General features: G+C 33.1%; 5 protein-coding genes and 1 long non-coding RNA gene across 35 annotated transcripts in view; 4 read left to right on the top strand and 2 right to left on the bottom strand.

The window, feature by feature from the left end:
* The window catches only part of LOC107614691 (pyrophosphate-energized vacuolar membrane proton pump-like), a 17,376-nt gene extending 4,182 nt beyond the window's left edge, over positions 1-13,194 (bottom strand). For 4 of the 17 annotated variants that reach the window (XR_015899793.1, XM_021112313.2, XM_088499557.1 and 1 more), the window contains exons 1-11: positions 12,840-13,194; positions 11,375-11,469; positions 11,147-11,256; positions 10,099-10,264; positions 9,582-9,961; positions 9,277-9,363; positions 8,855-9,185; positions 8,227-8,637; positions 8,058-8,117; positions 7,759-7,837; positions 6,949-6,992 (exon numbers count right to left, since the gene is read on the bottom strand). Coding sequence is in view for 10 of the 17 variants with exons in the window: in XM_021112313.2 (XP_020967972.1) it covers positions 6,985-6,992; positions 7,759-7,837; positions 8,058-8,117; positions 8,227-8,637; positions 8,855-9,185; positions 9,277-9,363; positions 9,582-9,961; positions 10,099-10,264; positions 11,147-11,250 (1,626 nt within the window). In the remaining 7 variants the exon portion in view is untranslated. Of the gene's footprint in view, positions 1,516-2,118; positions 5,611-6,948; positions 6,993-7,754; positions 7,932-8,057; positions 8,118-8,226; positions 8,638-8,854; positions 9,186-9,276; positions 9,364-9,581; positions 9,962-10,098; positions 10,265-11,146; positions 11,257-11,374; positions 11,470-11,989; positions 12,302-12,839 lie in introns of those variants that run through there. The other 13 variants (XR_015899788.1, XR_015899789.1, XR_015899790.1 and 10 more) reach the window with 10 other exon arrangements.
* Positions 13,195-30,084: 16,890 nt separating this feature from the next.
* LOC107617716 (uncharacterized) lies at positions 30,085-32,301 on the top strand. Of its 2 annotated transcripts, none has more exons than XR_001615050.3 (2): positions 30,085-30,283; positions 32,112-32,301. It is a non-coding gene; the product is annotated as an uncharacterized LOC107617716 (long non-coding RNA). The 2 variants fall into 2 exon arrangements; XR_001615051.3 differs by having other exon boundaries at positions 32,096-32,301.
* Positions 32,302-48,041: 15,740 nt separating this feature from the next.
* LOC107617887 (pyrophosphate-energized vacuolar membrane proton pump) lies at positions 48,042-52,690 on the top strand. The gene is made up of 8 exons (XM_016319764.3): positions 48,042-48,621; positions 49,467-50,041; positions 50,180-50,559; positions 50,777-50,863; positions 50,959-51,289; positions 51,524-51,934; positions 52,044-52,103; positions 52,219-52,690. Exons 1-8 carry the CDS (start codon positions 48,354-48,356, stop codon positions 52,423-52,425), a joined length of 2,319 nt encoding a protein of 772 aa, XP_016175250.1. The 5' UTR covers positions 48,042-48,353; the 3' UTR covers positions 52,426-52,690.
* An 804-nt stretch (positions 52,691-53,494) lies between these two features.
* Positions 53,495-58,306, top strand: LOC107618882 (S-adenosyl-L-methionine-dependent methyltransferases superfamily protein). 2 transcript variants are annotated; one of them, XM_088499548.1, is made up of 9 exons: positions 53,495-53,818; positions 54,781-54,883; positions 55,017-55,143; positions 55,264-55,325; positions 55,999-56,157; positions 56,266-56,410; positions 56,518-56,589; positions 57,172-57,280; positions 57,716-58,306. In XM_088499548.1, the coding sequence occupies exons 2-9, from the start codon at positions 54,790-54,792 to the stop codon at positions 57,815-57,817; spliced, it is 870 nt and encodes a 289-aa protein (XP_088355674.1). In that variant the 5' UTR covers positions 53,495-53,818; positions 54,781-54,789; the 3' UTR covers positions 57,818-58,306. The 2 variants fall into 2 exon arrangements, with proteins under 2 accessions (XP_088355674.1, XP_088355675.1); XM_088499549.1 differs by lacking the exon at positions 53,495-53,818 and adding an exon at positions 53,994-54,100.
* Positions 58,307-59,480: 1,174 nt separating this feature from the next.
* LOC107617727 (Leucine-rich repeat family protein) lies at positions 59,481-68,028 on the top strand. Of its 12 annotated transcripts, none has more exons than XM_016319572.3 (16): positions 59,481-59,868; positions 60,557-60,855; positions 60,932-61,060; positions 61,149-61,356; positions 61,581-61,727; positions 62,338-62,412; positions 62,930-63,001; positions 63,465-63,536; positions 63,919-63,990; positions 64,136-64,207; positions 64,641-64,712; positions 64,931-65,002; positions 65,649-65,792; positions 66,313-66,384; positions 66,914-67,060; positions 67,546-68,028. In XM_016319572.3, exons 2-16 carry the CDS (start codon positions 60,661-60,663, stop codon positions 67,728-67,730), a joined length of 1,734 nt encoding a protein of 577 aa, XP_016175058.1. In that variant the 5' UTR covers positions 59,481-59,868; positions 60,557-60,660; the 3' UTR covers positions 67,731-68,028. The 12 variants fall into 12 exon arrangements, with proteins under 12 accessions (XP_016175058.1, XP_088355670.1, XP_088355669.1 ...); XM_088499544.1 differs by having other exon boundaries at positions 59,680-59,868; positions 60,681-60,855; XM_088499543.1 differs by having other exon boundaries at positions 59,680-59,868; positions 60,681-60,855; positions 64,638-64,712.
* A 1,057-nt stretch (positions 68,029-69,085) lies between these two features.
* LOC107617564 (topless-related protein 1) overlaps positions 69,086-71,689 on the bottom strand; it is a 7,084-nt gene continuing 4,480 nt past the window's right edge. Inside the window, exons 19-25 of the mRNA XM_021112152.2 lie at positions 71,202-71,312; positions 70,944-71,123; positions 70,718-70,846; positions 70,545-70,640; positions 70,148-70,336; positions 69,886-70,052; positions 69,086-69,545 (exon numbers count right to left, since the gene is read on the bottom strand). Coding sequence (XP_020967811.1) covers positions 69,338-69,545; positions 69,886-70,052; positions 70,148-70,336; positions 70,545-70,640; positions 70,718-70,846; positions 70,944-71,123; positions 71,202-71,312 — 1,080 coding nt within the window. The 3' untranslated portion in view covers positions 69,086-69,337. The remainder of the gene's footprint in view (positions 69,546-69,885; positions 70,053-70,147; positions 70,337-70,544; positions 70,641-70,717; positions 70,847-70,943; positions 71,124-71,201; positions 71,313-71,689) is intronic.

Below are 71,689 nucleotides of genomic sequence, written 5' to 3'. Positions count from 1 at the left end.
TTTTTACTTTCATAACTTTGAGATGATGGTTATTTTGCAATTTGTGGTATTGAAATCACTCCTGCTTGCATTTATCTAGCTATAGAAATTTGCAAATTGAATTACTTTTGCATTGTTTATGTATTCTATGAATTGAATATGCCAGACCATCCCTACTTGCACTACATTTTGTAGAATTCAAAAAATACTACGATTTGTAGTCACGTAAATTTGAGGACGGGAAATTTGTTCTTATTAGGCTAGAAAATTGTTCATTTAGGAGTATATACTACTAAACAGTAATGAAGTGGCCTTCTATGAGATTCTGTTTTAAGTTAGCTTTGTTTTGGTTTATGGAAGGGAACAAGTTTTTTTTTAATTTAAAGAAAAAGAAAAAAAAAGAAGTCGTATGAGTATTTTTTTTTTATTACCAAAATTTTTCAACTTTTGTATACTAGTTTAAAGAGACAATTGTTATTAATACTACATTTCTTACAAGGTTTATTGAAAGGATTCAGTAATGTTTTGAAAGGACAAGATAGCACAAAGTAAAATCTACCTATAATATTGGATCACAGTATTGGACTTCTAAAGTAATAGTATTATACAATAATTATTATTTGCTTAATGTTTGACTAATGTTATCTCTATCTGTTGTATTAAACTTTTTTGCAGTTCCTTAAAAAAAACTAAAGGACAAGATAGCTGAATTTCAATTTGGTTTAAATTTATCTCTTTTGTTTTAGAATTATGTTCAGTTCCTTTGTAAATAATATGTCTTAACTCACACAAATTTAATATATGTATATAAGAAAATGTTGTCATAATTGTTTGTAAAATTTTATTTTATTAAATATGTTGGATGTTAGAATGTTAGAAGTTGCCAATAAGCAAGGTTTGGAATTTCATATTTTGAATTGTAAATATGAAATTGACCTACCTACAAAATTAAAATTAGATAGAAGCTAATACAACTTTTTTGAAAAATTTAGGACCAAAAGTCTAAAATGGATTTGACACAAATGGACACCGTCAATTCCTAATTTGACGAGCATTAACAAGACGTAATACTGTTGAATTTTTTTAATAACATTGTGTATAAGATTTGGATTTTTATGAGTTACACTATTTCTATATAAAGAGGCAGGATTCAAAATAAAAAATTTTAAAACCCAACTCCTTGTATACTTACACCTCATAAACATTAAAAGAAATCATCCGCGTGACAAAAGATCCATCTCTATTCACTCAAATTTTTCAGTTTCAATTTTATTCCACATTCTATACGGTCCAAAACAATGTGGTTATTTTCTATTCTCAGAATCTCAGCTGCCTTAACTGGACCACGGTACATAACACCACATGTAAAAAAATAAAATAAAATTTAGTACCATAAAAATACGAAATAAATTTTATATAAATATTATACTTACAGGTCTTAAATTATTAAATTCAAGTGTAGCAATGATGTCAGCAACAACTGGTTGAGTCTCATGTACTCCTTACAGATTGAAAAATGCGAAACTTATATTCAAGCTGTAAAAATAAATATAACATATAAGAATTAAAAAAGAAAAAAAATATTACCAGTTAACTCAATTTATTTTACTATAATGAATAAAAAATTCAACTAAATTAATAATAATATCTCATTAAATTATACCTTTCTATTGATTGTATTTGGTTGCTTTCTGCCTACAAATGCAGCTACTTTCAGTTACACATCTATTATCCAACGCCCAATAGAAAGTATGACGAGCACTTAATGCAAAAGCCCCCATCTCATCAAGTGGACCAAGAAGAAATCAACAAACCAACTCCGGAACTGGAGCTTTCCTTACTTTCTCATATTATTCATCCTTCAAAAAATTGTTAATCATGTCTTGTGGAGAGATGGTAATTTTTTCTTGGTCATTGAGTTTATCTTTTAGATTAAAAATAGCCTCTATAAAACCAGCAACCGACATAGTCCAACAAATTCCTAAATTAAAAAAATTATTTAGCACTTAATAAATTATTTAATGAAAAATCAATAAATAATTTATTGAATAAATAATTTATTCAATGAATTAAAATTATTTATTGAATAAATAATTTATTAAATGCTAAATAATTTTTTTAATTTAGAAATTTATAGGGCTATATCGGTTGCTGGTCTTATAGAAGCTACTTTTAATCTAAAAGATAAACTCAATGACCAAGAAAAAATCACCATCTCTCCACAAGACATGATTAGCAATTTTTTTAGGGATGAAAAATATGAGAAAGTAAGGAAAGCTCTAGTTCCGAATTTGGTCTGTAGATTTTCTCTTGGTCCACATGATGAGATGAGGGGTTTTGCATCAAGTGCTTGTCATGTTCTCTATTGGGCGTTGGACTATGGATGTATAACTGAAAGAAACTGTCCATTTGTAGGCAAAAAGCAATCAATAGAAAGATATAATTTATTGAGATATTACTATTAATTTAATAAAATTTTTTATTCATTATAGTAAAATAAATTGTAACGGGTAATTTTTTTTTTACTTCTTTTTCTTTTTTAATTCTTATATGTTAAATTTATTTCTGCGGCCTGAATATAAGTTTTGTACTTTTCAATCTGTAAAGAGTATATGGAACACATTGGAAACTCAACCAGTTGTTTCTAACATCATTGCTACACCTGAATTTAATGGTTTAAGACCTGTAAGTATAATATTTATATAAAATTTATTTTGTATTTTTATGATACTAAATTTTATTTTATTTTATTACATAGGGTGTTATGTACCGTGGTCTAGCTAGAACAGCTAAGATTCTGAGGATATAACCACGTTTTGGTAGTTGGCCGTAAAAGTAAAATCATCCACGAAAGAAGGAAAGAATATTTTATTATAAAAAATAGTTGGAGATCATCATGTACAGACAGCGGCTATAGGAAAATATCCCGTAAACCGTATAGAATGTGGAAGAAAATTAGGGCCGGAAGATTTGAGTTAATAGAGATAGATATCTTTTGACACGCGGGATGATTCCTTTTAATGTTTATACGGTGTAAGTATGCAAGGAGTTGGGTTTTAGAATTTTTCATTTTGGATCCTATCTCTTTATATAGACATCATGTAACTCATAAAGATCCAAATCTTGTACAATGTTATTAAAAAAAACTCAACAACATGTTTGTCTTGTTAGTTCTCATCAAATTAGGAATTGATAGTGTCCATTTGTGTCAAATTCATTTTAGACATTTGGTCCTAAATTTTCAAATAAAATGATATTAGTTTCTATCTAATTTGGAATTTTATATTTTGAATTGTAAGTATGAAATTGGCCTACATACAAAATTAAATAGAAGCTAATATAATTTTTTTTTTTAAATTTAGGACCAAAATTCTAAAATGGATTTGGCACAAAAGGACACCATCAATTCCTAATTTAATGAGTACAAATAAGACAAATATACTGTTGAATTTTTTAAAAACATTGTGCATAAGATTTAGATTTTTATGAGTTACACTATGTCTATATAAAGAAGTAGGATTCAAAATAAAAAATTCTAAAACCCAACTCCTTGCATACTTATACCTAATAAACATTAAAAGAAATCACCTCGCGTGTTAAAAGATCATCTCTATTAACTCAAATCTTCCAGCTTCAATTTTCTTCCACATTCTGTACTGTTTCTACATGATTTACGGGGTATTTTCCCATAGCCGCCGTTTACTCATGATAATCCCCAGCTATTTTTTATTATAAAATATTCTTCTCATCTTCCGTGGATGATTTTACTTTCACGACCAACTACCAAAACAATGTGATTATTCTTTATTTTCAGAATCTCATCTGTTTTAACTGAACCACGGTACATAACATCCTATGTAATAAAATAAAATAAAATTTAGAATAATAAAAATACAAAATAAATTTTATATAAATATTATACTTACCGGTCTTAAACCATTAAATTCAGGTGTAGCAACGATATCAGCAATAACTGGTTGAGTCTCAAATGTGTCCTATGTACTCCTTACAGATTGAAAAGTGCGAAACTTATATTTAAGCTCTATAAATAAATATAACATATAAGAATTAAGAAAAAAAGAAAAAAAATATATTACCAGTTAAACTCAATTTATTTTACTATAATGAATAAAAAATTTTATTAAATTAATAATAATATTCCACTAAATTATACCTTTCTATTGATTATATTTGGTTGCTTTCTATCTACAAATGGACAGCTTCTTTCAGTTACACATCTATTGTCCAACGTTCAATAGAGAGGATGACGATCACTTAATGCAAAACTCCCCATCTCATGTTCTTTGTCCCTCAAAAAATTGTTAATGTGTGGAGAGATAGTGATTTCTTCTTGATCATTGAATTTATCTTTTATATTAAAGGTAATCTCTATAAGACCTGCTACCGACGTAGCACAACAAATTCCTAAATTAAAAAAATTATTTAGCATTCAATAAATTATTTTATAAAAAATCAATAAATAATTTATTGAGTGCTAAAAAATTTTTTATTTAGATATTTGTTGGGCTATGTCGGTTGCTGGTCTTATAGATGCTACCTTTAATTTAAAAGATAAACTCAATGAACAAAAAGAAATCACCATCTCTCCACAGACATGATTAACAATTTATGATTAACAATTTTTTGAGGAATGAAGAATACGAGAGAGTAAGGAGAACTCTAGTTTCGAGGTTGGTATGTGGATTTTCTCTTAGTCCACATGGAGGTTTTGCATTAAATGCTCGTCATGCTCTTTATTATGCATTGGACAATAGATGTATAACTGAGAAAATTGTCTATTTGTTGGCAGAAAGCAACTAAATACAATCAATAGAAAAGTATAATTTAATGAGATATTATTATTAATTTAATAGAATTTTTTATTTATTATAATAAAATAAATTAAGTTTAACTGGTAATATATTTTTTTTATTTTTTTTAATTCTTATATGTTATATTTATTTATGTAACCTGAATATAAGTTTTATACTTTTCAATCTGTAAAGAGTATATGAGACACATTGGAGACTCAACCAGTTGTTGCTGACATCATTGCTACACCTGAATTTAATAGTTTAAAACCTGTAAGTATAATATTATATAAAATTTATTTCGTATTTTTATGATACTAAATTTTATTTTATTTTATTATATAGGTGTTATGTACCGTGGTCCAACTAGAGCATCTAAGAATAACCACATTATTTTGATAGTTGGCCGTAAAAGTAAAATCATCCACGAAATACGGGAAAAATTTTATTATAAAAAATAGGTGAAAATTATCATGGACAGACGGCAGTTATAGAAAAATATCCCGTAAACCGTACAGAAATCGTATAGAATGTGAAAGAAAATTGAAACTGAAAAATTTGAATTAATAGAGATGGATCTTTTAACACGCGAGATGATTCCTTTTAATGTTTATAAGGTGTAAATATGCAAGGAGTTGGACTTTAGAATTTTTCATTTTGAATCTTACCTCTTTATATAGAAATAGTGTAACTCATAAAAATCCAAATCTTTGTACAAAGTTATTAAAAAAAGCTCAACAGCATGTTTGTCTTGTTAGTACTCATCAAATTAGAAATTGATGGTGTCCATTTGTGTCAAATCCATTTTAGGTTTTTGGTCCTAAATTTTCAAATAAAATGATATTAGCCTTTATCTAATCTTAATCTTGCATGTAGATCAATTTCATACTTACAATTCAAAATATAAAATTCCAATCCTTATTTATTAGCAACAGCAACTTCTAACATCCAATATATTTAATAAAAAGGGAGTATTGTTTTGGTCCCTAATGTTGAGAGGTAAGAATCGAAACCGTCCTTCATCTAATTTTCGATTTAGAATCGTCTTTAATGTTTTTCTACGTATTAAAATCGTCCTTTTTTATTAATTTTTTTATTCCTAAAGTACCCATATTTTAATAAAAATAATATAAAATTTAAAAAAAAAAATAAAAAAAGAACGCGTTTTAGGGGAAGGGGCAAAGGAAACGCATTTTTGTTGGGGTTAGGGGTTGGGGGAAGGAAACGCGGGAAGGAGGGGATCCCATTGCCATAGCCGGCGCCGCCAGAACCACGAACAGAGTGCGTCGCCGGGAAGGAGAGCCCAAGCTGCCGATCTACCCATCTATGGAGTGCGTCGCTGCCGTTCATGCTTGCTCCTGCCACCGCCGATCTACCCAGCCGCTTCTGCCGCCACGGTGGAGTGCATCTCCGGGAAGGGGAGCCCAAGCTACCGATCTACCCATCTGTCAAGTGCGTCGCCGCCGTTGATGCATGCTGATCTACCTAGTCGCCGTCGCTCCGCCGCCCACAAGCTGCCGGTGGTCCTGCAACGCCGCTTGCATCTGCTTCTTTGTGCTTTGAATTTCTGATTTGACTGTACTTCTCTATTGATTTGGCTTTGTGCTTTAATTTTCTGCTTTTGCTTCTCTTTCTTGTTGAATTTTCAGCTTTGTGCTTGAGTCACTGCTTCTGCTTCTCCATCGTTGAATTTGTGCTTCTTGTTGAATTTTCTGCTTTCTGTTTCTACTTGTGTTGATTTAGTTTTTGAATTTGTTGAATTTGTGTTTATTTGTTGAATTCCTGACTCCTAATTTGTTGAATTTGTATTGTTCATGTTATTCTTGGTGGTGGTGGTGTTGGTGTTAGTGGTGGAAGTAAATGTGCCAGTAATAGGAAAGGATATTTTTGTCCGAAAAAAATTATAAAGATGATTTTAATACGAAAAAAATCGTAAGGACAATTCCAAATCGAAAATTAGATGAGGGACGGTTTCGATTCTCATCCCAACATTAGGAATCAAAACAATACTTACCCCTTGATAAAACAAAATTTCACAAACAATTACGACAACATTTTTTTATATACATATATTAAATTTGCATGAATTAAGACACATTATATACAAACGAACTAAACACAATTCTAAAATAAAAAAGATAAGTTTAGACAAACTAACCTGAAACTCAGCGCCATCTTGTCCTTCAGTTTTTTTTCAAGGAACTGAAAAAAAGTTTAATACAACAGATAGAGATAACATTAGTCAAACATTAAGCAAATAATAATTATTCTATAATACTATTACTTTAGAAGACCAATAGTGAGAACCAATATTATAGGTAGATTTCACTTTCTGCTATCTTGTCCTTTCAAAACATTATTGAATCCTTTCAATAAACCTTGCAAGAAATGTAGTATTAATTAATAATCTAGTATACAAAAATTGAAAAATTTTGATAATAAAAAAATACTCATACTGCTTTTTTCTTTTTCTTTAAATTAAAAAAAAAAAAAAAAAAACTTGTTCCCTTCCATAAACCAATCATAAACCAAAACAAAGCTAACCTAAAACAGAATCACAAAGAAAGCCACTTCATTACTGTTTAGAAGTATATACACCTAAAAAACAATTTTCTAACCTAATAAGAACAAATGTCCAGTCCTCAAATCTACGTGATTACAAAATGTAGTACAAGCAGGAATGGTCTTGCAAATTCAATTCATAGAATACACAAACAATGCAAAAGTGATTCAATTCGCAGAATTTCTACAGCTAGATAAATACAAGCAGGGATGATTTCAATACCACAAAAAGCAGTATAACCATCATCTCAAAGTTATGAAAGTAAACAAATTGTACAAAAATATCAGGACTTCAATTCATAGATTAAAATCTAACACTACTTATCTATGAAAAATTGAATATTGAATGAACAAATCAGTTATACATTATACAATCACGACACAAATTAAGATCAGAGCGACTAACCAAGGTCACGGTGGCAAGTTAATGATGACGAGGAGGTGGTTATCCTGGGGGTGGCTAGAGGACCTATCTTTAGATGGTCCTGCATTGGCAAAAGAAGAGAAGATGAGAACACAGTGGAAAAGAAGATGCTGGTCCTTTGGTCCCAAGGTCCTAGCATGCTCAGATCCACCGGCCTGAAATAAGAAATTGACAGCGAATTTCATCATCAAATGAAGAAACACAATGACAATTCCATAATAGGAAAAAAAAAAGAAAAGAAAAAAGCACTCTCAAAAATGTTCCAGTTCAAAAATCTTTACCTCAATGTACTTCTTAGCATTATCCCAGGCACCACCCGTGTTTGATGCTGATATTGCAATCTGAAAAAACAATTCAAAAGAACAAAGATTCAGAAAACTTGACAGGAATGTTGGAACACAATACTTCCAACTGAACTTCACATAATGCAGTCTTAGTAACTGATATTACCTGCACACCAGAAACAAGAGCACCTGCAAGAACGCCTGAGAGAGTTTCCACACCAAAGAAGGTACCGACAATGAGTGGTGTAAGCATGACAAGGGCACCTGGAGGAATCATATCCTTGATGGATGCATCAGTGGAAATCTTGACGCATGTGGCATAATCAGGCTTGGCGTGACCCTCCATGAGTCCTGGAATGGTGTTGAACTGCCTGAGAACTTCCTCAACCATCTTCAAAGCTGCACTTCCTACACTCTTCATGGTCATGGCAGAGAACCAGTAGGGGAGCATGGCGCCAACTAAGAGTCCAATAAAGACCTTGGGAGTCAAGACATCAACAGTTGAAATTCCTGCTCTGCTGACAAAGGCACCGAATAGGGCCAAAGATACCAGAGCAGCAGATCCAATGGCGAATCCCTAGTGATGGAAGAACAGAACACAACTCAGGTGTAACTTTGGGCTCATAATCATGATGAAAATGACCAGAGGATAAGAAGTAATCAATAACATTAGAATATTTTTTAACCATGGCTATAGATACTAATCTATATTTTAGCATAGATGTAACGCCATAGTCATTTGAACAAAAATATAGGCTGAATTGTATGCAACCACTCTAAAAGCTTCAAATTACCTTGCCAATGGCAGCAGTTGTGTTGCCAGCAGCATCCAGTGCATCAGTTCTCTCGCGGATACGATGGCTCATTCCAGCCATTTCAGCAATGCCTCCAGCATTGTCACTGATAGGTCCATAGGCATCAATAGCCAATCCAGTAGCAATAGTACTAAGCATTCCAAGGGCAGCCACAGCAATTCCATACATTGCAGCAAAACTGAAACTTACGAAGATACTTATGGCAATGGCAAAAATAGGAATAATGACAGACTTGTATCCTAGCGCAAGGCCAAAGATGACATTGGTTGCAGCTCCAGTCCGGCAGGAATCAGCAACATCTTGTACAGGGCTGAAAGTCAATCACAAAAAGGAAGTTAAGGGCATTACACATCTATAAACGAAATATAGTAAGGCACGTCAGAAACTCAGCATTCAGCTACCTGTAAGCATTGCTTGTATAATATTCCGTGACAAACCCTATAATAAGTCCAGCCCAGAGTCCTACGGCCACACATAGGAATAACTGCCTGAAAATGTCAACCATGTAAAACAATTCTATTAAATACGTTATCAACAATCCAAGATAACAAAAATAAATGGAATATGAGAATATAATCAAGAAACAGAGACACAAGCTTTTAATGGAATCATCTAAACCAATACTATGTATATACAGAACCAGGCCAAGAAATTCAACAAACAATTTTTTTCCCCATAAAAAAACATTAAAACAAACTTAACGTACCAGCTCTTAACTTTTTTCTGAGCTCCAAAGTTGAAAATAGTGAAGGACGATGGGAGAGCAAGCCAACTAATAATTGCAATTCCAATAGTCATGAGTGCTGTAGAAATGATAAGCTGCTTTTTCAATGCTGGTTCAATTTCCTTGACGGCTTTGATCTCAAAGAAATCAGTTGCAAAGAGAGTAGTAATCAAACAGATGAGAATGCCCACAGAGCTGACAAGAAGGGGATACAACATAGCAGTGAAGTCGTGGTCGATTCCAAATGAGGAAATGGAAGCAACAACAAGGGAAGCACAAGATGATTCGGCATAGGAGCCAAAAAGATCAGAGCCCATCCCAGCAATATCTCCAACATTGTCACCAACATTGTCAGCATTCACCTGATAAGATCATGAAAATGGATCAATTGTTTCAGCAAATACAGGGAGGACTGATGAGATAACTACATTATCCTTCAATCAATTCTTCCTGTGAAGAACAGGGAAAAGGAAGTAGAAAGGGGGGAAATGTGACTTACAGCAGGGTTTCTTGGATCATCCTCGGGGATATTTCTTTCAACTTTTCCTACAAGGTCAGCACCAACATCAGCAGCCTTGGTATAGATACCACCACCAACTCTCCCAAACAGAGCCATGGAAGATCCACCCAAGCCATAACCAGTTATAGCCTCAAAAAGACCTTCCCTATCAAATAAGAAAAAGTGATAAATTGATCACAGTTCATTTCAAGGAAGGAAAATCAAGAGACGTAATGGAGAAGTAAGGCTAAATGGGAAATATTATTAAACAAGTAAACTAAGAAGTTGAGATATACCAGGTTCAAACACCTCATAAAAAATGTAGAGACCCAAGAAGCCTACTAATCATCTATTCAATTTTTCTTTTCCTAAATATGCGCATGCATTCAAAGTTGTCTGTAAGCAACCATTTATGTTATGCTGGTGAAAATGAGAAGTCAAAAGCCATTAAATTACCACCCTTTCTAGTACATAAATCATCACATGCTGAAAAATATTGTCTGGGGTCAAATAGTGTGGTTTAGAACAATGCCAAGACAAAGTATATGATTTATGAACGAGAATACAATGATTTGTGAACGAGAATACTATGTCTCAGCTTCTACTTTCTCAACTACCCCTCTTCATCACTTAAATTTATGCTATTGTTACTAATTGATATTCCTAACTACTTGAGCCCAGACCCATGATATCAAACTGCTAACCATCTGATCAACAACTTGGATAAACGATTAACATGTTTCTAGGAACGTGTTCAATAAATTAAAATCTGAACCTAAAGAAAGTACCCCAACCTCCCCAGACAGTTGCATTACACCTAGAAGCAGCTAATCAAACAATTTATTGGTCAGGAAGCACAATCTTGGAAGTTGCATGCAATTTAATGTAAAAAAAGTTCTTATGAATTGGTACAGTGAAAGTTAATCAACAGCCAATCCATCTCAATTCAGTTGTTCCATCAACCAATATCCAGCAATTATCACCTGACCTAGGCGTAGTAGTAGTATGCAAATCACAAAAAACAGTGAAAACCGATTTTCAATTCAACCTCAATATATGAGGCGGCAACCTCTGAGTGCTTCTCATTAGTCCTGGCAATAAATATGTCCCAGAAAACCGACCACCACTCGAATAGAAATCCTCGGGGAGCATCGATAGCTGAAATCGCAAAACAAGGAACCAAATTAGTAAAATGAACTTCTATCGCCGGTAAAAAGATAATAAAATGGACAAAAAGTAAGCATTAATTAGCTTCTTTATTTTCCAAATAGCTCACCAACGGGGTCCGAGTATACTTTCCCAGCTTGAAAAGCCTGAGCTGAAGCCTTCAAGTCCCTCTTCACAAGGTAATCATGGATGTAAACATCTAACCTGAAATCTCACACAGTATAAAGAGCATGTTTCATGAGCCAGTTCAACCATGAGAGAAACCAAAGTTTTCACCTTTACATCGAATATCATCACAGAACACATCACAAAACCCCAGTAACTAAAAATCATCAGCAAGCCCCAAATGCAGCCAAGAATGAAAGAGTTCAACAACCAGAAGCTACAATTTTTATCAGGTTAAAGAACAAAAAAAATAAAAATTTCACCCTTGTACTTCCACATGGTTATGAAAACCCTAACATACCCATCAAAATATTCACACACATTTGCGAAATACAATACGAATGGAGCCAAAATGAGACAGATAAACCAAAACCAAACCCAAATCGAAAAAGAACACCCCAAATCACAAAAAATAAAGCACAATAATTTGTAAGACAAAAAACCCATGTTTCAAAACTGAATTAAAAAGTAGAGATAAAACATGAAACAGTGAAAAAAAAAAACGAAAATGTTAAAAAAGAAAAACAGAGAAAGAGAGAGAGTGAGAAACATATCATACATCTTATCAGCCTCCCAGTTAGTTTGAGGCATGATGAGATTGAATGGTACTAAGGGAATGGAAGAGTTTGAGCTCGAAGGTTTGTTTAGTTTGGTTGCGGTTGCAGTTGCAAAGGACTAGAATTTGGGTTGACACAGAAGAGAGAGAATGAAGAGAAAAAAAAGAAAAAGGCACTGTGGAAAGAGAAAGAGAAGAGAAACGAAGCCAAGGAGAGATAGAAAGAAAAAATCCAAAGGGTATGAAATGAAGGTGTGAACAAAAACGACGACGCCTCGAAAGCTTTATGCTGTGTTTGTATGAGTAGAAAATGGAAAGAAAGAACAGGGAAGAAGAAAAATGGGAAATAATATGATTATTTTTTATTGTTTGGTTGAAGAGGAAAATTAGAGAAAAAAATGGATGAACTAATTTTTTTTTCTTTAATATTGAAAAAGAAAATGAAAAAAATTAATGTTTTTCATTTTATTTCTAATACTACTTTTTTATTTTTTTTATATATTTTATAATATAAGAGTAAAATTATCTTTTTATAATATTTTTTTTTGTTTTTTTTATTTTAAATACATCTAAAAAAATAAAAAATTATTTAATTTTTTTTCTTTCATTTTTTTCCTTTCTATTTACTTCCTCTTTATTTCTTTCTTTCTAACTAAATATTTCTTTACTTTCAACCAGTAGAAAAAATATGGAAAGTTACTAACACAACTACTCAACCGAACAAATAAGAAAAACAAAAAAAAAACAAAACAAAACAAAACACACAACGTTAGATTCAGCTCCAAAAACGACACGTCAGAAAAATAAACCGACGACACAACGAGATCTCTAGTAAGAAAAGCTCAGATCTCACCTTCGGAGATGGCGCTTTGAATGTCGGCACACTTGACCACGACGCTATGGTCGTTAATTCCTTCCTCCTCTTCGATGAGTTGTTGTTGTTACTGTTACCGCTCGAAGACGACGTTGCGTGCGGTGTGAGCTTCACCTTTGAAACGAGGAACCACTGCACCAGTGAGAACACGATCCCGACGACGGCGCATACCGGAATCACTATCTCCGTCGCGAGCTCCGACAGAATAGCCTCTCCCATTCTCGCCTGAAAAAACCTAACTCCGCCGGTTACCTCACCGGAAAAATGTAAAGCGGCGTTCGCCGGAACACAGAGAGAAATGGAGTGTAAGTCACGGAGAGAGTGTGACCTCGAGTGCGGCGAGGCTTGCGGTTTTATAGCGGGGGAGAGAATGATGGCGTGCGTGAAAATTACGAACGTTATGTTGTACCCTGTTTTGCGACCGTTGGATTTGGTGTCATTAGATTTGAAGTGATTTGAACGGTGGATGAGTGAGGAAATGGAATGAAATTAAGGCGGGAGAGAGGGAAATGATTTTGGAGAATGGAGAGTGTGTTACACACGGATATATGGTAGTTTTTTATATTATTTATTATTTTCTTTATTTATTTTGGTATGCGGACATATGGTAAATTTACTTGGGGAGGTTATATAGTGTAACTCTCGTTACCTAGGTGATAATATTCATACAAATATTTTATTTAGACATTAAAATTAATTATTATATATTTTATATATTAAAATAAATATTATTTAACTTATTTTTAATATATATTTTATATTAATAACTAATTTTAATATATGCTTAATATAATTGGTATTTGATTTAATGTATTTAACTATTTATGGTTTTTTTTGTTATAATAATCATTTACTAGAATTATTTGCTGTTGACCAATAAAAAAGGGTAAATTTTATTTACAAAATATATAATAAAATATTTATACTTTTTTGAAAGTACAAACATATCCTTAAATAACGTAAAAAAAAAACTTTAGTAAGCTAAATCTAGGTTGTTTGGATTTTTCCTTGGCATTTATAATTTACCTCGAAAATTTATTATTATATTCTAAGTGACACAAAAATAATTGCTTGCAAGTTGCAACGTAAACCCTATTAAATGAAAATATTTCAAGTTATACATGCCTAATTGCTTTATGTATGATGGTTCTAGTTTTGTATATTAAAACTCCATTAAAAATAATTAGTCTCATAATGTTGTCTTATTAACTCAAATTTAACCTTCTCTTATAGAAAATACATATAATTTCAAAAAAAAAAAGAAAAAAGAAAAAAACAAATACGAAAATAAAAAACTACTGAAATTGCTTTCCGCTTAATGCTTAATTACTATTATTAATTTAAAATTAAAAAATAATTTTTTATAAACAAAAGTTTGAGAGTCGGTAATTTTTAATTTATAGTAATCAGTCCTTTTGGCTAGCAACTCAATATATTTAGTTTATTAGTCTAATTTTATATTTTTTAACTAATATTATTAAATATTGATAGTTAATTATTGGATAAAAATAATAAATTTTACTAATTTTGTAATATATGTTTTAGTTTTTTTCTTTTGTATATTACTTAGCCTGCATTTAATTTTGAGAACATAATAAGATAAAACACTAAGAATATAACCCAAAAAACAAAAATACAGAAATTAGTATTTTTATATTTTATTTAATTATAAACTGAATATAATATATAATAAATAATAAAAATTTTAATTTATTTTTATTTTTTTCTTTACACAAATTTAGAATAAAGAATATATTTATAAAAAATTTGATAGGAATAATAAAAGAAAAAAAAAAGTGTGTCTCCGTTTAATGTAGGAGTGATAATAAATAGAATAGGATATAATTTAGATTCAATTCTAATTCTATTCGTGGGTTTATTTTTCACTAAAATTTAATCTTATTCTATACTTGTGTTTATAATATGTCAATTCTAATATTATCCTTCTTTAATTTGAGAATATTTGACCCTACCTGAAATTTTGCGAATCATAAAAAAAATGTAATATCCAATCATTTGAGAAGATCTTTTATCTTGGAGTTATAATTTAGTATTTATATATTATTAAATAAATTTAGATTTTTTATAAAAACTAAAAGTGTTAAATTTTTAATTGAAGATCTTGATTTAGTGGTTAAATATTTTTTATATAAATACAAAATTTTTTATTTGATATTCATCTTGAATTAAATCAAATTAAGTACCTACGAATAAAATAATAATTTAATGTATTATTTTTTTGTTCTTCGTGATAGAGACGGCACCATCATATCCTTATAAATAAACGCGGCAATCAAATTGGATCATCACCTTAAAGCTTTGGTATCATTAGTTTTCTTATTTTGTTGAATCCTTAGTTTTCTTATTACATACTCAAATAATTTAAACTAAGCAAGAATAAATATTAAGAAAGGGGCTATTATGTTTTATTTTGCTTAAGAAAAAAGTTAACAAGAATAACAACATATAACAATATATAAGAGTTATGATTAAAAAATTTAAGAGAAATTATACTGGTTATATTTTTATAAATTTAATTTTTATTTTTAACTGCTAAACTATAATAGCTTATCATTAAAAAATATATATTATACCAAATTTTTGTAATATATATATATATATATATATATATATATATATATATATATATATATATAAGACTATATATATTATTGGAAACATTTCAAGTGCACCGAGAAGTACCGGTGCACCAATTGTTTTAACCGTTGATTTCAATTAATATATATTATATATATTTTTTATAATTCAGATCAATGGTTAAAATAAGTGGTGCACCGGTACTCCCGGTGCACTTGAAATGTTTCCTATATTATTATTGTTGGCATAGAGGAATATTCCGTATGCGTTAGGTAATAGGTGGGACCGAGGGTGATTTTCCAGCATTGGATGGACGTAGGGTGTCGGTGATGAGTATGATGGGAAGAATGAAGGGTGTGTGATTAGTGGCTCCGGTGGTCATGGCTGCAGAGGATTGTGATCGGTGTGCTGAGAATATCGTGGGAGCTGAGCTTTCAGATTCAGCAAGAAACGGCCTTAGGGACGCTGACGTAAGCTGTTTTGAATGGAGTGCAAAGCATCCTATCCGATAACACATCCCTTTTCTCTTTTCTCTGTTATTTTTATTTTATTATATTTTGGATAATCCGACAAAAAAAAAAGCTGTCTAATTAGCAAAACACTAGTTATTTTTCTCTTTTCTTTACATAAATTTGAGAGACTATATCATTTGAATTATAATTCATTGACAATTTTTTTAAAATATGTTAATAATAAAAAATTTAAAATATGATAATAATAATTATTAAAAAATAAAATTTCTTATAAGTATTAGATGAGTTTTATATTTTACAAATTGGTGTATTTATTTCAAAAATGTTAAAATATCTGAATAGCTATTTGATTTTTTGATTTTTTTTTCATTTCTTAAAAATGTTTAATTATTTATAAAATCCTCTCTAAAAAAAAACCACTTATCATAGAATTATCAAATTTTAGAAATTAAATATCTTATTTTTATGATTATGTTTGCAAAATAAAATAAAATAAAATCCAATATCTAAAATTTTATTAAGAACAGCTTTATATCTAAAAATATTTTGAGAATATTTTTATTATTAATTTACACCTTATTTTGAAATAGAGTAGTTATATTTCACTTAATCTTTTTTTTAATTTAATATTCCTTTTTCAGATTTGTTTATTCTATTTAATTTTTTTTTATTTGTTCTCATGCTGCTAACCGATACCAAATATTTATAATCTAATATAGGAAATATAAGTCAAATATACAGTATTATCTTTAGAGGATTGTTTTTTATTAAGATAAATATATGTTAGCGGCACTTTAGTTTGAATGGATAAAGTCAGAAAGGCTTGAAGTACAGTTGGTGTTACTGTATTTAATCATCAATTAATTAATTAATTACCTTTTCTTTATGATTTCACTCATTGCGAACCTCTCAAAGTCTCATCAAAGTCTAACTGCTATGTTTGCATTTTCAAAAATTAATACTATTCCAATAATAAATTATAAGTACAGTTAAGTTTTTCTAATTGATTATAGAGAAAAGGACAAATCCGTCCCTGACTTTTTTTTTAGAAGACATTTTCGTCCTTGATGATTGCAAAATACAATGATGTCCCTGACCCTTCAAATTTTTGGACAAATCTATCCCCCCGTTAATCTCAGCCCGTTAGCCTCGCCGGAAAGTGCTGAGCTGGCTACCGTGGCTCTGACGTGGATGTAATGGGGGGACACGTTGGCATGACTTTCTGAAAATGAGACAGATTAGTCCCCAGCCCCCTTAAACGACGCCGTTTCTCCCCCACCCCTCCAAACACATTTTAATTCTCATATGCAATACCCATAACACCCATGCTTTCTACTCTGAATTACTGAAAACCCTAGAAGAGCAACGATCAAAGTTTCCCCCACCCCTGTTTCTCCCTCCAAAAATTGCACTACGTGAAAGAGCAATCGGTCCGTCGTGGAGTTGCTGTGGGAGGCCAACAAGGAGGGTTTCGTTGAGGGCGTAGTTGCTGTCTTCCTTAGAAGGTAAGATCGTGACCCTCTTCGTTTAAGTTTTAGTTATTGTGTGGGAAGAAAGGGTGAATGCAGTGTGTGTGCATGTTGAGAGTGTGGGAAATAGGGGTATAATGTAGTGGTTTGTTTGTTTTGAAAACGTTGTGTGTATGATCAGTAGGGTTTCGTTCAAAATTTTGGTAAGTGTTTATGGACTGAGACGTTGTTGATCATTGGTTAATTTCAGATGGTAGACGTTTTTGTGGTGCCGGTTTTTCACCATGGAGGGAAGTTTGTCAGAGGGATTGATGGAGTCCTGGTTTATGAAAATGGGAAGGAAGAGAGGTTCCCTGAGATGGACCTGGACTTTGTGAACTTTGGAGACCTTGTTACGTTGTTCAAGGGTTTGGGATACCAGTCATACAAGGAAGTATACTGGTATGATCCCACAAGTAGCGACATTGAGTCGGGATTGAACAAGCTAACTGGGGATGCTGGGATAAATGCAATGCGAGAAAACATATCGAAGAACCAAAACTTTGCTGAATTTCATATATACTTTGATCATGGAGTAGATGTTCCTGAGGTTGTTGAGGATGCTGGAAGGGATGCTGATGGGGCAGCCGATGTGGAGGTGGATGTGGATGAGATATTAGAGGAACTGAAGACATCCTCTTCATCGGATGACGGGTATGAAAGCACGGAGGATGTGCTGTACAAACCTCCACCAGCTGGAGTGGAGACCTCTAGTTCTGAGAGTGAAAAAGAAGCCAGTTGCAAGAGAAAAAGACCAACACAGGGTAGAAAAAAGATTGTCACCCCCAAGAAGCCAGCTGCAAGGGGGCAAGGGTCAAAGGGAAAGGCTAAGGTTGAACAGAGGAAGGTTCATAAAAGGGCTAGGGTGAATGTTAGGGGAGAAAATAGTTCAGGGGTTAAGGCTGGTGGTCAGGGGCTGCTCGGCCGAATGATGAAGGAGGAGGCAGTGGTAATCCTGGTGTTGAGCCGAACAATGCAGGGGTTGGGGGTTTCTACATTAGTGAGTTGTCATCAGAAATGGAAGAAATCGTATTTGAGTATGAATCCGAGGAGTTGCATACACCCATTTCATCTGATGATGAAGGTAGCAGCAGGAAATTTCCTGAATTCGATGATGACTATGCTCACGGTGAGGGGAGGTTTGAGTTGGGAACCAGATTCGCTATTGTTGAAAGGTTTAAGGAGGTGGTGAAGGATTCCTTCATAGCTGAAGGGAGGGAGCTGAAGTGGATAAAGAATGACAAGGAGAGGGTAAGGGTGGGTTGCAAGGATGAGGAGTGTCCATTCCTGGTTCATTTGTCCTATAACAAAACCCTGCAGTGCTATCAAGTAAAGACATATGTGCAAGAACATACTTGTGCAAGGGATTTAGGGAGCAATGCAGCTGACCAGCATTGGCTGAGCAAGAAGATTGAAAAGAGGATGGCAACCCAACCCCACATGAACACGAAGGAGGCTACTGATTTTCTGAGAGAGGATTTTTCATTATGTCCCCACCCTAAGATGGTGTACAGAGCAGTGGTTGAGGCCAGGGAGAAGATCATGAGCAATGAGAGGGACCAATACAAACGGAGCAGAGACTATTGTGAGCAGATTCTGTTGAGCAATCCAGGTTCGACGGCCAGGTTGGAGCTTATGCTAGTTCCAGAATCACCTCCCGTATTTGATAAGCTATACATCTGCTTGGACGCCTGCAAGAAAGGGTTCAAGGATGGGTGCAGACCTTTGTTGCACCTTAATGGGTGTTTCTTGAAGACCTACTACATGGGCTGGCTTCTAGCAGCAGTTGCCCAAGATGCCAATAATCAGTTCTACGTTGTTGCATATGGAGTTGTTAGGGGTGAGACCAAAGATGCTTGGAAATGGTTCCTGACTAATCTCCAGGAAGACATTGGTGACAGTGCCAGCCATGGGTGGACCTTCATATCAGACCAACAAAAAGTAAGCTTTAATTATGATTAGTCAATTAGTTTAGTTTCAAATATCTACTGTTTAATTTCAACTAACATTCCTTAATGTCCCTCTTATGGTGCAGGGTTTATTGCCTGCGCTAAAGGAGGTTACGCCACATGCAAAACTCTGCAATTGTGTGATGCACATGTGAAAAAATTTTATCAATCGCTTCAAAGACTTGTACATTAGGGAGGTTGTGTGGGAGTGTGCTAGATGCACAACCATTGCAGAATTCAAGGAATGTATGGATAAGCTGAAGCAAGTTAACCATGGGGCTTGGGAATATCTCAGCAGGTTTCCACCAGAAAGTTGGGTTAAGGCATATTTCTCTCATGCCCCAAAGGTTGATAACCTCACAAATAATATGTGTGAGGTTTTCAATGCAAAAATAGTTACTTACCGTACGAAGCCCATCCTCACCATGTGTGAAGAAATCAGATGTTATCTCATGAGGAGGATGGTGAATCACAAACGGGTCCTTGATAACCACACTGGAAAGCTAGCACCAGTACAGCAGAAGAGGATGGAGAGGTTACTCAGTCTGAGTACTAAGTGGATGGCCGAATGGGTTGGTGACAACGAGCGAAAAAGGTTTGAGGTGAGCCGGAAGGCAAGCAAGGTTGATGTGGATCTAATTAAATACACTTGCTCGTGCAACAAATGGCAACTTACTGGTAACCTATGGATCTGTTCAGTATGAATTATTGTTAGATTCTTTTGTTATGTTGCACATTTTTTAAACTGTTTCCCTTGTCAACTCAGGCATGCCTTGCATACATGCACTTGCTGCCATTAGGAAGAGACGGGACCAGCCACAAGACTACGTGCACCCTTGGCTGTGTATGGAGTCAATAAGGAGGACTTATGCACATTGCATTCAACCAGTGCCAAGTTCAGAGTTCTGGGCCAGAACTGAGTTCACACAGCCAGACCCACCAATCAGCAAAAGAGGGATTGGGCGCCCAAAGGTGCATAATCGGCAGAAAGACCCTGCAGAACCAATGATGCAAGGGGGTAAGCTGAAGAAGTCGTTCTCTGTGTCATGCAGCAAGTGTGGTGAGAAGGGCCATAATTACAAAACTTGCAAAGGAGCACCATCGAACCCGAATTGGAAACTGAAGACCAAAAAGCCTAAGAAGAAGAAAGAGAGCACATCCCAAACACTTGTATGTCTTCCTTTGTCACAGTCTGCTCCACAACCAGAGGTAAAATCATTTGGTTAATAATGGTATATTTGCTTATAAGATCCAGCAACTACTGTGTCCCTAGTGATTGTAGTTCAGACTTTAAAATGTCTTAGTACTTTAAACCTCAGGGATTTGTATGTCTTAGTAACTAAATCTTGAAGGATTGATTTGTATTAGTATATGATTCCTGAGGGACTTATATGTCCTAACATTAAATTGTCAACTAATTTACCCTTCATATCCAGGATCATTCACACAGCCAACCACCCAGCGCAACACCACAGCAGCAACAACCTACTGTAACTGTTTAACTTTTTGCACTTTATAAGCTGCTTAGAATATGCTCTAAGTACATACTGCTTGATTATGTTGGCATCTTATATGGCAGGTTCCAACTGCGACGACTGTTGCCCCTGCTCCAGCAAAAGTTACAAGATCAACAATTGTATTAGGACCACCTGCCCCAACGGGTTCCAGTGCCAGGCCATCCACCCCAAATTTAAACCAGCCCTTCATGCCCCCAGGAAATGCTCCATCCATGGTCACCAGCACAGCTCGCCATAAACAGCCAAAGTTCAGACCAAAACAGAAGATTTTCAGGCCACCTACTCCACTTGCTCAAGGGCCACCACCTTCTAGCACACAGCACCAAGACACAACTCACCTAGCCCCATCTAGCACGCAGGCAGCTGCACAGCCTCAGCAGCTCCCACCCCCACAAGCAGATAAACCAACTGTCTCAGCGTTGAAGGAGTCCAACGAATGAAGCAACTCATGTCTTATGTTATTTTGTGGGAAATATGTCCTGCTGTAAACGTTTTTTGTTTTACCCAGATATAACTCTCTTTTTGTTGGGTATTAGCCAGTTTTTTTGGTTACATGTTTCTGGTTAAGTAAAAACTTGTCACTGGCTACATGCCATACATGTGCAGACAATACTAGCCAAGTAGTCGTCCTTTTTTTTTTGGATTCTCAGTTACAATGAACAATGTTTGGGTTCAAAGGTTTAATGCAGTTACTCAGTTTGTAATTACCTGTGTTATTGCCAGCTTTCATTTTCTGCATTACATTGCAATATACAGGGTACAAGATTCATACATTTCTAGAAAGAATATGTTCAAATTTTTCCAGGCAACACGTAACAAAATTTATCATATTCAACCATCACTCAGTTCTTACAACGTACAATACCAGCAATCAGGACAATTATAATCACATACATACACCATCTAACTGGATTTTTTTTGGATTCTAAAGCTACAATCCTCTTCTCTAAACAAATGATCTTTTTCTCCATGTCATGCTTCCATTCATCCTCTTCAACGTCGCCTAATTCCTTCTCTGCCTGGAACCTTGAATCACTCAACCCAAGCCTTCCAATGTGCTCATCTAACCACAAAAAAAACTTGCAATGGGGTTGTCTCACCTGCACATATTCATTCCACACATATCACCATGAAAACCTGGGTTACCCAAAACCCTAACACTAACAGATTCCCACAGTTATACATACCTTATAAAACGGACATCCGAGAAATAATCTGTTAGGGTTGCTACTCGTCTTCGACATGAACATGGTGGCATGTTCTCCACAGAAGCACTTCGGTGACACCCCATCTTTGCCATCCTTCCCCTTACGACCAGAACCTTCCGCGAATTGCTCTTCTCTTCCTACACCTCCACTCCTTCGGGAGCAAGATGATACCCATCCGATGCCATGCTCCCTTTCTTCGTTCACCACCTTCGCCCTTTCTGTGCAGACGAGGAAATAGGGTTCAAGATTTTGAAGGATTGGGGGTGGGGGAGAAACGGCGTCGTTTAAGGGGGCTGGGGACTAATCTGTCTCATTTTCAGAAAGTCATGCCAACGTGTCCCCCCATTACATCCACGTCAGAGCCACGGCAGCCAACTCAGCACTTTCCGGCGAGGCTAACGGGCTGAGATTAACGGGGGGATAGATTTGTCCAAAAATTTGAAGGGTCAGGGACATCATTGTATTTTGCAATCATCAAGGACGAAAATGTCTTCTAAAAAAAGGTCAGGGACGGATTTGTCCTTTTCTCTTGATTATATGTTAAATTCAATAAAAACATTTAGGTATGGTAATTGATCGAGGAGACATTGAAATATTATGTTTTTCTCTTAATATATGAGGGGGGAAACATTATTCTGTAAGATAAATTACTAATATTTAAATGAAAACTGTTTAGTCACCAAAAAAAAAGGAAACTGTTTATTTATATAACATTTAACTCTAAGAGTTAACTTAGCAAAATAACATAATTCTAAAATAATAAACTCATGTTTCCAATCAAAATACTAAACTTATTCTTATAAGCGAGAAAATAATAATTAATTTTATTTATATATTTTGCTAAATGTATCAAATAAACTTATTCTTATAAGCGAGAAAAGAATAATTAATTTTATTTATATATTTTGCTAAATGTATCAAATATTATATATATATATATATTAGTGAAACTGTACTAACTACTACAACTAAGATTGATTATAGCTAATCAGCCAACTAATCTAGCTAACACACTAACATTACAAACAAACATAGTTAAAATACAATAAAATATTAGTCTAAAAGTTCAAAATATATCTTGTTTTATATTTTGCTTCTTCTTTTTTTTCCCCCCTTTTTTTTAGGGTGTTTAATTGGAATATCATAAATAGGAATTAAAGAGACAACCTGGAATTTTGGATTTGAACTACCAAATGTCTAATGGGGACCACATACCAAGCAGCAATTGAAAACTAAGGCTTAATTTTAAAGACAATACTGTGATAATATGATTTTTATAGAGGAAAAATAAAGAGGGCTTTATAATCTATGTAAAAAATAATAATAAAAATAAAATAACACATTCTTTTAAAAAAGTATCTAATTATCTATTAAAGAGCATTTTTATTATTTTTTTCATCATTTTTTATTTTTACCTAACATCTACCTAATATTTAAGGGTGTGTTTGTTTTTGTGGACAGAACACAAAAACATGAACAATACATATATAAAACGTGTTTGGATAGAGAGATATGAACACTGAATACAATATTTTTGAGACGCTTTTTTTATTTTTGTGTCCACGAAAGACACTGATAAACACGGAAATAGAAAGGTGGACACGGAATTTTTAATGAAATTTTTTCCCTTTTTTTTTATAGTTATTTTTCATTATTCTCACGTTATCCATTTTTATTATCTAGTGAAAAAAATTCTATCCATTTTATTAGATAGATCTATTTTAGTAATTTTATATTATATTTTAGTCTTGTTTATATTTATCTAAACATAATACTAGACATTATATTAGTGTCTTATCCATTGTATCTAAATACAATACACAAAAAATAATTTTTAGTATCTTTGTCTTAGTATCATGTTATTTCTTGTCTACAAAAATAAACGAGCCTAATAGATAATAATTAATACTCACTATTATAATGCACCTTCAATCATTTAAAAAATTTTAATTTTTTTTATCTTAATGAATGCACAATAAATACATTAGAAACATTCTTACATTAAAAAAAAAACTTTTTTGATTAATAATTTTATCTTGTACTCTTAGAACATATATTAACCAACCTCATATAAATAATATCTCAAAATTATTAGCATATATATATATATATATATATATATATATATTAATAATTTAAAACTCTCCTATTTTTTCTCTAGATGTATTAAATTGTACAAAGAAGAATGTTATAAATAAAAATAGGTTGAAGAAGATTATGGAAGTTTAGTGGTGATGTTGAACTTTTGATCGTTGTTATTGCAATTGGATTGGGAATTTCAAAGGTTGATCATGATAATAGGATTAATTTGATAATTTTAAGTAATTTTTTAATAAAATTAACAAAAATTAACTATTGAATATTTTTTTTTCTGATAAAATTTATTTTTTTATTAATATAACGTTAGTTTAGATTTTATAATTAATTTTATCAGCGTCTAAATTTTTTATAGTTAAAAATAATTATCCACTCTTATTCTTTTAGAAATTATTCTATGAGTTAGGATTCGTATGTGTTGCTTTTTTTTTAAGGTCTTTTTTATTGAATGATTCAAATATAAGCAGAAAAAGTCAATTTTTTATATAAAAAAAACAACAAATATGAAGATTCAGTCGAAAAATAAATGGATGTATCGAAACAGATTGTGCATCGCAACAGATTGAATATGTTATAAAAAATAAAAGCTGATATACAATCTAATTCGAGATTTTAATTTAAATACGAACTTAATTATAAAATTGTCCAAATTCAATGCGATTATATATATAAGGTTAGATAATATTTTAAGAAACTTCTCTTCTTATGAGCTTACATGGGAGTGAACTCTTAGATCTTACATCAATATTAAGGCCTAAGGGATAGGATAAAAGTTAGATAATGTTTTAGTAATTTTTTGTTTTAAAAAGTTATAAAAAAAATTAGTATTTTTGAAATTAGTCTTTGAAAAAAATTTTTATAATGTTAACAAAGAAAAAGGGAGAAATTTTTGTTTTACAATCTATCCATTAAATTACTAGAATGCTTATTAACATTTTTCTTTTTTTTTTTTTTTTTAGTATTTCAGATAGCCTAATAACTAATTCGTTGCGATGTAAGCTCCATTTAATAAAATTATGCCGCTGGCTAATGAGTTGTTGCATACACAAGACAAGATTCGAACTTCCGACATTTGTTTAAACAAACGAGTGAGCTGACTACTCGACTAAGCCAAATTAGTTGTATTAACATTTAACATTTTTTTTTTGTTATTTAACATTTTTTTGGACTTGGGTTATACCCAACAACCCAAATCCGACTCCAAGAACCACCCGACCCACTTCCTAAACTAATGTTGCGTTAGACATGTCCTTCATGGCCGTCGTTAATGTGAATAGCCTCCATAGTCATGAATTATGCTTTCTAGTTGTTGTGGATGACTTCCTCTATGCGCGAATTCCGTCAAAGCCAACGACGACGACAACAAGCTCTCAGCGCAACAAGCTCTGACGAGGCCAGTGAAAAAGACGACGGGCAAGCTCCGATGCGTGGCAAGCTCCGGCGAGGTAAGCGACGAAGAGGACGAGCAAGCTCCTCAGTGCAGGGATCTCCGACGCCGCCAACAACGAAGATGACGAGGTGGGTCTTTCAAGGTCGTTCCAAAACGTCCGATTTGGTCTCTTCCATGAACAGAGCTCCGACGTGCCTCTGTGTAGGAGGGAGGACAGGAATGTTGGCCGCGATTCCGTGAATCATCAACGCCATAGATTATGTTGGTGCATCTATTCCGTTTGAAATCCAATTAACTGCATTCATTTTTAATATTGTTTCCCATTGAAGAATTTTTGTGAAAATCGTATCAATGGCTCTCTTTTTCTTTCTCTTTTTTTTTTCTTTTTTGTGTGGAGGATCTAGTATCTTATTGTTTGGATGATAATTTTTTTTTCATCTCAAAATTCGTTGCACTGAATCCCATGTTTTTTCTCATTATTGTGTTCTCAAACTTTTTTTTTCTATAATATTACGAATTTTTGTAGACAATTGAAGGCTCCAATTTGAGTACAAAATTTTCGCTTTTACTGTTTTAGCCACTACGTGTGCTAGAAGGTTGCTATCCCTAAGAGTCTACATCAGACCCTTTTCAGTTAAAGCTTCCAAAAATATGTGAATATCTTGAATAAATGTTGATGCTATGCCAATGGAACTTTTGGATTTGATCATCTGCACCAATTTTTTATTGTTTGATTCAATTAATGTCCTTCTCAATTATAAATTGTTTACAATGATAAGGACCTGTCATATTGTCATGACTTCAACTATAATGCTTGAGTTAAGTTTGAATTTTACCTGTAAATCTTAGTAACACCTTCCTTTCTTTGTTTCTAACTACAATAGAAATAATTCTGTTGTTAGATTCCTTCTTGAAGGTAGCATCTACATTTAAGAGACGATGACGAGATAGGGAGCGATGACAACGACCAGCTCCGGAATCTGCTACTTCTGCATAAAGAATATGTTTAAAATAGGGATAAGGAGGCCAAAAAATCTTTATGCAAGTGGCCAAAAAATATTTTTTTTTAAAGCTGTTGGAGATAGATATGTCACTTACATAAAGATGTTTAAAATATTTTTTTTAAATTTTTTTTTATTTTAACCAATCAAATTGTAACACACATAATTAGTTAGTGAATCCCACTAGGGAGCTAATGAGAAATCTTGACAATATATACAATGGGCTGGTTATTTAACCCAATAGAGATAAATAATAAAAACTCCTCCATAGATTATCCTAAATTCAAAAACTTTCATTGAGTTATTTCACATCAAATTTCAAATTTCAAATTTTAAATCCCCTAATTTTAAATTTTAAAGTTTTAAAAAAATTAATTAATTATTTCAAAAAAATAACCATCCAAAATCCTAATTTACCAAAACATTTCATTCCAATACCCTCTTCTTTTTCAACCAGTGATTCGCTGCTTAGCTTGCCACACGCCACTCACCCTTAAGAAAAATAACCATCCACTTAAGAATAAAAATAATCATCCGCATATCTAATGAATTGAACATCCAACATATTTTAATTATATACAACTAACCCAATCCAGTCAAAATAATCATCTAGATAAAAATTAAAATGATCATCCGCATACCTACTAAAATGACCATCTTAAATTGACCTTTAAATACAATAAAATATCCCATTTACATTAAGAATAAACATCTCATTTACATGAAAAATAAACATCTACATGCATACATAAAACTTTTGCTCCGCTGCATACTGTGCCCCAGCATCCCTCTGCGCGTCCAGCATCGATCTTCTGATCGCTTCTTCGATGACGCTGCTGTCGCCGCCATCATGCCTGTCGTCGTTTCGTGCCGACCCACCATCCTTGGACTCGGCGTCTCAATCCTCACTAAAACCCTTTCATTCGCTGCGGCGTTCTCAGACTTTGGAGACCCGATATCGTTACTCGTCTGTCTCGCCTTCTTCTTCGCCAAGCTTGTAGATGAAAAAGTGGTGAAACATAATTATTCTGACGAAGCATTGAAGGTCTTAAAAAAGTGGAGAAATTCATGAACTTTCCTGCTACAAAGTCTTGTTGGTTTAATAATGGCGAGTCTGATATTCTTGGTTTCTTGAAAGTAGTTGTTGCTGCTGACGATGATGAATTATACAAATATGTGTATGAGAATTGTGATGCTGCTGCTGCCGCTTGGTGTTTATTATTATCTTTTTCTTTTGAGGGTGTCTTCTTCGTTGTTATGATACTACTATTTGTACTTGATGATGATGATCTTTCTTTCACCACAACTTGCTCCAAGAAACAATCGTTCCCGTAACTGAAAATTCAAAAAATGAAATAAATAAACAAAAGAGAGAGAGTAAAGAAAGAGAGGGAGAGTGGCTTACACAGAGGTTGGCTTCTTAAGGGATTCATCAAGTCCGGTTGCACGAACTGCTTCTTATACGAGTTCGTCTCACTCTTCGAAAGCTCCTCACTGGAGTTAGGGTACAGTTTGATTTTCAGTGAAGCGCTTCTCGCATCGGTGATTCCGTCGGTTTTAGCGGCACTGATGAGAGAGGATGGAGAGGGAGAGAGAGACTGGTTAGAGGTGTTCGTAACTATTTGAAATCCTTAGTTGCTTTGTATTTAAAATTGGAAATAATTTTGTAATTAATTAATTTAATTATCATTTAATGTTAATTTCAAAAATACTTCTATTGTATACATTGTACACTAATTACATTGGCTTCTTATACTTTCTCTTAGTTAAACCATATTAATTTTGTCCAAATTAGACCGAATAAATCGGTTTGATTGAAAATTAGATAAATTATATTTTAAACCGGTCTGAATTAATATTTTTTATATAAAATGACTACAATTCTGTCCAAAATGCCCACATTCAAAATTGTTAATTCCAAGTGTACCCGTTTGCCAAATCAAATTAGGGTTCACTTATCTACTTATCTCATTTGCTCATCTTCTCGGTTTAGGAAACCATCATCTTCTCAGCTAGAGCCGCTACTCCATCGTCCGCGCCAGCGCCAGGACCACCACCTCGTTGTTGCCATGGTAGCCACCGTGAGTTGGGTGAGTTGCCGTCGCACGCTGAAGTTTGTAAGACCCAGAAATTTCAGAAAAATCTTATTAAGAGCTAATTTTGATTTATTTATTCATTAAGTACCTTAACCTCATAAATTATTTTATTAAAGACAAATTAAAGCAAATCTTGATTAATTGAGTTTAAAGTAATTTAAGGTTTTATCTGATTTTATAATTATCGAATTATTTTCTATACTTGAATAATAAAGTTTAGCAAATATAAAATAATAAAAAATTTATATAACTTAGTTTAAGTAATTGAGATTTCAGAATTTAATACTAATATTTTTAAAAATAAAAAAATTAATTATATTACTTTATAATTTCAATTAAAATATTTGATTTCAAATCAATTAATATTTTAATACGATAAATAATATTTTAAAATAATTTTAGAAATTTAATTAGATTTTAGATTAATCCAAAAATTTTCAAATTTATCACAAAATCATAATTCCCAAATCAAAACTCTAAATCCCCAAAACACAACCCTAACCCTAATTCCCTAACCCTAGCCGCCATACCCCTTTTTCCAAAATAACCTAACACCCACAGCTTCAGAATCCAACACCCATAGCTTCAGAAAAAAAAAAAAAAAGGGAAGAGGGGAAGGGGACCGCCGAGGAGAAGGAGAGGAAGAGAAGGGGAAGCTGTCCGCGCCAGTTCCTCGCCGCCGTGCTGCATCGCCGTTTATAGGGAGTTGCCGTCGCTGTCGATCCCCCACGAGCCGCCATCGCAAGTCAATGACGAAGAGAGAGAGAGCCGCGAGGAGGAGTGGGTCGCGCCACCCAGTCGCCGTCGTCGTCTTCGCCGCGCCGCCGTCAGCCATGGGTGAAGCAGAAGAGAGTGTGCGAAAAGAGAGAGACCGACGGGAGAGCATGCGCGCGGGAAGGGAGAAGTCAGTTCTGTCATCGTCGTCGCAGAGAACGCCCACCGCCACTGCACCACGCCTCGCCGCTACCGCCGCGCCGTTGCTGCAAATTGTGCCACGGCTGGGGTTTGTCCCCGCAGTCAACTGGGTCGCCAGGAGAAGCAGAACAAAACAGAGGGAAACGCGAAGGAGGATGACGAAGGCCACCATCGCTGCTATTGCCGTCGCTGGGGTCGTCGGATGCCACCGTGACCACCACTGAACTCTACGCTGCCGTTAGTCACTGATAGAGGTATCTTTGCCGCCTCTATTTCGTCCTTCGCTTTCTTAAACTTGTTCTACTTCCACGTTTACTCTAATATTATCCTATTTTCTGTTACAATTAGGTTGAATATTGACGCTAGTGTTGTCGTGGGACTGCTGAAGCTGCTGTTACTATTTTGTCACTGCTATGGTTTTCATGTTCTAATTTTAATTCAATTCTAGTCCTTACTTTGTCTTGAATCCCAGGGTTGTAATTGCTTTTAATTCCTATCCAATTTGAATCTTCTATTTTGCTGCAACCATGGCCACTGCTGTGAAGACTAATATTGTCGCTGTTCCGGTTGCTGCCACTGCCGTTCCAGTTGCGTGAGAGTCACAGCTGCTGCCATGAATTAAAAGGAGAGGAAATTATCACGATAAATTTATGCGAACTCGGCTAATCGAGGTAGGGGATTGTTTTAAAGTTAAAATATTTTGGAGTTGAATACTTGATAAGTTTAGTAAATTAATGCAAATGAAATATAATGTTGTGATTGAAATGAGCTTTTTGATGTGATTAAAGTTGTGGCTGAATTGAGAATCGATTTATTATTCTTTGAAATTTCTGGCAAAATGATTGGATATATTGATTTTGAACTTTTGATTGAAATTGGTTCTTATTGATTTTGAATGATGAATTTGGGAATATTAGTTTGAAAAGTTGGTTTTGACTGAGTTGAGGTTAAAAGAGGGGACCTGTGATGGGTGGCAAATTCCAGTATTTAGGGGAGGTGTTGTCGGAATTTTTCTAAGAATTTGAAGAAAGTTTTGGTTGTGATTTTGAAAATGATTTTGATTTAAGTAACTTTAATAAAGGAAGTATATTTTGAATGCTTTTAAATATTATTAAAGATAATCGGATTCTTATGATTTTGTTAACTTTGTAGTTTTAAACTCACTTGATTTTTAATAATGAAAGGAAATTTGATTAATTAACTAAAGACTTAAAAACAGTAAAGTAAGTATAAATTCAAGGGTTTGGGAATAGAAAAGTGAGTTTGAGGTTTTTAATGAAATTGAACATAAGAGTTAAGAGGAAGAAGGTTATTTTAAGGAATATGATGAAAACTGTGTGGTATTGATTTAGAGGTAAGTTTAGTAAGTTATTTAAAGATTATATTTAAAATTGAGATGTGATTTAGTGACAATTAATTTTGGTTGAGGTCTGATGATGATTTCGAGGTTGAGGGAGGACAATGATTAAGTATGATTGATGTATGGTGATAATTTTGGTTAATTATAGTGTTGTGGGGGTGAAGATTGTGATTGATGACAATGGTTATGTTACTGATGACAAGATTTGTGATGAATGAGACATGATTAAGAATGATGCGGATGTTGATGAATTATGATTGAAATATTCATATGGCTTATTTATTTGAATTATCTGAGATACGAGTTTCTCTGGGTAAAGAGCCGTGGCTTGCCACCACGTGTTCCAGGTTGAGACTCGATACTCTATTGACCCTGCGACGTAAGGGTGATCGGGCACTTATAAATTTCCGGGAATGGTACCCCCATTGAGCGATTTGATATATATATGAGAAAAAGCTATGCATAGGCTCATGGGGATGCGTGTCGGGGGACAGTCCAATGGTTTAGCAAACCGGACTTGTCGGGTTGGCTTGATAATCGACATATGAGACTCATCAGCCATAGGAGAGGCATACATCATATGTATTTGTATGTTTTGATTGAGTGTGCATTTTTTTGGTTTGCCTAACTGCCTAGCCACATTTATCTGTTATTTGTTTTACTTGTTTTACTTGCTGTACCTAAATCCTACCTGTGATTTCTTTGTTTGTCTTGTATGTGTATGTTTATCTGAGAGACTTTTTGGGTGAAGGCGTGATGAGGGTGGTTTCTGGTATGAGGTAATGAAGGTTGGGGTAGAACGAACTAGGTGTTGTCTTATTATTTTAACTTATGTACTAGTTGGATAGGAAAGAGCAAGTAAATTGAGGGATAGAAAGTCTTTATGCACGACTTTGATTTTTTCATTTTTTTTAAACTATTCACCTTACTGGTTTGTAAACTAAAAGAATTCCTTTACGACTTTTCAAATTAAGTTTTTATACAAAGTTTTTCCCAAAAGGTAATTTCATGGATAAACTGCTTTTATAACGAAACTAATTGTATTTGCAAGTATGTCTTTGCTTTGATGGTATTTCCTTCCCTACTGAGAACCTGCGAGAACGATGTTCTCACTCTCTTACAGGTCTTTTCTTTTTCAGGTTATATGCGACAAAGTTTGGAAGAGCTTATTTATTTCCATTTCTGTTCTAAACGATATTTGTGTTGTATTAGTTACTTTTTCCCTCGTCTTTATCTTTACAAGTTTTATAAGAGAGATATAATTCTGATTATGTAATGCTTGTGAAATTAACAATATGTATATATATGTATTTTTTGTGAGTATTATAATTTGTAATGTATGGATGTAAGCTTTGAAAAAAATATATGGTTTAAGTTTTAAATAGGCTCCTATTTTAGTATTAAATATGTTTAGAGTCGTCGTAATATCCAATTTATCAGAGTGCTGCAGCCGGAAGCATGACGTTCTGATAATGAGGGTGTTACAAAGTTATTAGCCACTCATCTTCTCATCTTCTCCCATCGCAGAACGCAGGACTAGTACTTCAAGCACGACATCAGCGTCGCTGTCGTAACGTTTGTAAGCTGGGTGAGACGTCATTTAGCCAACACCGGACCATCATCTTCTTTTCCACTGTGTTCTCATCTTCTCTTCTTTTGCCAATGCAGGACCATCTGAAGATAGGTCCTCTAGCCGCCGCCAAGACAACCACCTCCTCGTCATCGTTAGCTTGCCACCGTGGCCTTGGTTAGTCGCCCTGATCTTAATTTGTGTCGTGATTGCATAATGTATAACTGATTTGTTCATTCAATATTCAATTTTTCATAGATAAGTAGTGTTAAATTTTAATCTATGAATTGAAAGCTTGAGATTTTTGTATAATTTTTTTTACTTTCATAACTTTGAGACGATGGTTATACTGCAATTTGTGATATTGAAATCATCCCTGCTGGTATTTATCTAGCTGTAGAAATCTGCGAATTGAATTACTTTTGCATTGTTTGTGTATTCTATGAATTGAATCTGCGAGACCATCCCTGCTTGTACTACATTTTGTAGAATTCCAAAAATACTACATTTTGTAATCACGTAGATTTGAGGACTGGACATTTATTTTTATTAGACTAGAAAATCGTTCATTTAGGTGACTACAATTTTCTAGCCTAATAAGAACAAGTGTCCACTCCTCAAATCTACGTGACTACAAAATGTAGTACAAGCAGGGATGGTCTCGCAGATTCAATTCATAGAATACACAAACAATGCAAAAGTAATTCAATTCGCAGATTTCTACAGCTAGATAAATACAAGTAGGGATGATTTCAATACCACAAATTGCAGTATAACCATCATCTCAAAGTTATGAAGGTAAATAAATTATACAAAAATCTCAGGACTTCAATTCATAGATTAAAATTTAATACTACTTATCTATGAAAAATTGAATATTGAATGAACAAATCAGTTATACATTATGCAATCACGACACAAATTAAGATCAGGGCGACTAACCAAGGTCACTGTGGCAAGCTAATGATGACGAGGAGGTGGTTGTCCTGGCGGTGGCTAGAGGACCTATCTTCAGATGGTCCTGCATTGGCAAAAGAAGAGAAAGAGAATATGAGAACACAGTGGAAAAGAAGATGATGGTCCTGTGTTGGCTAAACGGCGACTCACCCAGTTTACAAACGCTACAACAGGGATGCTGATGTCGTGCTCGGCGTACTAGTCCTGCGTTCTGTGATGGGAGAAGATGAGTGGCTACTAACTTAAGCGTGCGACGGCAACTCACGGTGGCTACCATGGCAACGAGGTGGTGGTCCTGGCGTGGGCGACGGAGTAGCGGCTCTAGCTGAGAAGATGATGGTTTCCTAAACCGAGGAGATGAGCAAATAAGATAAGTAGATAACTGAACCCTAATTTGATTTGGCAAAGGGTACACTTGGAATTAGCAATTTTGAATGTGGGTATTTTGGACAGGGTTGTAGTTATTTTATATAAAAAATATTAATTCAGACCGGTTTCAAAATTTAGTTTATCTAATTTTCAATCGAACCGATTTATTTGGTCTAACTTGAACAAAATTAATATGGTTTAACTAAGAGAAAGTATGAGGAGCCAATGTAATTAGTGTACAATGTATATAATAGAAGTATTTTTGAAATTAACATTAGATGTTAATTAAATTAATTAATTACAAAATTATTTCCAATTTTAAATATAAAGCAAATAAGGATTCCAAACAATTACGAACACTTCCAACCGGTCTCTCGCTCCCCCTCTCTCCCTCTCTCATCGGTGTCACTGAAACCGACCAGGTCGTCAACGCAAGAAGCACTTCGCTGAAGACCAAGCTGTACCCTAACCCCAGCAAGGAGCTTTCGAAGAGTGAGACGAACTCGTATGCGACGCGGTTCCCGAGACCGGGCTTGATGAATCCTTTAAGAAGCCAACCTCCGTGTAAGAAGCCACTCTCCCTCTCTTTCTTTACTCTCTCTCTTTTGTTTATTTATTTCATTTTTTGAATTTTCAGTTACGGGAATGATGGTTTCTTGGAGCAAGTTGTAGTGAAAGAAGGATCATCATCAAGTACAAGTAGTAGTATCATAACAACGAAGAAGACACCCTCAAAAGAAAAAGATAATAATAAACACCAAGCGGCAGCTGCAGCATCACAATTCTCATACACATCTTTGTATAATTCATTATCTTCAGCAGCAACAACTACTTTCAAGAAACCAAGAATATTAGACTCGTCATTATTAAACCAACAAGACTTTGTAGCAGGAAAGTTCATGAATTTCTCCACTTTTTTAAGACCTTCAATGCTTCGTCATAATAATTCTGTTTCACCACTTTTTCATCTACAAGCTTGGCAAAGAAGGCGAGGTAGACGAGCCACAGGATCGGGTCGCCAAAGTCTGAGAAAGCCGCAGTGAATGGAAAGGTTTTAGTGAGGATAGAGACGCCGAGTTCGAGGATGGCGGGTCGGCACGAAACGACGACAGGCATGATGGCGGCGACAGCAGCGTCACCGGAGAAGTGATCAGAAGATCGATGCTGGACATGCAGAGGAATGCTCAGAGACAGTATGCAGCGAAAGTTTTATGTATGCATGTAGATGTTTATTTTTCATGTAAATGAGATGTTTATTCTTAATGTAAATGAGATATTTTATTGTATTTAATGGTCAATTTAAGATGATCATTTTAGTAGGTATGCGGATGGTTATTTTAATTTTTATGGAGATGATTATTTTGACTGAATTGGGTTTAGTTATATATAATTAAAATATGTTGGATGTTCAATTCATTATATATGCGAATGATTATTTTTATTCTTAAGTGGATGATTATTTTTATTAAGGGTGAGTGGCGTGTGGCAAGCCGCAGCGAATCGCCGTTGAAAAAGAAGAGGGTATTGAAGTGAAATGGTAAATTAGGATTTTGGATGGTTATTTTTTTGAAATAATTAATTAAATTTTTTAAAACTTTGAAATTTAAAATTGGGGGATTTGAAATTTGAAATTTGATGTGAAATAACTGAATGAGAATTTTTGAATTTAGGATAATCTGTGGAGGAGTTTTTATTATTTATCTCTATTGGGTTAAATAACTAGCCCATTGTATATATTGTCAATATTTCTCATTGGTTCCCTAGCGTGATTCTTTAACTAATTATGTGTGTTACAATTTGATTGGTTAAAATAAAAACTCTTTAAAAAATATATTTTAAACATCTTTATGTAAGTGACCTACTTATCTCCAACATCTTTAAAAAAAAGATTTTTTGGCCTCCCTATCCCTATTTTAAACATCTTCTTTATGCAGAAGTAGCAGGTTTCGGAGCTAGTCATTGTTATCGCTCCCTATCTCGTCATCGTCTCTCAAATGTAGATGCTACCTTCAAGAAGGAATCTAACAACGGAATTATTTCTGTTGTAGTTAGAGACAAAGAAAGAAAGGTGTTACCAAGATTTACAGGTAGAATTCAAACTTAACTCAAGCATTATAGTTGAAGCCATGACAATATGACAGCCCTGATCATTGTAAACAATTTACCATTGAGAAGGACATTAATTGAATCAAACAATAAAAAATTGGTGCAGGTGATCAAATCCAAAAGTTTCATTAGCATAGCATAAGCAATTATTTAAGATATTCAGATACTTTTAAAAGCTTTATCTGAAAATGGTCTAATGTAGACTCTTAGGGATAGCAACCTTCTAGCACACGCAATGGCTAAAGCAGCTAAAGCGAAAATTCTGTACTCAAATTGGAGCATTCAATCGCCTGCAGAAATTCGTAATATTATAGAAAAAAAAAAGTTTAAGAACACAATATTGACAAAAAACATGGGATTCAGTGCAACGAATTTTGAGGTGAAAAAAAATTATCATCCAAACAATAAGAAACTAGATCCTCCCCACAAAAAAGAAAAAAAAAAAGAGAAAGAAGAAGAGAGTCATTGATACGATTTTCACAAAAATTCTTCAATCGGAGACAATGTTAAAAATGAATGCAGTTAATTGGATTTCAAATGGAAGAGATGCACCAACATAATCTATGGCGTTGATGATTCACGAAACCGCCGGCCAACATTCCTGTCCTCCCTCCTACACAGAGGCACGTTGGAGCTCTGTTCATGGAAGAGACTAAATCGGACGTTTTGGAACGACCTTGAAAGACCCACCTCGTCATCTTCGTTGTTGGCGGCGTTGGAGATCCCTGCACTGAGGAGCTTGCTCGTCCTCTTCGTCGCTTACCTCGCTGGAGCTTGCTACGCATAGGAGCTTGCTACGCATAGGAGCTTGTCCGTCGTCTTTTTCACTGGCCTCGTAAGAGCTTGTTGCACAGAGAGCTTGTTGTCATCGTCGTCGTTGGCTTTGACAGAATTCGCGCGCAGAGGAAGTCATCCGCAACAACTAGAAAGCATAATTCATGGGTATGGAGGCTATTCACACTAACGACGGCCATGGAAGGCATGTCTAACGCAACATTAGCTTAGGAAGCGGGTCGGGTGGTTCTTGGAGTCGGGGTTGGGTTGTTGGGTATAACCCAAGTCCAAAAAAAATGTTAAATGTTTATACAATTAATTTGGCTTAGTCGAGTGGTCAGCTCACTTGTTTGTTTAAACAAGTGTCGGAAGTTCGAATCTTGTTTTACGTATGCAATAACTTATTAGCCAGCGGCATAATTTTAAATGGAGCCTAGATCGACAACGAATTAGTTATTGGCCTATTTGAAATACTGTGAAAACAAAAAAAGTTAAATGTTAATACACATTCTAATAATTTAATGGATAAATTGTAAAACAAAAATTTCTCCCTTTTTCTTTGTTAACTTGATAAAATTTTTTTCAAAGACTGATTTCAAAAATACTAATTTTTTTATAACTTTTTAAAACAAAAAATTATTAAAATATTATCTAATCTTTATCCTGTCCATTAATATTGATGTAGGATCTACGAGTTCACTCCCATGTAAGCTCATAAGAAGAGAAGTTTCTTAAAATATTATATAACCTTATATATATAATCGCATTGAATTTGGACAATTTTATAATTAAGTTTGTATTTAAATTAAAATCTCGAATTAGATTGTATATTTGCTTTCATTTTTTATAACATATCCAATCTGTTGCGATGTACAATCTATTTCGATAGACCCATTTATTTTTCGAGTAAATCTCCATATTTGTTGTTGTTTTGTTTTATATAAAAAAATTGATCTTTTTCTGTTTATATTTGAATCATTCAATAAAAAATACCTTAAAGAAAAGCAACACATACAAATCCTAACTCAGAATAATTTCTAAAAGAATAAGAGTGAATAATTATTTTTAATTATAAAAAATTTAGACGCTGATAAAAGTAATCATAAAATCTAAACTAATGTTATATTAATAAAAAAATATTTTTTTTATTTTATTGAAATAAAAAGCTCAACACAATAAGGTGTAGCATTTAGAAAGTCCAGAGTTACAATACAAACACTAAACATAAAAATCGTAGTTATCTCCAGCATTGCCATCAACAACTAGACGGAACAAAGCCAATCCACTCTTTGTAGTTCCTAATCGACTTAGTAATAACTTCTGCAACGCATGTTTCTTGATTTCTGAAAATCCTGGCATTCCTTTCCAGCCACGTATTCCAAATGATAGCAAAAAAATCAATTAGCCACCTGTTACGTTCGACTTTTCTTACAGGAGCTCTTGTCCAACTTTCGAAGTGTTACTTAATGGTTCCTGAAATAGACCAAAATTTATTATAGGCGTATAACTAAGCACACCACGCCTACCACGTGAACTCACAGCCAATGAATAAGTGGAAATCATTCTCAGTTTCTTTTTTACATAAAACACAAATCATATCCCCGTGATCAATAATGCCCAATCTAATCAATCTTTCCTTAGTATTGACCCTACCAACTAACACAAACCAGGTGAATAGCTCAACTCTTGGTGGTACTAGTCCTCTCCATATAGATTTAGTGAAACTATAACTCGTAATGTCCTCTGAGAAAGTCTCAGCCTGCAAAGCTTGCACAAATAAGTTAGTAGAGTAAACTCCTGATCTATCAAATTTCTATACTATTATGTCCTCCCTCTCACTTGTTAACCTGACAGATTGTAGAATTCCATGAAGTTGGTTAACTAATTCTAACTCCATTGGAATAGTACCATTCTCCAATGAAAGTTTCATATCCACTCCAACCCATCCCACAACCCATAGTCCCTTCTTACAAATCCGACTTGATATGAAACCGAGAAAAGTCTTGGAAATACATCCTGCAACACACCACATGATAACCAATTATCTTCCTAGAAATGAATTCTTCTACCATCTCCTAACTCTAATGATAACCCTCTGACCATCTTATCTCTCGCTTGATGTTTTCTTATCTGCAATTGACAAATGTCCCTCCACGGACCCTTTATATTAGGAGCTGGCTGACAAGAAAGAAGGACATTTGGATTCAAGTCATTGCAGGAGCACACAATTTTCTTCCATAATGGGCAATCCTCATTTGAAAACCGCCACTACCACTTGAACAACAATGCTGTATTCCGGAGCACTGCATCGCCCACGCCCAAACCCCCGAAGCGTTTTGGAGCTTGTACAATATCCCACCTTACCAAAGGTACCCCATCCCTTCCGTCCTCGTTACTCCACAAGAACCTCCTCTGCAAAGATATCAACTTATCTGCTACTGCTCTAGACATCTTATATAAATTAAGATAGTAAACTGACAGACTATTAAGCACAAATTTGATGAGTACCAGCTTACCATATTTATTAATCGTTTTGGCTTTCCATAAATTAAGTTTTTCTTCTACTTTATCTATAATAGGTTTTCATGTATTGACCAATTTCAGATTCACTCCCAAAAAAATACCAAAATATTTATAAAAAAAAATATTTAATAGTTAATTTTTGTTAATTCTATTAAAAAATTACTTAAAATTATCAAATTAATCCTATTATCATGATCAACCTTTGAAATTTCCAATCCAATTGCAATAACAACAATCAAAAGTTCAACATCACCACTAAACTTTCATAATCTTCTTCAACCTATATAGCACACTTCATCTCCATAACCTCCATAACATAACACAAGAAATAATATTGGTTATAATTTTGCCTCCTCTTTTTTTTTTTTTTTTTTGTAAGAAATTTCTTTAATTTTTTACTTGTCCTTGACCTCATGCAAGTCGCAACAATTAAGAATGTCATTACATAGCATGGAGAATAAGATCTCATGTCCCCATTCCATAAAGAGAAATTAAGGATTGAGAAAGGTGCTTCAGATTAGCCGACAGGATAGTGAGCTGTAAATGAGTTAATAATCCACCGTGTTTAAAGCATAATTCTTTTATAATAGATAACTATCAAAATTTATAACCAACTTGAATTGGTCGAGTGGTGAACTCACTTGTCTACTTAAGTAAGTGTTGAATGTTTGAATCTCGTATTGTGCATGTAGGACATGTAGGATACCGTGGAAAACAAAAAAAAAATTATCAAAATTTATTATTTAATTATAAACTTATTTTTAAAATTTTTTTAATTTAATTTAATAATTTAATAATATATTTTATTCTATATTTTTAAATATTAATAATTAATTAATAGACAAAAATAACAAATTTTAAAGATGTTCTAACATTCTTCATTCTGGACCAATAAATAAAATGCATAAATGAAACCTATTTTCTATATTAGTTTAAGTCATTGGGCTTTACTTGACAAAAGTTGACTGCAATGGCAATGAGAGAGTCACTTTTGGAATTGTTTTATGAAAGGTTTTTGTTAAGTCGTTAAATATTAAAAGAATGAAAATAATGTTGGTGGAATTTGATAAAATTTAACTTTTCATCCTTATAAAAATATTTATTTTTTATCCTAATAAAAAATTTTGGTTTCAGTGCAATAAAATAAAAATAATTTATTTTATTCTTATTTTTAGTTTATTCTGTTAAGAAAACTAAAATGTTGATATGATAAAATTTAGCCTGAATTTCTTTATTTGTTTTGGATAATAATGATTGAAATTAAATTATATATAAATAAATAAATTCTACTTAACTTTTTATTTTAAGGAGGAGGATATACGAGTTCTCTATCAATTTCCTTTTTTTTTTTTTAATTCTTGTCTTTACCTTTGTTTTTCTTTTTCTATTTTCATTATCCCTTTTTCTTTTCTTCGAAGTTAAAACCAGCGGGAAAATTCTTTTAAATTAAATGGTGCGTGACTAGAGATCCAATATTTATTCTAAGTTTGTAACCAATTGTGTTATTCGGATTTTCTTTAAAATATTTAGAATTTTTTATTAGTTCGATGGTTTGAATTATTTGATCTGTTAATTTACTTTAGTTACTAAAAATCCAAAATTAACATTTCAATCTATGAAATTATATTTTGCCAATGACTTTGTAACTTAACTAGTCAAACACTTTATAAATAGATTACATCCTTTATTTATAAATAGACATTTTTCATCATACACTTACAACAATATCCAAACACCTCTTAATATACAATTTCATCATAAATACTAACAATAAAGATATTTTGCACATAACTATTCATATAATAAGTTTCGTTAAATTTAATACTTGTTTAATAAAAATAATTAGATGAATACACATGTATAGTTATTTTCATATGAAATTAATAATTAAAAATTATTAGATAATAATTTAATCGAACATATCAAATTATTTAGCGATTCTTAATTAATAACTTCGTATAAAGTCAAGTCCATACTTGTTTTTATCAAAATAACTTAGATGAAATCAATAAATAAATAATATAGTTTTTCTAATTTTGTTAAAAAAAAAAAAGAAAAAAAAAATATAATTTGAAGGGTAAGATGATAAGATCTACATTGATTTGCCAACTTCCTAGGAATGATTTATGGTTGGATGTTATGTACCACCATGTAGTGACTTCACTTAAAAACAAACTTTTTTTTTTACCACATCACAAAAAAGGAAAAAAAAAAAGGAGGGGGGGGGGGGATTAAATACCAAAATGAAATAATCAAAATAAATATATGTCTAAATCACAGCAAAAGCATACAAGTTTAATTTCCTCCATCAAATGAAACCATGAACACAAATTAAAGTAAACCAAAAATGATTGATATTCCGATCATCAATTGTCTTTATGAGATTCTTTTCCCCTTTCATCATATGTATTTTTTGTTTTTTTAAAGAAAAAAATATATTATCCTAAAAAAATAATACAATACAAATGATGTGTATATAATTTCAGAACAGTTATTGACAATCATTCACAATTGTGTAGAGTTAGATATTATTATCATCATCGTGATATTAACAAGGTACCAACTATGTCCCATTAGATATACTCTCCACCTAGAAGGACATAGAATAAATAAAAAACAAAAATTAAAAATTAAAAATTAAAAAAATGAAGTAAAATATGGGAAGGGTATCTTTCCCTTTGTGAAGGGTTTGGTTTGTGCATTGGTTGCTAATATGTTTATGTATGTTTGAATATATATCACTTTCACGTTCCCGTTATCATTAGTGCTTAATTTAGTAAATATTTTTATTTATAACATTCTTCTTTGTACAATTTAATATATCTGGAGAAAAAATAGGAGAGTTTTAAATTATTAATTAAGATATATAATAAATGCTAATAATTTTGGGATATTATTTATACCAGATTAGCTAATATATATTCTAAACCAACGCAAGTTGGCACAGATGGATGAGGATCTGTGTCCTTTAACCATCTCTCTCTGATTTCATATTCACTGGAGAATGGGAATGGAGCTTACTTACTTGGGAGGGTCACCTACTTTGTCTCTGCAGGGATTAGTCATTGGACTTTCGGCCTGATAGATACTCTGGTGTAAACAAAAAAAAAAAGCTAATATATATTTTAAGAGTACAAGTTAAAATTATAAATTAAAATATTTTTTAAATGTAAAGTTTAATTTTTAATATATTTATTGTGCATTCATTAAGATAAAAAAATAAAAATTTTTTAAATGATTGAAAATACATTAGGACATGAGTATTAACTATTGTCTATTAAGTATTATGTGGATGCTACATAAAAATAAAAAAAGATGAAAAAATGATAAAAATTATTTTTAATAGATAATTAAATATTTATTTAAATGAATGTGTTATTTTATTATTATTGTTTTTTTAAAATAAATTATAAAGCCCTCTTTATTTTTCCTCTATAAAAATCATATTATCATAGTATTGTCTTTAAAATTAAGCCTTATTTTTCAATTGCTGCTTGGTATGTGGTCCCCATTAGGCATTTGGTAGTTCAAATCCAAAATTCCAGGTTGTCTCTTTAATTCCTATTTATGATATTACAATTAAACACCCTAAAAAAAGGGTAAAAAGAAAAAAAAGAGAAGAAGCACTATATAAGACTTTTTTATTTGCAATAGCAACGAATATAAAACAAGGAAATTTTGAACTTCTAGACTAATATTTTATTGTATTTTAAATATTTTTGTTTGTAATGTTAGTGTGTTAGCTAGATTAGTTGGCTGATTAGCTATAATCAATTTTAGTTGTAGTAGTTAGTACAGTTTCACTAATATATATATAAAATATTTGATAAATTTAGCAAAGGGCAAATCACAATAATAAACCAAGGGAAGCAAAATTTTACACAAATTCGTCAAACTAAAATTTGCTTCATGAATCCACCAATACACATTTATATGTAGTTCGAATCAGCCTGATTCGAACTCCATTTCTACATAATTCGAACCAGCTTGGTTCGAATTATACACAAACACACGCACACACTAATTCGAACCAGCTTGGTTCGAATTATACACTTATTAAAAAAATTAATAATTTAAAAATTAAAAAATATATATTTTATTTTATACATTACAAAAAAAGCTAACAAAATATTTAATTACGAGACTTCTTTGAAATATTAATGAGCTATCAATTCGAATTCCATACAATACTCTTTTGTCCATTTTTAATAGCTCATGAATATTTTTTAATAAATTTTTTAAATAAATTTATTTAAATTATACTACAAAAAATATTTGATCCTATGCAAAACAATTTTAAAAAAATGGCTTAAAAAATGTTAAGAATACTATAAAAATTTGTAACGTTCTAATGACTTAGGACATTAAAGAAATACTCTACATAGTCAATAATAATTTAGAAATTAAAGAAAAAATATTTTTATCATATATTTACCTAAATCACTAGAATATTATAAATTTTTATAGTACTCATAATATCTTTTAAGCTATTTTTAAAAAATTATTTTGTATAGAATAAAATATTTTTTTAATTGTTTTATATGGAATAAAATATTTCCTTTTATTTCTAAATTATTATTGACTATGTAGAGTATTTTATTTAAAATTTGAGTACATGTATGTATTTACCTAAGTTAGAATGTTACAAATTTTTATAGTACTCCTAACATTTTTTAAGCCATTTTTTTAAAATTGTTTTGCAGGATCAAATGTTTTTTGTAGTATAATTTAAATAAATTTATTAAAAAATATTCATGAGTTATTAAAAATGGACAAAAGAGTATTGTATGGAATTCGAATCGATAGCTCATTAATATTTTAAAAAAGGTCTCGTAATTAAATATTTTGTTAGCTTTTTTTAATATATAAAATAAAATATATATTTATTTAATTTTTAAATTATTAATTTTTTTAATAAGTGTATAATTCAAACCAAGTTGGTTCAAATTAGTGTGTGCGTGTGTTTGTGTATAATTCAAACCAAGCTGGTTCGAATTATGTAGAAATGGAGTTCGAATCAGGCTAGTTCGAACTACATATAAATGTGCATTGGTGGATTCATGAAACAGATTTTGGTTTGGCGGATTTGTATAAAATTTTGCTCCCTTTGGCTTATTTGAGTTCTTTACCCTTTAGCAAAATATATAAATAAAATTAATTATTATTTTCTCGCTTATAAGAATAAGTTTAGTATTTTGATTGGAATGAGTTTATAATTTTAGAATTATGTTATTTTGCTAAGTTAACTCTTAGAGTTAAATGTTATATAAATAAACAGTTTCCATTTAAATATTAGTAATTTATCTTACAGAATAATATTTTCTCCCTCATATATTAAGAGAAAAAACATAATATTTCAATTTCTCCTCGACCAATTACCATATTGAATTTAACATAATCAATTAGAAAAACTTAACTGTACTTATAATTTATTATTGGAATAGTATTAATTTTTGAAAATGCAAACATAGTTAGACTTTGATGAGACTTTGAGAGGTTTGCAATGAGTGAAATCATAAAGAAAAGGTAATTAATTAATTAATTGATGATTAAATACAGTAACACCAACTGTACTTCAACCCTTTCTGACTTTATCCATTCAAACTAAAGTACCGCTAACATATATTTATCTTAATAAAAAATAATCCTCTAAAGATAATACTGTATATTTGACTTATATTTCCTATATTAGATTATAAATATTTGGTATCGGTTAGCAGCATGAGAACAAATAAAAAAAAAAATTAAATAGAATAAACAAATCTGAAAAAGGAAGATTAAATTAAAAAAAAAGATTAAGTGACATATAACTACTCTATTTCAAAATAAGGTGTAAATTAATAATAAAAATATTCTCAAAATATTTTTAGATATACAGCCGTTCTTAATAAAATTTTAGATATTGGATTTTAATTTTTTTTGCAAACATAATCATAAAATAAGATATTTTATTTTTAAAATTTGATAATTCTACTATAAGTGATTTTTTTGTGAGGATTTTATAAATGATTAAACATTTTTAAGAAATTAAATAGCTATTCAGATATTTTAACATTTTTTAAATAAATACACCAATTTGTAAAATATAAAACTCATCTAATACTTATAATAAATTTTATTATTATTATTATTATTATTATCATATTTTAAAAATCTTTATTATTAACATATTTTAAAAGAACTGCCAATGAGTTATAGTTCAAATGACATAATCTCTTTATATTTATCTAAGAGATCGCGGATTCAAACCTCCCTAATTTTGGTAAGAAAAGAAAAACATATTCTAAAAAAAAACTAGTGATTTTCTAACTAGACAATATTTTTTTTGTTGGATTATCCAAAATATAATAAAATAAAATAAAAACAGAGAAAGAGAAAAGGGATGTGTTATCGGATAGGATGCTTTGCACGCCATTCAAAACAGCTTACGTCAGCGTCCCTAAGGCCGTTTCTTGCTGAATCTGAAAGCTCAGCTCCCACGATATTCTCAGCTCACCAATCACAATCCTCTGCACCCATGACCACCGGAGCCACTAATCACACACCCTTCATTCTTCCCATCATACTCATCACCGACACCCTACTTCCATCCAATGCTGGAAAATCACCCTCGGTCCCACCAATTACCTAACGCATACGGAATATTCCTCTATGCCAACAATCATAATATATATAGAGTCTTATGATATTCATTTTTTTTTACAAAAAATTGGTATAATACATTTTTTTTAATGATATGCGATTATAGTTTAATACAGTTAAAAATAAAAATTAAATTTATAAAAATATAAACAGTATAATTTCTCTTAAATGTTTTGGTCATAACTCTTATATATTGTTATATGTTGTTATTCTTGTTAACTTTTTTCTTAAGCGAAATAAAGCATAATAGCCCCTTTCTTAATATTTATTTTTGCTTAGTTTAAATTATTTGAGTAAGTAATAAGAAAACTAATGATACCAAAGCTTTAAGGTGATGATCCAATTTGATTGCCGCGTTTATTTATAAGGATATACGATGGTGTCCTCTTTATCACACGAAGAATATAAAAATAATACATTGAATTACTCTTTTATTCGTACCTACTTAATCTGATTTAATTTGAGATGAATATCAAATAAAAAATTTTGTATTTATATAAAAAATATTTAACCACTAAATCAAGATCTTTAATTAAAAATTTGATACTTTTATTTTTTATAAGAAAATTAAATTTATTTAATAATATATACATACTAAATTATAATTCCAAGATCTTCTCAAATTATTGGATATTACATTTTTTTTTATGATTCGCGAAATCGTAGATAGAGTCGAATATCCCCAAATTAAGGACGATAATATTAAAATTGACATGTTATAAACATAAGTATAGAGTAAGATTGAATTTTAGTAAAAAATAAATTCACGAGTAGGATTAGAATTAGGTCTAAATCCTATCATATTATATTCATTATCACTTCTATATTGAATGGAGACACACTTTTTTTTTTTATTTTTTATTATTATTACTATCAAAATATATTCTTAATTCTAAATTTTGTGTGAAAAAAAAATAAAGATAAATTAGATTTTTTTTGTTTGTTCTCTCTTATATTTAGTTTATTATTAAATAAAATATAAAAATACTAATTTTTATATTTTTATTTTTTGTGTTATATTTTTAGTATTTTATTTTATCATATTTTTAAAATCAAATGCAACCTAAGTTGCATACAAAAAAAAAAAAAGAAAATGAAAAAAATGCTACCAAATTAGTAAAATTTATTATTTTTATCCAACAATTAACTATTAATATTTAAAAGTGTTAGTTAAAAATATAAAATTAGACTAATAAACTAAATATATTGAGTTGCTAGCCAAAAGTACGGATTACTATAAATTAAAAATTACTGACTCTCAAACTTTTGTTTATAAAAAATTATTTTTTAATTTTAAATTAATAAGAGTAATTAAGCATTAAGCTGAAAGAAATTTCAATAGTTTTTTATTTTCGTATTTGTTTTTTTTTTCTTTTTGGAAATTATATGTATTCTCTATAAGAGATGGTTAAAATTGAGTTAATAAGACAACATTATGAGACTAATTTTTTTTAACGGAGTTTTAATATACAAAACTAGAACCATCATACATAAAAGCAATTAGGCATGTATAACTTGAAATATTTTCATTTAATAGGGTTTACGTTGCAAGCAATTATTTTTGTGTCACTTAGAATATAATAATAATTTTTTTGGGGTAAATTATAAATGCCAAGCAAAAATCCAAACAACTTAGATTTAGCTTACTAAAGTTTCTTTAATTTTTTTTAAGATATGTTTGTACTTTCAAAGAAGTATAAATATTTTATTTTATATTTTGTAAATAAAATTTATCCTTTTTTATTGGTCAACAGCAAATAATGCTAGTAAATGATTATTATAACAAAAAAACCATAAATAGTTAAATACATTGAATCAAATATTCGCTTACAAAAATATATTAATATCAATTATATTAGGTATATATTAAAATTAATCATTAAAGTTAATTATTAATATATTAAAAATAAATTAAATAATATTTATATTAATATATAAAATATATAATAATTAATTTTAATGATTAATTTTAATATATAAATAAAATTTTTGTATGAATATTATCACCTACGTAACCAGAGTTACACTATATAACCTCTCCAAGTAAATCTACCATATGTCCGCAGCATACCAAAATAAATAAAATAATAAATAATATAAAAAACTACCATATATCCGTGTGTAACACACTCTCCATTCTCCAAAATCATTTTCCTCTCTCCCGCCTTAATTTCATTCCATTTCCTCACTCATCCACCGTTCAAATCACTTCAAATCTAATGACACCAAATCCAACGGTCACAAAACAGGGTACAACATAACGTTCGTAACTTTCACGTACCCCATCATTCTCTCCCCCGCTATAAAACCGCAAGCCTCGCCGCACTCGAGCTCACATTCTCTCCGTGACTTACACTCCATTTCTCTCTGTGTTCCGGCGAACGCCGCTTTACATTTTTCCGGTGAGGTAACCGGCGGAGTTAGGTTTTTTCCGGCGAGAATGGGAGGGGCTATTCTGTCGGAGCTCGCGACGGAGATAGTGATTCCGGTATGCGCCGTCGTCGGGATCGTGTTCTCACTGGTGCAGTGGTTCCTCGTTTCAAAGGTGAAGCTCACACCGCACGCAACGTCGTCTTCGAGTGGTAACAGCAACAACAACAACAACGGGAAGAACGGTTACGGAGATTACCTGATCGAAGAGGAGGAAGGAATCAACGACCATAGCGTCGTGGTCAAGTGTGCCGACATTCAAAGCGCCATCTCCGAAGGTGAGATCTGAGCTTTTCTTACTTGAGATCTCGTTGTGTCGTCGGTTTATTTTTCTGGCGTGTCGTTTTTGGAGCTGAATCTAACGTTTTGTGTTTTGTTTTTTGTTTTTCTTATTTGTTCGGTTGAGTAGTTGTGTTAGTAAATAGTTATGCTTTCGAAAGGATAAGCTTGTTAGTGCTTGTTTGGATTTAAAGTGTTCGTGTTTCTGTGCCGTTTGCGGTCTTAACGACTGTGTAGATTAAGTTCCCGAATTATTGGAATTGAATGCTACTACTAGATATTATCGTGAATAGTGGATACACAAAGATCTAGCTTTATCTGTTTATCTGAAAGCCTGAAATATAGCTGTTGTCAAAATATCTTAGTGTTTTATCACTTTATGGTTTAATATGAAGTCGTTGTTTTTCTTATTATTAATCTGCTATTATTAGTACATCCGTCCTATTATTATCTAGTGTTAGTGCGGTTATTATTTTTAGTTGTTGTTATTATTATTTTGTAATAAATTAATAATTAATTAATAATCCATCTAGTACTGTTGATATTTTACTGTGGGGTTTTATCATATTACAAATTGTTCTGATTCCAAGAATGATGGAAGCATCCTAAATCGGTATATATCCTGCTGCCTGTATAAATATTATGATTTTGATGAAGAAAGTAATTTGCTTTAAAATAATCAACCTGACTGTGGTGGTTCCTTAATCTAGAATGCTGATACCTAATCACCGCATGGCATGTGATAGACTAATATGGCACATTGCTGATTTGCTTACACATTTAGTGTTGGGACTTGGATGGGTATTTTGGTCTTTGTACTTACAAGCTCTGAATTTGTTTGCAGGTGCCACATCCTTTCTTTTCACTGAATATCAGTATGTGGGAATCTTCATGGTTGCTTTTGCGGTTCTGATCTTCCTTTTCCTGGGTTCTGTGGAAAGCTTCAGCACCAAGAGCCAGGCTTGCACATATGACAAGACTAAGATTTGCAAGCCAGCCCTTGCAACTGCATTGTTCAGTACTGTATCATTCTTGCTCGGTGCTTTGACTTCGGTTCTCTCTGGTTACCTTGGGATGAAAATTGCAACCTATGCCAATGCCAGGACAACCTTGGAAGCAAGAAAGGGAGTTGGGAAGGCTTTTATCACTGCATTCAGGTCTGGTGCAGTGATGGGTTTTCTGCTTGCAGCAAATGGTCTTTTGGTGCTCTACATTGCCATTAATGTCTTTAAGATATATTATGGTGATGATTGGGAAGGTCTTTTTGAGGCTATAACTGGTTATGGCTTGGGTGGATCTTCCATGGCTCTGTTTGGGAGAGTTGGTGGTGGTATCTATACCAAGGCTGCTGATGTTGGTGCTGACCTTGTAGGAAAAGTTGAAAGAAATATCCCTGAGGATGATCCAAGAAACCCTGCTGTAAGTCACATTTCCCCCCTTTCTACTTCCTTTTTCCATTTTCTTCACAGGAAGAATTGATTGAAGAATAATGTAGTTATCTCATCAGTCCTCCCTGTATTTGCTGAAACAATTGATCCATTTTCATGATCTTATCAGGTGATTGCTGACAATGTTGGTGACAATGTTGGAGATATTGCTGGGATGGGCTCTGATCTTTTTGGCTCCTATGCTGAATCATCTTGTGCTGCCCTTGTTGTTGCTTCCATTTCCTCATTTGGAATCGACCATGACTTCACTGCCATGTTGTATCCCCTACTTGTCAGCTCTGTGGGCATTCTCATCTGTTTGATTACTACTCTCTTTGCAACTGATTTCTTTGAGATCAAAGCCGTCAAGGAAATTGAACCAGCATTGAAAAAGCAGCTTATCATTTCTACAGCACTCATGACTGTTGGAATTGCAATTATTAGTTGGCTTGCTCTCCCATCGACCTTCACTATTTTCAACTTTGGAGCTCAGAAAGAAGTTAAGAGCTGGTACGTTAAGTTTGTTTTAATGTTTTTTTATGGGAAAAAATTGTTTGTTGAATTTCTTGGCCTGGTTTTGTATATACATAGTATTGCTTTAGATTATTCCATTAAAACCTCGTGTCTCCGTTTCTTGATTATATTCCCATATTTCATTTATTTTTGTTATCTTGGATTGTTGATAACGTTTTTAATAGAGTTGTTTTTACATGGTTGACATTTTCAGGCAGTTATTCCTATGTGTGGCCGTAGGACTCTGGGCTGGACTTATTATAGGGTTTGTCACGGAATATTATACAAGCAATGCTTACAGGTAGCTGAATGCTGAGTTTCTGACGTGCCTTACTATATTTCATTTATAGATAGATGTGTAATGCCCTTAACTTCCTTTTTGTGATTGACTTTCAGCCCTGTACAAGATGTTGCTGATTCCTGCCGGACTGGAGCTGCAACCAATGTCATCTTTGGCCTTGCGCTAGGATACAAGTCTGTCATTATTCCTATTTTTGCCATTGCCATAAGTATCTTCGTAAGTTTCAGTTTTGCTGCAATGTATGGAATTGCTGTGGCTGCCCTTGGAATGCTTAGTACCATCGCTACTGGATTGGCTATTGATGCCTATGGACCTATCAGTGACAATGCTGGAGGCATTGCTGAAATGGCTGGAATGAGCCATCGTATCCGCGAGAGAACTGATGCACTTGATGCTGCTGGCAACACAACTGCTGCCATTGGCAAGGTAATTTGAAGCTTTTAGAGTGGTTGCATACATTCAGCCTATATTTTTGTTCAAATGACTATGGCGTTACATCTATGCTAAAATATAGATTAGTATCTATAGCCTTTATCTTAATTAAGAACGAGTTAAAAAATATTCTAATGTTATTGATTACTTCTTATCCTCTGGTCATTTCATCATGATTATCAACCCAAAGTTACACCTGAGTTATGTGTTCTATTCTTCCATCACTAGGGATTCGCCATTGGATCTGCTGCTCTGGTATCTTTGGCCCTATTCGGTGCCTTTGTCAGCAGAGCAGGAATTTCAACTGTTGATGTCTTGACTCCCAAGGTCTTTATTGGACTCTTAGTTGGCGCCATGCTCCCCTACTGGTTCTCTGCCATGACCATGAAGAGTGTAGGAAGTGCAGCTTTGAAGATGGTTGAGGAAGTTCGCAGGCAGTTCAACACCATTCCAGGACTCATGGAGGGTCACGCCAAGCCTGATTATGCCACATGCGTCAAGATTTCCACTGATGCATCCATCAAGGAGATGATTCCTCCAGGTGCCCTTGTCATGCTTACACCACTCATTGTCGGTACCTTCTTTGGTGTGGAAACTCTCTCAGGCGTTCTTGCAGGTGCTCTTGTTTCTGGTGTGCAGGTAATATCAGTTACTAAGACTGCATTATGTGAAGTTCAGTTGGAAGTATTGTGTTCCAACATTCCTGTCAAGTTTTCTGAATCTTTGTTCTTTTGAATTGTTTTTTCAGATTGCAATATCAGCATCAAACACTGGTGGTGCCTGGGATAATGCCAAGAAGTACATTGAGGTAAAGATTTTTAAACTGGAACTTTTTTGAGAATGCTTTTTTTTTTTTCTATTATGGAATTTTCATTGTGTTTGTTCATTGGATGATAAAATTCGCTGGCAATTTCTTATTTCAGGCCGGTGCATCTGAGCATGCTAGGACCTTGGGACCAAAGGGATCTGATCCACACAAGGCAGCTGTTATTGGTGACACCATTGGTGACCCTTTGAAGGACACTTCTGGGCCTTCACTCAATATCCTTATTAAGCTTATGGCCGTGGAATCACTCGTCTTTGCTCCATTTTTTGCCACCCATGGCGGCCTTCTTTTCAAGCTCTTTTGAATGAGTGGGAGCCACTCTGGTAGTAGAGGCTTCTTTTACTTTTAAATCCTATTTTTTGTCGGAGCTTTCAGTCGCTTTTTTGCCTTTTATTTTGTACCAATCAATAGCTTCTTTCCACCTTTAGGTAGCTTCTTCGATTATGAGAATTCCAAATTTGTCACAAGAACTAGATTTTGCCGACAAGGATTTTCAATTAATTTTCCGGCTTTGGAAGATGCCAATGTTTTTGGGAAATATCATTATTATCAATTTCAAAGATAGATTGGACGGTGTGATTCTTCATTCTTGTAATCTGATTTCAGGACCCGTAGTAACTTCGAATATTAGGAAAGGGGTTTTCATATGCTTTTATACCAAGAGATTTACTATTAAAAAATGACGAAATTTTTTGTTCAAAGAGCATGTAACAACTCGATTCCATTTGCTTAAAGAGATCAATCATCAATGCCGTATTACTCGTTTAAAGGTTTAATTGTATCAGTTTGCAAACGGTATCCTTTTCCATTGCACATTTGCACTTGAGTCAAGATCAGCAATGAAATAATATATAGCAATTATTAGTTTTATTATTATTTTAAAAAATTCTTAACAAATAACAATGTATTTCTCTGTTTCTTCTTGTTTCAAACACTAATACCGATCCACACACTCCTCACAAATACATGACTTGTTTATTATTTATAAAAAATAAGTGTATTTTTCGAAATTGAAATCATCTTTGATAACCAGAGTGATATTTTTTCTTTTGGGGCTTATTTTGCAAAAAGCTAATTTTTTAACCAAAATGACAATTTACTTAGATAGATATTACCACCTTTATTTTAATAATATCAGTTCTATATAGCAGTTTTTTCTTTTAGTTTACCCCAAAGGTTAATATACTTTTAAGGGCCCTACTTCTAATCACTTCCTTAATCAATTCCTGTATTTATAAGACTCTTAAAACCATGTGCATTCGATTTAAATTTATATTTATTAATATGACAAGATAAAGTTGGATAATATATATATATATCGGGTAATTGATTTTTTTTTCTAAAATGATAATATAAAATTGAATATACGTGTTGGGAATGTACTTGATAATTCAATTTAAATCCATGAACTTTTTTTTTTCATTTTCTTTCTTTTAGGTGAACTTATTATTATTTTTTTTTTCATTTTCTGATTTTCTATTTTTGGGATCTCTTATGTCTGAAGAATCCACAACTTTTTTTTCTTTTTACCTCCCCAAACGCATAACTGAAACAAATTGGCGAAAAAAAAAAAAAACTCAGACACACTTTTCTGCTTACCTTCTGGAGAAACGCTGCGACAACAACCAAGCGGTGGGGTCAGCCAGTGGAGGAGCTTCGGCGACTGTGCGGCGAGTTCGACGGTGGTACTTCGTTGGGTGTGATTTTTTCTTTCCCTTTTCTTATGTAAACTTCTTTGGATGGGTCTGGTGTCCGACTATGATGATTATTTGATTGATTTATTAAATTATGTTTTTTTGTTTGTTGGAGAAGATAGTGCTGAAAAATTCTTCTGTGCTTTTGAGCTATGGATTCAGTGTTCAGATGATGTTTCGCAGGGTTTTAAATGATGAACTCCAGGTGTTTGATAAAAGTTCTGTAGGGATATTGTATCAAGACATATTGTTGAGTTCATTTGTAACAAGAATGAGTACAATAACGTATGCATATTACGGTGATTGTGTATTAGTAGTAACTAACATAACAGGCTTTACAAATTACTCTCATCACATTGCATCTTATCGTGTTATATTGCTGTAGTTTGTTGTTTGATTGTGCTATTGGGTTAGTGTGGTGGTGAGGGGTAGGAAATGGAAGATATCAAGCATATTGAAAGGCTCTATGAATAAAATAGGAAGAACATGTTAATAAAATCATGAATTGAGAAGATAAAATAAAGAGGATCTATTATTTATTTATGTATTGTTCTTAAGTATATTTACTAAATACAATGGGAATTTGAAGGGGTTTGGTGGACAAATTTTTCTTCCAAAATGGAAGTTATTGACCTAATTGCTATATAAGTACTGCAATTAGGTCAATAACTTCCATTTTGTATGGATTCCACCAAATGATCCAAAGGTTTAACTTGTTGCACCCTCACTTTACAAGGATATTCACTTTAGAAGATCCATCAAAGATTGAGTGCTAATGTGGATAATTGATTTGAACAAGTGATGTAGTTGTTGTTCATCACATGAGTCAATCACCTTCTTAGCCTACCATTCCAAAACAAAAATCACCACAAGCATGCTAGTTTTGAATCTATCATAGCCTTGCATCCGATATTGATTCTACTTGCATTCCATCTTTTTTTGTTGGTTTCATTTCCTTTTTGCAGTGAGCAGCCATGGCTCTGCGAACAGTGACTCGAAAGTTGGGCAATAAGTTGTTTCCTCTCTTGTCTTCCACATCCCACCTCCATTCGCATGCCACCAGTTTTGGTTGGTTTTCACTTCTTGTTCTCTGCAAAGAATAGTGTCTTTTATTCTTTTATAATAATAAAGTTGGACTTTTTCCTTTTCTTTTTTCATGACACCGATTTGTAATTAATACTTTGTCACGTTTCACTTTCAGGATTCAAGGAAGTGAAAGAAGAAGAAAAGGCTGCAATGGTTGGGAATGTCTTCTCAAACGTTGCTTCTAACTATGACCTCATGAATGATCTCATGAGTGCCGGGTTGCACCGGTTGTGGAAGGACAGGTTACATTCTCATTGCTGCCTTTCGGTTGTATTATTGTTTCCTAAAGTTTAGATTCTGAATCCCGTTGCTATTAGCATCTGACATTGAATAAAATCCTTTGTTTTCTACTCACATCTCAGACTGGTTTCAAAGCTCAATCCTTTTCCTGGAATGAAGCATCTTGATGTGGCTGGTGGCACAGGTTCATAACTCTACTTTCTACAATGTTTCTGTTCTGAGCATATGAATATGAAGTAAATTCGGATCTGTTATAATTTATATGACATGAAGGGGATAACCCATGTGAGATACTTGTGTACCTGGAAGATATCATAGACTTGTCCATTTATTTAAGGGAGAGACGTTTTAGTTCATGAGGCACTTGTCACAGTGAAGTCTACCTGCTCCGAGTTTGCTGATCTGTCTTTCTATTTCTTTTTTAGCTAAAGCAGTTTTTAGTTTGCAGCATACTCTTAAATTTTTATTCATAATGGGCATTTTACTCGTGTTCTTGTTGAATGTCCAATTACGAAGTGTACAGGAAGGAATTGTTTGTTAGCTGGCTGATAGTAGTCAAAAAGTATACATTATTTGAACAATTTTAATGTTGCAAAAGACTCATTACGGCAATACATGGCATTTTAACTTTGTTCAAAAGTAAGCTGTGTGCGCTTCATGTTCAATTGTTTGTTTGAAGTTTCCATGACGAACATAATTATGCAATGTGTATTTTTATTTAAAATAAAGCTTGCTTCTCTAAGCAATATTCTTGTTGGTATGGATTTTAGAGGAATAAAGTGTTGTTACTGCTGCATATCATCTTTGCTATGCTTCATTATCCTTTATATCAAGGATAAGATTTCATGATTTTACAGGGGATGTTGCTTTCAGAATCTTAGAAAGGATAAACAGAGTTAAGCAAAGAGGAATTCAACGTGATTTTGAAGATATATTAGAGGCAGAAACTAAGATATATGTGTGTGATATTAACCCTAACATGTTAAATGTTGGCAAACAGCGGGCCTTGCAGAAAGGTAAATGAGAGTGCCTTACAATGTCATTAGTTATTTCTGACTTTTATAAAGGACTTTGGTTCTGCATACTTGTATTTATGTGAAGTGAATTTCTGCTAACAATAATAGGTTTCACTGAAGACGGTTCCCTTGTATGGGTGGAGGGAAATGCTGAAAGCTTGGGATTCCAAAATGATTCAATGGATGGTTACACTATAGCATTTGGGATACGGAATGTCACACACATAGAGAAAGTTCTCAGTGAAGCTCATAGGTAGGCTTGCATTTTTTAAAGATGTTGTAACTTGTGTGCCATCGCAGCTTATGGCTACTGATGGAAATGTATGGTTTATCACTTTCTGGGTTGATCATTTTTGACAGGGTACTGAAGCGTGGAGGCAGGTTCCTTTGCCTTGAACTTAGCCATGTGGGAATTCCTGTATTTAAAGAATTGTAAGTATCATTTGCTCTGTTTTGCAAGAATGCTGCATACTGGTTGTTTCCTTCCGAAAAAGGTGATAGAGTAGATATTGATACAAGAGAAAGTCTAGGGGGCCAGCAGATTTTGTGGTTTTTAGCCATCAATGATGTTTTTAATGGTGTGAGATTGCATCTAATGGTGTAGAATCATTCAATTTCCTTTTGATGGTTAAGTGCTGGCCAGAATTTAACAAAAGTGTTGGCCCCCTAGTGCTCCTCTTGATATAATGCATGCTAAATTTGAGAAATAAAGTTGAACAAAATTATTCAGTAATGAATGTAATCAACGCATACACTCTATGGAATACATATTCCATATTTACATAGAACTGTATAATTTCCTCTTGCTTATAGACTTCAAATTTTGGGTAAGAAACTAGTGTATTTGAAAGTAGAAGGAAACTAGATAACATATATTTACAGAGTGGGTGAGATGTCTTCCAAGAAAGATGGAAGAAAAGAAACGAAAATAATGAGCCAGCTGAAAACTTACAATCCTTGCATGCCTTCCTTGCGAATTAAATCTTCAATGTTCTGCTATTCATCTTCTTGCAGGTATGATTTATATTCTTTCTCCGTTATTCCATCTATGGGAGAGATGGTTGCTGGTGACCGTGAATCTTATCAGTACTTAGTTGAGAGTATCCAGCGTTTCCCTACACAGGTTTTCATTCTTTCATATATTGGTAGCTGTTGATGTTCTTACTTCTTTATCAGTTGCACTTGCTAATGGATCTCTTAATTCTTCTCAACATGGCTGGATTTAGTATACAGTGAGCCTGTATTTTGTGTTCGGAAAAGATGGGAACCAGGTTTTGAGTAGGAAGATGGGTCGTAGACCAATGAGATGATATTCCACATTTCTTTGTTACATATGATTTAATTTTAGCAAGCTGCGTTCCCAGTTATTTAACTCAGCATTATCATCTGTTTTTCTACCATGGAGCTTTATCTTCAATTTTTGAATATTTGCTTATGCTTGCATGTTTATGTATTATCATACTAAGCATTGTGCAGAATTTGCTCTGATATATTCATGTCTAGAAATTTTGCTTATGGGGGATTATCCTAATTATCCTATTCTATGTTGAATTTGCAGGAGAAATTTGCATCAATGATTGCTGATGCAGGGTTCCAGAAAGTAGAGTATGAGAATCTAGTAGGGGGAGTGGTTGCCGTCCATTCAGGGGTCAAAATCTGATATTTTCATGACCTTTACGCACATGTATCTAATAATTCACAATCCTGATCTTCTAAAATACAAGTAAAATACATCTGAACCATTGATGAGAAAATTAGTGGTTTCATATTTAATAAGCAAAATTATATGCATAACTACCCATGTCACATGAAAGTTGAAACCATTGATTTTCTCATTAGTTCAGACATTGCAATTTAATCCCTTATCCAATAATTTATGGATCTTTCTGAGCTGCTTATAGGCATGGATGCCGATGTCAAGTGTGATAAGTCATCATCTACTCAGAGAAGAGTGACTCTGTTAGAATATGTTCTTTAATTTATGCGGTCATAGTTGGCACTTGCAATTCACAATTTTGGTGAGAATTTGTATATAACTTTTTTTACTTATGTTAAATTCTTTACCAAGAAGATAGAAACAGAATTGACGTTTGGCATGTTTGTGTTACGAAAAGAAGAAATGTCGTGTGGACGGAATTCATTTTAGAAAGCTGTTAGAGAATCATCAAAATTTATTATTTTTTACTATTAATTAGATATCAATATTTAAAAATGTAGGTTAAAGTATATTGTTGAATTATTAAACTAAAGAAATTGAGTTGACGACTAAAAATAATAACAAAAAATAAAATTTTGATAATGTTCTAACATTTTTCATCATTTTATGTATGTGTAGACTCGAGTTATTATTTTGGTAATTTATTTTGAACAAGTGGCGTATTAATATATATTAGCACAAAAAAGGAGAGAAAAAACTCTTAAGATATTTGTTCAAGTACCGATAAAATCTCATCTGAACTTTAAACAGCGATTGAAGTAGCCTTACTTTTTCATCTGCATATATGTAATATTGTGGTTTTTAGTGAGTACAATTAGATTAGATATTCATGATGCATGGTACAATTTTCTGATCAATTACTAATATATAGTGCAAAGTCACAAGCAATTGAGTAGTAGAAGCAACAAGTACCATACCATTCTAACCAAATAAGTGGAGAATAATTTGTACCAAAAAAAAGGTGAGAATAATCCATTCATTTCTATAATTATTTTCTTATAAAAAATATAATATAATATATACAAGTGGCATTATTAATTTATTATTATTCCAAATACGAGTAGTAAATAATAGTACCTATTACCTTCGCTTTTAAAATATCGTACAATAAAAAAATGAATAATATATATTCGGGAATGAATTCTCTCGATTGTTAAAAAAAATTGAAGGTGTAAAGTGTGATCTTTAATCCTTCATTGCTTTCTTTTTTATATTTATTTTTGGTTTTACCTATAAAATTAATGATAAAAGATCACACTTTACTCTCTCAATTGTTAAAAAAAAATTGAGAGAATCCATTTTTTACGTATTTATTCGTAGAAATATGAATAAATATGATGCAATAATTAATAGTCATTAGTCTAATTTTAGCTATAATTTTATTTAAATACAATAAATTATATAAAATTTTAATCTACATATTAAATAGGTATATACAATAATATAAAAAAAAAATAATTTATTCTCTGTCTTAAGAATTGCCTAATTAATCTTCACAGTACCACTAGTAGTATAGAATAAAAAGAGGCAAGAAACAGGGGCGCAAAAAGAGTGGCGTCATTGCGTGCACAAAGCTCACAAGCCATCCCTCTAACGGGTCCCACTCAGCCTTCTTCAAACGGATAAAGTCAACAAACAAATCCCTCTCTCGCTCTCTCTTTATTATTCTTTTCCCTCCTTTCTTATCCACCTCGCTCTCCGAACCCATCGTACTCGCCACGTGCCCTTCTTACATTGCTTCGGATCCAGCTTCGGTATCCAGCCACGTAGCACTTCTCTCTTCCCCACCCACCCTCACCTCTCTCACCCACCCAACACACCCACACAGAAACACTCACTCACTTCCTTCTTTCTTTTTCTCTGTTTTTTTAACTCCCTTTCCTTTACACTCACTCCAAAATTTCTCAGTTTCTTCTTCTTTCTCTCAAAACAGGAGAGAGGATCTGCGCGCCTTCAAACGATGTCGTTTTGAGCTTATCGCCGATCATGTCAAGGTGAAACTGTTACTTAGCTTTTTCACCATTTCGTATTCTCTGCTCCGTTTGTTTTCGCTCCAAATTCTGCTTCCTTCTTTCATTTTTGTTTTCAAAATTTTCATCGCAGCTTCCAGAAACTTCTTTTCACTTGTGTTTTTTTTATTCTTACGTTTCGTTAGTTATCATCTGGAAATTTCGAAGACAATCTGTGGTCTGTGGAGTATGGAGACTCTGCTGTTTGATCATGGCTTCTTACTTCGTAGATCACCATATCTAGCTAGTTATTATTCAGCTTGATCATTTATTTATTTTTCTCTAAATATTCGTGTTCATCGTTGATGGAACTCGGAGCCTCTTGCGATTGGAAACAAAATCGCGCTGTTATTATTGTTAGTATTATTTTAAAATTTTGCTTCATTATATTACTGTAATTTATAGCGTTAGTGTCCTAAGATTCTGTATTTTCACGTGAATGGAACCGTTCGAAGAGAATCTCTGGAATATGGAGCATCGTGCGGTTGAAAAAAACAAATGTATTGCGCTGTTATTAACTTATTGTTGATATTAGTTTAAGAGAAAGATGTTAAATGTTGATTATGATGCGGTTGCTGTAATTTTCAAGCTGTTAATGGCTTCAGTGTGAATGATCAAGTATACTGAAAACTTTTTCATCTGTGCTCTTTCGCTCTCTGTGTCTTTTATACAGGGTGACGTTGATTGCATACGTTCATTTTTGGTTATTGATTAGAATATACTAGTGTTCTGGTGCAATTTCTGTGACAAATATTGATTACAAGATATTTCCTGGATATGGGGGGAGCGTGTTCTAGGAAGCCCGAGCGGGATTCTGAAGATAGTCCATGTAGAGGACTTTCACGAAGATTTTGCAAAAGTGGGAGTTTGAAATGGTGGACATCCTCGTTCGCTTATCCTTCTGTAGATTTCCATTTACGGAAAGGAGATTGTCCATCGCTGTTGGAGTTGTGCATCAAGAAAATAAATGAGGTATTGTTCAAGAAAATGTATCCTTCACCGATGGACTAAATTTTGATATAATCAACAGCAATTTTTATTTCAACAGGATATTGACAGATATAATTCATTTTCTATGCTGCCTCGGGATATAAGTCAGCAAATTTTTAATAAATTGGTTTGTTCCCAACGCCTAACCAGCGTTTCCCTTGAAGCTTTTCGAGATTGTGCGCTTCAGGTATATACTTTTAATTAACTCTGCCTCTGGATTTCTAGATATTTGTGCGCTTATGATCTAAAATGTTATCATGCTGCTTTTTTTACAGGACCTTGACTTGGGTGAATATGCCGGTGTTAATGATTCTTGGATGGATGTCATCTCATCACAGGGTTCATCATTACTTTCCGTGGATCTTTCTGGGTCTGATGTCACTGATTTTGGGCTGAGTTACCTAAAATATTGTGAAAATCTCCTTTCCTTAAATCTAAATTACTGTGATCAAATCTCGGATCATGGACTGGAGTGCATCAGTGGTATTCTTCCTTTTCCTTCATGGAGTCTTTGTTATGGAATCACAATAATTGGCAGTTATTCACATATTTCCTATATTTGAACTTGGTTGTTGGTCCCCTGATACCTGGCATTTGTTTTTGGTGTTGTGTTTGCATTGGGCGTTTAAGTTGTTTATCAAATATTTAAGTGCTTATTCATCAGCCACTAACTGAAGGTTTATGACGACTGTTATACTATATACCAGGTCTGTCAAACTTGACAAGTTTGAGCCTCAGAAGAAATGATTCAATATCTGCTCAAGGAATGAGTATCTTGTCTGGTCTTGTTAATTTAGTCAAGTTGGACTTGGAGAGATGTCCTGGGATTCATGGAGGCCTGGTTCACATTCAAGGTTGGTTATCAATCCAATATTTGTCTAAAAAGTAGAACATTACTGATCAGTCTTCTTTGGTTCTCTTCAAGTACCCCCTGTTTTATTAGTGTTCAAAGGATGTGTGAATTTTCTATTCTAGCTGTTAAACTTAATTAATTTGTACAGGTGCTAATGTACCTTCATGATGCTGTGTCGTTTTCTACAACAATCGTTTGCGTATTTCAATTTTAATTGACAAAAATTCCATCAACGATGTGGAATGTAATTTATGGATCAGCCAAGTAGTGTAACGATTTTTAAGCCACTGTCCACCTTTTAAATTTGTTGAGTACATTGAATATCTAAGATAAATATGTTGTTTGAGATAAGGAAATATTGATCTTCTCCAGAAGCAGGAATTGATATACTCATTACACTCAGAAACTTTATGTGAAATAAATAATGTCACCCTTAAAAATGGCCTAATCTCTATTGTCCATGTTAATCACAAGTTGTGTAGAAGGAGAATAACAATATGAAGGAATTCTATTATGCTGGTTGTGTTAATGTAGCATGGATGGAAAACAGAAATAGATTTCCTTGAGACATTCAATCCAATCCAATCCAATGATTTGTTGATAATTTTCAGGTTTAACCAAGTTGCAATCACTCAATATTAAATGGTGCAATTGCATAACCGATTCTGATATGAAGCCTCTATCAGGTTTGTTTCAGCTTGCTTCCCTTTGATTACAGTTGCTGAAAATTTTAAGCATATTCTTCCTATTTTCAGTTAGTGTGCATCGTGTTTCTGCCATTACACATTGTTTATAAACTTTATATAATTGATAGCTGCTTTCTAATAAAATTAAAAGATGTCTATTCATACTGATAAAATGGGATGCATTGTACTGGTTCATTTTATTTCCATCCAGCAATGACATTGCTCCAATGCATTATGGCAAATGATGTTTAGCTGTAAGGTCTTTTTTTCTTTTTTGAACTAGTTGCCAATTTCAAAGAGGCTATGATGCCATATCAAAACCTTTGCTCCTGAAGGCTAATGAGTTCAAGTGTGTGAATACTTTTATTTCTCTAAGAAAGAACACATTGCAACTGTGCTTAACTACTGTATAATTGTCAGTTTGATGTGTACATATAGAAGTATAGTCATTGTTGTCTTAGTCAACACATGGTTCAATGATTAACAGAACAATGTATTTTATTCAATTTGCTTCCAGAGTTGGTGTGTTTGGAGAGTCTTGAGATTTCTTGCAGTAAAGTCACTAATTTTGGCATCAGCTTTCTAAAAGGTACTTCCTGTTTCCTTGTATTATTGTGGTGTTTCAGAACAATCAGGATTTTTTATTTTATAGGTTCAACCTAACATTTTCATCTTCTTCCATGGATTTTTCTTTGTTTTCTGTTTTTATGTGAATATATGGTTATAATTCTGAATGCAGCTATCAACTAATCAGTTTGTCTTTTCTGGGGAAAAATTTCAGTTATATATGCAATCTTGTGCTTCATTTCTTTGATGTAGACTTCAGTTGTATAAATCATTCTTGGAAAAGTCTCTTTGTTTTTCCTTTTGTCCTTGTAATTTCTGAAGTTGATATTGTTTTAGTCAGTCAGTAGACATGTTGCAGTGTGAAATATAAACCTATATACAATACTAGCATCTCAGCTTGCCAGTTTGAACAGAATTCTTGAGTTTCAGTATTTCATAATTATCTATGCTTCATTAATTTTCGATGATGTCCTGGTTCATTTCAGGATTGCAAAAGCTTTCCTTACTAAACTTGGAAGGGTGCCTTGTAACAGCTGCATGCTTGGATTCTCTTGCAGGTTTAATTGCTTGATATACTTTTATGCTTATTACATTGCCGATCTAGAAAATTGGCCGCTTTATTATATTCCCTAGAAACAATACAACTATACAACTACTAAACCTATAAACCAGCCAGCATATTTAAGGATATCCTGCAGTGGTGCCATTGTGAGAATGGTTGAATTCTTGTCTTCTCTCTCTAGAAAACTCTGCATCACCCTCCAAAATGATACTTCTGCACCCCACATTCCAAGCAAATAATAAACCCTCCTGTTAGCTCAGCTCTATATTAAAACTTCAGAGATGCAGATTTGTCAGTGTACTGCTGCTGTAAAATGTTTTCCATCATGTTTATTAGTATATATTATAGATTAATATGTCCTTGTTGTTTCTTGCCAGATCTTCCTCTCTTGTCAAACTTGAATCTTAATAGATGCAATATTACCGACGACGGCTGTGAAAAGTTTTCACGTAAGCTGTTGGGACTTGTCTATCTGCTATTTTTGTTTGATAATTATATATTTTAAAATATGCTCATCTGTTTCAAATTTCTTGTACCATAAGAATTATTGTGGACAAGGCAGCCGTAGAAAACTTTTTATTTTAACTTTTGCAGGGCTGGAAAATTTGAAAGTACTCAACTTGGGATTTAATGATATTACTGATGCATGTTTAGCACACTTGAAAGGTGAGAAAAATATGGACCTGCTCTCTCTCTCTCTCTCATAACCCATTGCAGAAAACACGGTTTTTGGTCTAACTTTCTGTGATTCCATGATTCGATATAATAATTTAATGAGAAATGTTCAATGCCCGCAATAGTCCAGAACTACTTCTTTTTTCCTGTAAATTTTATGTCACGAGATCCAAGTATAAATAGGCTAAGTTCGTATATGATTTATGACGGGATGTAGTGGCGATTCATTTGATCCACGTAACTGACTGCTTGGGACAATGTTTTATTGTTATTGTTGTCATCGTATGTGGCAGTCCAACTCAGCAGTCAACACTTCCAAATTATCAATTAGATTTCAAAAATATAGGAATGAAAATAAATGAAAATAGAAGTATTTACAATCAAAGTTCAAAAGATTTATTACGGAGTTTTTTTTCCTTAGCAGTATTGACAAAGTTGGAGAGCTTGAACCTTGATTCATGTAGGATTGGTGATGAAGGGTTGATCAACTTGGCAGGTAGGTTCTTGAATATTTTGTTTGTTTCTGGATGAAAATAAAAATGTTGCGAACAAATTTTGGGAAAAGTGAAAAATAAGTAGCTTGCACCTTTCCTCTCGGTGGCATAAATGTGTCCAATATAAACTCAAAGAATGATGCCTTACATGTGATTTGTCATTGGAAATGCCACTGTCCAAGGGAAAATATGACCGACTTTTTTGGCCTATGCTTTTTAGGCCATAGGCAACTGAAGTGCTTGGTATTGTCTGATACAGAAGTTGGAGATACTGGGTTACACCATTTGTCAGGTTAGATATGCTAGTTCCTTATTACTTGTTCTATTTGTGTGCTTTTTGGTGGAAATAACTGCTTGTATTTGTAATGATGTCAGTTTTGATATCTCAACATGTTTTCAGAGATACTAACAAATTTTTTTTCTCATATATCAAGTTGTTGAGGGCATGTAGGACCTATTCTCTACATATGTAATTGTGTTTTCATTGTATTCCTCCTTACAAAATTAGCTTCATCCTTCCTTTCTCCATTTTAATGACTGGGAGGGGGGAAATTGAGGAAAAACTGAACTTTATTTCAGTTGATAAATATGTATTACAGCATGTGGGATTTTCTTGTATAACAAAGTAATTATTACCTAATAATTGGCAATCAATGGCTGATACTAATGTACGTGTAAATTACAACATTAATACAAGTTATCTGATATGAAAACTCTACACAATATTGTACAGTTATACGCGAAATGCAGTTGTAATAGCTCTCTCCTTCATGTTAAATACTATAATGTATAATGGAAAGCTATGCTTTATAGAGGAATCTTGTTTTTTGCTTTGCTTTTTTAGAGGGGAACCTTTATCCCCCAATGTTCTGTGATTATCATTGCCGCAGACTCTTAACAGTTTTTTATTATATCATTATATATTCAATTTCTCTTAGGATTGTCTGGCCTGGAGAAAATAAATCTGTCATTCACTGTGGTTAGTGATAGTGGTTTAAGGAAACTGTGTGGACTCACATCTCTTAAGTCACTTAATTTGGATGCTCACCAAATTACTGATGCTGGACTGGCAGCCCTTACAAGTATGTGTTGATATGGATGTACTACAATTCAAAGGAATAACTCTATTTCTGCAAACTCCTATTCTCTTCTATCTAATTGATTTGCTATTACTTTTTTTCCCCACTCATTGAGCTTTAGTGCTTGTTTTGGAGCCATTATTAAAAAAACATCTTTTTAAATTTTTTTTATATGTGTGGGAAAATATTTTTAATACAAGTACAATCACTAGAAAAAGGTAAAACAAAAAAAAAGATATGTTTTTGAGAAGTTATAATTTTCATTTTCTGGAAAAAGATATTTTCTATAATATGAAAAAAATATGTTCAAGGGTAAAATAAGAACATTTAATATTCATCCTAATGTAAAAATTTTTGAAAAGATAAAGTCTACATCCAAAATAAAACAATTTTCACTTCAGAAGTTCCTTTCAAAAAAGATCTTTTTAGAGAAGATCGTCCAAACAAGTCCTTAGAGTACTTTGTTTCATGATCTTCTAAGCTTAATGTTGCAGCATCCATAGTTCTCACTTTACTGATGCAGGTTTGACTGGGCTTACTGACCTTGATTTATTCGGTGCCCGAATCACAGATTATGGAACAAATTATCTGAGAAGTATGTCTAATGTTACTTAAATATGTTTCAAGTTCCCTGGATTTTTAGTTTTCACATGACTGGAAGTTGAAATATGACTCTCAGTTGATATATGGTCCTGTAATTGTTTTCTTTGTTTCTCACCAAGTCTAGTTTTAATTGTTACAGTTAAATTGCATGAACTTATGAACTTGGATTCTGTGAAATTCAAGTAGGAAATGTTTTTATCTTAAATCTTAATTGTGAGAGCATGTCCTATAGGACATCTGTTTGATCAGATCACTTGATATCAGTTAGATGTGGAGCTCGAACTCTCTTCCTCCGTCTCGCACGTTTCTAGTTTGGAAAGGATGATGCACCTTCTGGGCTGATATAACTATAAATTTGGGATGCCTTCTTTCTGACAAGCTCCATAAACAATTTTAGTTTTAGTTCCCAAATATATATTGTATAGACTTCTATGCTAGTATTAAATCTTTTGCTGCTTCTGTTTGATTCCATTTGGTTATACTCGAAGTTTACCATTTTGCTCAACTGTATTATATTACAGAATTTAAGAACCTGAGGTCCTTGGAGATATGTGGTGGAGGATTGACTGATGCCGGTGTGAAAAATATTAGAGCGCTTTCTTGTCTTATGTGCCTAAACTTATCACAAAACTGCAACCTTACGGACAAAAGCCTGGAGTCAATTTCAGGTATGCAGTGCCATTGCCTTCAGAAACCCATGACTGCATTTTTTCCCCTTTGTTTTCCACTTTGCGTAAATACTAGCATGAAGAAATAATAATAGTAATAATAAAAAATAAGTGTATTAGTATGCACTATTGCACTAACCTCCTTTCTTTTTATTAAATGTGTGTAATATTAACAAACAAGATGGTAAATGCCTGGCATTATAATTAAGAGGTTGCGGGTTTGAATCTTAGAAATAGCACAAATATGTTTCTACATTATGGAAGGCATTTTAGGAACAAAATTTGTGTACCAAATCATCCCTTTTCCCCAATTGTATAGAAATATAAATTTTATAATAGACGAAGACAACAAGCAATAATAATAATAATAATAAAGTGGGCTTGGATAGATAAAAATTGAGCGTGATGTATTTTGAGGTGTTGTGAAATATGCAGACTCTGGTGGTATTATTTCGTTGCTCAATGTTTGTGCACTCAAATTTCAGGGCTTACTCGATTAATCTCTTTGAATGTTTCAAATTCTCGCATCACCAACTCTGGTCTGCAGCATTTGAGAACACTGAAGAACTTGAGGTCTCTGACATTGGAATCCTGCAAGGTGACAGCATATGACATAAAGAAACTAAGATCAACACACCTCCCGAATCTGGTCAGCTTCCGGCCAGAATAGGTAGTTCGGGGAGGAATTCTAATCTGTATATTAGTATATATGTAAATATGGTACCAACATCATATTAGGGAGGAACATGGAAAGACAACCTCAAATCGTGTATAGGCTTATTGGGCTTCATGAAAAGGTGTGAATTGCCTCTGCTCTGTGAATATGTTATTTATGAATTATGATGTAAAACGATGATTCTGGGTTGCGTTAAGGTGATGGGGGGTGTGTGGATAGATTTATAATCCTCTATCGTCTCTATGCACACCTACGATACCTTTATAATTGAATTCTCTTTGCGTTGTTGAAATGTTTTAGGTTGTGATTTAAAAGTTTGCACTTGGAAGAATAAACATATGAATAATATTTTTTAATCTTAAAACCAACCTCATTAATAGTATATGTAAGGGTGGCAAATGGGTCTAGACCCGACGGGTCGGCTCGCATAACCGTCAAAAAAGGCGGGTCGGGATGAAAAATTGGGACCGATAAATAGCAAAAGTCCGCCTAATTTCACCGTTTAAATCGCGGGTTTTGGTGGGGTGGGGTGGATTTTTCCGTCGGGCTTAATGTTTTTTAAATGAGGGGATATTTTTACAATTTTTTTTTATCAAAACTTAACTTTTTTTAACCTTACAAGAGTATGAAGATAAAAATTGAGTGGTTTAGATTATGTTTATGTTACTTTGGAGACAATATTTATAATTATGTTTCAAATTATGTTTATGTTTATTTTGCTTTGGAGAGAATATTTATACTTTAAGATGAAAATTTGGTTTATAATTATGATTATTAGATATTTATAGTTATAAAGATTTTAATGTTTATGAATATAAAAAATATAATTTTTTTATGCCTTTAAAAATTATAAATTATATATATTATTTAATAGAGTGGAATGGGGTGGAATTTTAAGACCGTCTTATTAGGTGAGGCAGGGTGGGCTTCCCCACTATATGTAACAATTCTAACTAATAAAACTAGATAAATGATAGAAATGGATTTTCAGATTTTTTCCATTAATGGAATTAATATTTCAAATTTCCATTAAATTAAATTAGGGTTTAACTATGGTGTACTAAATACACATGATAAGATTATTAGTAGAAAATTTAAGTTTTTTAATAAAAAAAATTTTAATTAGTAATCTTAATATGGTTTTAAAGCACAAGTCACAAGATAGCTAAACTCGTTAAATTTATCTTCCAAATTTAGTTACGTTCGTTTTTACAAAATACTTATTTTTCATTAAGTTTTATTTGTATATGTGGGGTTTTAAACCTCTCCATACCATACTACAGCTAGAATTTAAAACTATCGCAGGATTTTTTACCCTCACAAATATGTAATATACTTTTAGAATAAAATTTAAAAACTCTCACCAAACTATATTATTTCAACTTTTTCGAAGTGTAATTTTTAAAACCCTACACTTAAAAAAGAGAGACTAAAATAAAAGAAAAAAAATAATGCAATGTGAAAAGAAGAGAAATAGATTCAATTCTTATAAAAGAACTAGTCTTTTGACATGGATGATGGATCATCTTTGAGGTTGATCTGAAGAGAAATAGATTGTTCGATTCTTATAAAAGAACTAGTCTTTTGACATGGATCATGGATCATCTTTGAGGTTGATCTGAAGAGGGTCCTCCAACTGATGGAGCTGCCACATTGCTTGCTGAACCATTCTCAACTGGTGGAGGCACACCCCACTTGCCTTCCGATTCAAGCGGCTCAAACACGTGAACTCCGCCGTCTGACAGCCCTATTGCAAACTGATTCGGTTCTTGCGGATGCGCCGCAATTACAAGCGGTTGTACGTTGGAACTGCCACATAAAACACATTAAGGTAGCATTCAACAAATGGTCAGGCACTAAGATAATGAATAAAATGGGTTAGTGTTGTATTACTTCCTGAACTTTACACCCTATGTACCTTGGCCACTAAGCTTTTAATATGCAAATTTGGTAAATATAACGGTCGTTTTGGACATTATAAAGTTTTGGGGGCTAAAATACAAATGGTGTATAAAGCCCTAAATAAAAACCCCCCCAAGGCATAGTTACTTTGACTCTCATTTTAGAGATATTAATAGAGATTGACCATACTAGACAGTAGACATTTTCTTTTGAATTCCAAAAATACTTTTAATTTGTGAGAAATTACCTGACGCTTCCTGAAAGATAAGCAGACGGATTGATTCGACATCGTAATCTGAGGTTTGAAGCACTAAATACACACACTGTTGCATCTAAAAAGCTGGCGTATATCAGCTGACTATCACACGAGAAAGTCGCATGCGATATTGGTGCAGCTGAATCTCGCGGGAACCACTACAATTCGAACACCCGACATCAGAAAATCTATAAAGGAAAAAAAAAAATGAAACAAAATTATTTGGACAAGACATCAAACTGAATTAGCTGACCTGCTTCAAACATTCTAGCTTTGTTGCTTCATAAATTGCTAGCTGAGTTTCATGTACAACCAAGAAATGTATCTGATCCTGATGAAACTGTACACGCGTATCTGCCTGCGCTGACGGAGTCCTCCCGGGAGGAAGCTGCAAGAATCTACTTTTCTGCTTTTCCCATCCATCAGTATTCCACACACAAATCTGCACGATAAACGAAGTTCGAAGACAACTCTTAATATCATAATTATGCAAATTGTGTTGCTCGGAGGGTTTTACTAGTTGAGAGCCTATTAAAGATTCAAAACTAAAAATTCTTCTAGTGCAAGTGCTTTTGTATACATGTTCTTTCAATACATTTAATCATAGAAAAGAAAAATGCTTGAGGCACATCCATTTGGAAAATTATTACCTGGGCATCTGCCCCAGATGAAACTAGCACATTCAATACGTGTGAGAAAGCAAGACCAGTTATTCTTTTAGTATGACCCTTGAGTTTACTTTTAACCTGCAAAATGAAATCAGCATAAACACTATATCTCAAATTTCAAATGAGTAGAAACTCTTAAGAGGCAGCATTGTTACCTCGTCCACGCGGACATTATATATTTGAATGGAGGAATCATCCATGCCTATGGCAATAATGTTGTTATCCTGAGGATGAAAAGCAAGAAAGGTTGCTGCAGGTGGTGGAGGCATGAATGTCGTCATTGTCTGTACTTAGCGAAAAAAAGATTGAAATTGGTTAATCAGCACTATTTCAAAATCTATATAGTCTTGAACTTGGAAAATAACCAGGCTCATAGGTCACCTTAAAAGTCATCATATTGAAAAGGGATATCTTCCCTCCTGAGGCGGACATTACATAAGAATCATTTTTGGACAGAGCAAAGCATGGAACAGCATCTTCGGGACTACTATCGGCAATGTCATTAGTCATCAGAATGCCACTTGATGGTTGCCACAATTGAGGTTGCATGCTGGCAGTGGCCTACAGAACAAATATCAACTTTCAAAACATGAACAGCAATAATCCAACAGTAGTTGGTTTGTTCGCATGGACACGCACCTTGCCAGATGAGTTACGGTCATTTCGCTGCCATTTCCAGAGAAGGTGAATAGCATTTGATGCTAATGCAAGAACAGCATTACCAGAGTTTGTATATATCAACCTTGATATCTGTCATAATAACAAAGATCAGAACAATTTCATTGATGGATATGAGGTTCTACATCACAGACAGACTAGAGAGCTAAAAAGGTAAAGCAGGAAGAATCTCCAAATATCTACTACTTCATTAATCTTAGTCTTCCAAGATACGTTCGATACCAGTTGACTATAGTGGAAAGCCAAACCTGAAAACCTACTTGGGATTGATTTACATTATAAAACTACAGTGAAACACCAATACTTAGCTGATACAAGAGCTCCCAGCACATCACAAACATCAAAACCAGACATATGAAGAGTTTTTTTATAAAAGGGTAAGTCGCCATGAGATTCTATTATTAAATTTCAGTGGAAGCGTAGTTTGACCAATTTAAATAAATAACATA

Source organism: Arachis ipaensis, chromosome B9, assembly GCF_059453495.1.
Source record: "Arachis ipaensis isolate K30076 ecotype BB chromosome B9, ASM5945349v1, whole genome shotgun sequence".
NCBI classification, from domain to species: Eukaryota; Viridiplantae; Streptophyta; class Magnoliopsida; order Fabales; family Fabaceae; genus Arachis; species Arachis ipaensis.
The sequence above is the reverse complement of the archived record's forward strand: the minus strand, read 5'-3'. Positions and strand labels throughout refer to the sequence as shown.

Excerpts from the sequence above, each read along its gene's own strand:
- LOC107618882 (XM_088499548.1), top strand. The coding sequence starts at position 54,790 with ATGGCTCTGCGAACAGTGACTCGAAAGTTGGGCAATAAGTTGTTTCCT. Across the intron at positions 55,326-55,998 it reads TGATGTGGCTGGTGGCACAG|GGGATGTTGCTTTCAGAATC; the intron begins GTTCATAACTCT and ends ATGATTTTACAG. Across the intron at positions 56,590-57,171 it reads ATTCCTGTATTTAAAGAATT|GTATGATTTATATTCTTTCT; the intron begins GTAAGTATCATT and ends ATCTTCTTGCAG.
- LOC107617727 (XM_021112224.2), top strand. The coding sequence starts at position 60,661 with ATGGGGGGAGCGTGTTCTAGGAAGCCCGAGCGGGATTCTGAAGATAGT. Across the intron at positions 62,413-62,929 it reads TGATATGAAGCCTCTATCAG|AGTTGGTGTGTTTGGAGAGT; the intron begins GTTTGTTTCAGC and ends ATTTGCTTCCAG. Across the intron at positions 64,713-64,930 it reads AGGGTTGATCAACTTGGCAG|GCCATAGGCAACTGAAGTGC; the intron begins GTAGGTTCTTGA and ends TATGCTTTTTAG.
- LOC107617887 (XM_016319764.3), top strand. The coding sequence starts at position 48,354 with ATGGGAGGGGCTATTCTGTCGGAGCTCGCGACGGAGATAGTGATTCCG. Across the intron at positions 50,042-50,179 it reads ATGATCCAAGAAACCCTGCT|GTGATTGCTGACAATGTTGG; the intron begins GTAAGTCACATT and ends TGATCTTATCAG. Across the intron at positions 51,290-51,523 it reads CAACTGCTGCCATTGGCAAG|GGATTCGCCATTGGATCTGC; the intron begins GTAATTTGAAGC and ends TTCCATCACTAG.